The sequence below is a fragment of the Phragmites australis genome, chromosome 21 (assembly GCF_958298935.1).
Source record: "Phragmites australis chromosome 21, lpPhrAust1.1, whole genome shotgun sequence".
Classification (NCBI taxonomy): domain Eukaryota; kingdom Viridiplantae; phylum Streptophyta; class Magnoliopsida; order Poales; family Poaceae; genus Phragmites; species Phragmites australis.
In genome coordinates, this window is record NC_084941.1 from 4,762,627 (window position 1) to 4,829,587 (window position 66,961).

The 66,961-nt window shown below is 44.7% G+C and overlaps 9 protein-coding genes, 1 long non-coding RNA gene and 1 pseudogene across 21 annotated transcripts in view; 2 read left to right on the forward strand and 9 right to left on the reverse strand.

Annotated features, from left to right (window-relative positions):
• The first annotated feature begins 6,902 nt into the window (after positions 1-6,902).
• Positions 6,903-10,457, forward strand: LOC133904054 (protein STABILIZED1-like). The gene has a single exon (XM_062345531.1). The coding sequence runs from the start codon at positions 6,903-6,905 to the stop codon at positions 10,110-10,112; it is 3,210 nt and encodes a 1,069-aa protein (XP_062201515.1). The 3' UTR covers positions 10,113-10,457.
• Positions 10,458-15,082: 4,625 nt separating this feature from the next.
• Positions 15,083-17,271, reverse strand: LOC133903893 (uncharacterized). Its single transcript, XM_062345373.1, has 5 exons — positions 17,152-17,271; positions 16,837-17,054; positions 15,968-16,129; positions 15,653-15,888; positions 15,083-15,553 (listed from the first exon to the last, which is right to left on the reverse strand). The coding sequence occupies exons 1-5, from the start codon at positions 17,228-17,230 to the stop codon at positions 15,292-15,294; spliced, it is 957 nt and encodes a 318-aa protein (XP_062201357.1). The 5' UTR covers positions 17,231-17,271; the 3' UTR covers positions 15,083-15,291.
• A 486-nt stretch (positions 17,272-17,757) lies between these two features.
• Positions 17,758-19,390, reverse strand: LOC133903892 (uncharacterized). 2 transcript variants are annotated; one of them, XM_062345372.1, is made up of 5 exons: positions 19,225-19,386; positions 18,884-19,101; positions 18,632-18,793; positions 18,292-18,527; positions 17,758-18,147 (listed from the first exon to the last, which is right to left on the reverse strand). In XM_062345372.1, the coding sequence occupies exons 1-5, from the start codon at positions 19,295-19,297 to the stop codon at positions 17,892-17,894; spliced, it is 945 nt and encodes a 314-aa protein (XP_062201356.1). In that variant the 5' UTR covers positions 19,298-19,386; the 3' UTR covers positions 17,758-17,891. The 2 variants fall into 2 exon arrangements, with proteins under 2 accessions (XP_062201356.1, XP_062201355.1); XM_062345371.1 differs by having other exon boundaries at positions 18,884-19,390.
• Positions 19,391-20,834: 1,444 nt separating this feature from the next.
• LOC133903987 (lanC-like protein GCL2) lies at positions 20,835-23,301 on the reverse strand. 2 transcript variants are annotated; one of them, XM_062345487.1, is made up of 6 exons: positions 22,876-23,301; positions 22,546-22,724; positions 22,317-22,428; positions 22,038-22,154; positions 21,616-21,930; positions 20,835-21,384 (listed from the first exon to the last, which is right to left on the reverse strand). In XM_062345487.1, exons 1-6 carry the CDS (start codon positions 23,158-23,160, stop codon positions 21,046-21,048), a joined length of 1,347 nt encoding a protein of 448 aa, XP_062201471.1. In that variant the 5' UTR covers positions 23,161-23,301; the 3' UTR covers positions 20,835-21,045. The 2 variants fall into 2 exon arrangements, with proteins under 2 accessions (XP_062201471.1, XP_062201470.1); XM_062345486.1 differs by having other exon boundaries at positions 22,317-22,434.
• An 891-nt stretch (positions 23,302-24,192) lies between these two features.
• LOC133903894 (probable prolyl 4-hydroxylase 3) lies at positions 24,193-27,801 on the reverse strand. Of its 2 annotated transcripts, none has more exons than XM_062345375.1 (8): positions 27,450-27,801; positions 27,249-27,336; positions 26,223-26,320; positions 26,040-26,137; positions 25,139-25,268; positions 24,863-25,050; positions 24,666-24,762; positions 24,193-24,460 (listed from the first exon to the last, which is right to left on the reverse strand). In XM_062345375.1, exons 1-7 carry the CDS (start codon positions 27,680-27,682, stop codon positions 24,689-24,691), a joined length of 909 nt encoding a protein of 302 aa, XP_062201359.1. In that variant the 5' UTR covers positions 27,683-27,801; the 3' UTR covers positions 24,193-24,460; positions 24,666-24,688. The 2 variants fall into 2 exon arrangements, with proteins under 2 accessions (XP_062201359.1, XP_062201358.1); XM_062345374.1 differs by having other exon boundaries at positions 27,447-27,801.
• A 2,340-nt stretch (positions 27,802-30,141) lies between these two features.
• Positions 30,142-33,563, reverse strand: LOC133903744 (1-acyl-sn-glycerol-3-phosphate acyltransferase BAT2, chloroplastic-like; annotated as a pseudogene).
• A 1,690-nt stretch (positions 33,564-35,253) lies between these two features.
• LOC133903327 (wings apart-like protein 2) lies at positions 35,254-43,299 on the reverse strand. Its single transcript, XM_062344647.1, has 13 exons — positions 42,716-43,299; positions 41,524-41,623; positions 40,233-40,566; positions 39,859-39,971; positions 39,101-39,229; positions 38,836-38,929; positions 38,647-38,730; positions 37,863-38,518; positions 37,187-37,494; positions 36,895-37,039; positions 36,118-36,215; positions 35,938-36,019; positions 35,254-35,652 (listed from the first exon to the last, which is right to left on the reverse strand). Exons 1-13 carry the CDS (start codon positions 43,168-43,170, stop codon positions 35,569-35,571), a joined length of 2,682 nt encoding a protein of 893 aa, XP_062200631.1. The 5' UTR covers positions 43,171-43,299; the 3' UTR covers positions 35,254-35,568.
• A 3,793-nt stretch (positions 43,300-47,092) lies between these two features.
• Positions 47,093-49,500, reverse strand: LOC133903889 (protochlorophyllide reductase B, chloroplastic). Of its 2 annotated transcripts, XM_062345367.1 has the most exons (5): positions 49,388-49,493; positions 49,276-49,353; positions 49,079-49,165; positions 47,968-48,493; positions 47,093-47,883 (listed from the first exon to the last, which is right to left on the reverse strand). In XM_062345367.1, the coding sequence occupies exons 2-5, from the start codon at positions 49,336-49,338 to the stop codon at positions 47,369-47,371; spliced, it is 1,191 nt and encodes a 396-aa protein (XP_062201351.1). In that variant the 5' UTR covers positions 49,339-49,353; positions 49,388-49,493; the 3' UTR covers positions 47,093-47,368. The 2 variants fall into 2 exon arrangements, with proteins under 2 accessions (XP_062201351.1, XP_062201350.1); XM_062345366.1 differs by having other exon boundaries at positions 49,276-49,500.
• A 4,208-nt stretch (positions 49,501-53,708) lies between these two features.
• Positions 53,709-55,177, forward strand: LOC133903890 (dof zinc finger protein 2-like). The gene is made up of 2 exons (XM_062345368.1): positions 53,709-54,185; positions 54,289-55,177. Exons 1-2 carry the CDS (start codon positions 54,081-54,083, stop codon positions 54,907-54,909), a joined length of 726 nt encoding a protein of 241 aa, XP_062201352.1. The 5' UTR covers positions 53,709-54,080; the 3' UTR covers positions 54,910-55,177.
• A 106-nt stretch (positions 55,178-55,283) lies between these two features.
• LOC133903891 (uncharacterized) lies at positions 55,284-59,157 on the reverse strand. 2 transcript variants are annotated; one of them, XM_062345369.1, is made up of 3 exons: positions 58,780-59,130; positions 58,445-58,650; positions 55,284-55,746 (listed from the first exon to the last, which is right to left on the reverse strand). In XM_062345369.1, the coding sequence occupies exons 1-3, from the start codon at positions 58,870-58,872 to the stop codon at positions 55,497-55,499; spliced, it is 549 nt and encodes a 182-aa protein (XP_062201353.1). In that variant the 5' UTR covers positions 58,873-59,130; the 3' UTR covers positions 55,284-55,496. The 2 variants fall into 2 exon arrangements, with proteins under 2 accessions (XP_062201353.1, XP_062201354.1); XM_062345370.1 differs by lacking the exon at positions 58,445-58,650 and having other exon boundaries at positions 58,780-59,157.
• A 7,752-nt stretch (positions 59,158-66,909) lies between these two features.
• The window catches only part of LOC133903790 (uncharacterized), a 5,816-nt gene continuing 5,764 nt past the window's right edge, over positions 66,910-66,961 (reverse strand). For all 7 annotated transcript variants that reach the window (XR_009907349.1, XR_009907347.1, XR_009907348.1 and 4 more), the window contains one exon: positions 66,910-66,961. This exon is cut by the window's right edge and continues 461 nt beyond it. This is a non-coding gene — a long non-coding RNA (uncharacterized LOC133903790).

Sequence of the window (66,961 nt, forward strand, 5' to 3'; positions counted from 1 at the left end):
GCTCCTCCCCCTCGCCCTCCTCGTCCTACCGCTTGTATCCAGCAGAAGCACACCCCGGGAGCTCCTCCTTCCTCTACTGGAGCGGCGACGACGCATCGGGGGGAGAGAGAGGTCGGGGACGAGCTGGAGCAGCAGCCGTGTGTCGGGTCTGCAGTGGGGACGCGCCTGCGATGAGGGCCGACCCAGACGAGGTCGGCGAGGTTGTGTACGGATGTAGAACCCGCCGAGACGCAGAAACGGGGCGAGGTGGTTAGGGAACGGAGCAGTGGTTGTATGGTCAGGATGGTGAGCCGAGAAGGCGAGCTATTTTTGCCGATCAAGCAGGGCGGGTTGGCGTGTTTACAGGGATGGCTAGCCAAATGGTGATTCTGCTAGAGCATTTATTTTCGGACTTTTGGCTAAATATGGCGATGGCGGGTCATTTACTTATTTTACTGGAGATGCTATTAGGAGGAGAAATTTGATGCTAGATTCCAAAATTGATTAATAATATTATATGTCTGAAATTGATCATATATATGTCATATAGGAACTAGTTTTTAATAAAATTTATCACTCATGGGAAATACGATTAAAAGATGATTAATTTTGAATATATTATTAAAAGTTGATCAATTTTAAGATATATAATTAATTTTCTCAACTTGAAGAGTTGTAGTGGCATCGGTCGTGGGTTCGTTCTCTGGTGCAAGTCTGGAGAAAATTTTCATGTCTCGGCGACCCAGGCTCTCTGGACGAGTGGTCATAGGACGATTTTGAACATGCAACGGAACGGACAACATTTTTTCTACCAGATTTTTTTTGGAACGATCATGATTGTGAACCGAACCGGGCCAGACACCGGTTCCGCATGTTTTTTGGTAGACTGCCGTCCCGGTCTGATTTTTTTTAACTATGGTTGAAAGTTTACATTCTGATTTAAACTTGAAACTTATCGAGCACACAAATTTTTTTTATCATGAACGGCACATCATAAACATTTTTAATAGACGACCGTAAAAGTAGGTACATCATAAATCAATTTGTGAGTATTTTGTTATCTACCAACTGAGGTGATATCATGTGGTGAAGGGAAATCATCTTAGACTTTAGATGCATGAAACCATCATATTTTATATTTTAGATGAAAATAGATGTTTAAATCACTTTATTTTAATCTATAATATTCATATATGAGATACAGGTGGGGATTGAAGCCTTACCAAACAAGGCTTTAAATGTTATTTCAATAACACTAATTTATGGTGCGTTTGGTAATAATCTAGATTTTATCAGAAACGTTTCAATTCTAGATTCTTTTTAGGACACGACTAAATACTGACCGTGTATACTATAAGCGGATAGCATGCACACCCTTAATTAAGAAAATATTTAATTAATTATTTTTCTAATTAGGGCAAATTGGCATCCCGCACGTAAAGCATGCTCGCGGTAACACCTGAAAAAAAACGAATTTGTCTATCCACAGGCAAAAATTATATGTATTGAAAAAAGTATTTTATATACTATAAAAAAACATTCATATGCTGTAAAAAAGCATTTCATCTAACCATCTTTTCTATTTTTAATAATTCTAATAAAGAATAGTAGGACATAGCAGCAAAGAAGAGAGGTGCACCCAAACAGCTCAGAAAATCCAGAAAGCAAATTGTTTCAATTTGAAAAACTCAAATCCGTGTAAACTCATAAAAAACATATTATTTCCAAATTACAAGCAATTCATATGAACCAGAAAAACATATTATATGAATTTGAAAAGCAAAATTAGCATAACTGGGTACAGATTTGAGAAAAAAAAATTGACGAATAAGCAAGTTTTTGTAAAGTTATGATCAAGTTTTCAAAAATCATAAGCAAATTATAATGCACACAGAAGCACTTTTTTATACGAAGTTGATGTTAGAAAAAATATCATCAAAATATACTCAACTGAGGTCTAGTTTTGAAGCTCTTATCGCACGAAACACAATGGTGTGATTGGATTTTAATTTAGATGCTCGGTTTGAAAAGTTTTAAAATAGAGTTACATGTGAATAACATCAGCAATTTTATCATCTTTCACTTTTCATACATATAATAACACTAGATCTCTGATACTAAATGCTCGGCCGACCGTGCATGCCGCACGATAAGAGCATGCACGTTTAGAATTTAGTCTTTAATTTTTTTTAAGCATTTCTTTACTCTTATCCTGATTTGTTTTTTTATATTTTTCTAATAAGTATTTTAGTGAGCAATTAACCATCTTACAGCGATACCCATAGCTCATGGACTTAACTAGCTTATCGTTATCATATCCCTCTCCTGAGCTTTATCCTTATCCTATCTCAATCGCCACTTGTCTCGCTCTCCCGAGCTCGACGTGGGCGCCAGCAGGCGGATGCGGAGCTTGACGGGTGACGTTTTGGAATGGCCCAGTGGAATACCTGGTCAAGTCCAGGGGATGCTCATTCCTGTGCAGCAGAGAAACAGATTCCCAGTCGATTCACCGTGGAGCGTCTCAACTGGGGCCGTTTGGCATGTTGTTTCGGCGATTCAACCTAGAAACAGAACCGTGTTTAAAATCAGTCTAAGTGATAGCAAACCTTGAATCACCGAAATTGAGATAAGTGGGTGATAGAACAAAAACCCAGCCCGACTCACCGTAAAAAGATACAGAGAATTTAGAATCTGCCACTACAAAAGATGGCTCCTTAGGATTTGTCACTGTAAAAGATGGTATTTAAGATATGCCACCCTAAAAGATAATCAATTCGGTATCTACCATTATATTTATTATTATACTATTTTCTTATCTCACAGCCCTCTAAATTGAACTGAACGGACAATTTTGCCCTCCCGCCTGCGCACCGTTGCTACCGTGTGTGTGGTGCCACGCCGTGCCACATCCTGCTGCGTCGTCGCCTCCTCTGCACTCCCGACCCGTAGCTCCACCGCACCGCCTCCTGCTGCATCGCGCCAGCTCACACGCTCAGCCCCGCGCACGTCCGCACCGTTCCGTGCGTGCTACCGTGCCCCGTGTAGTCACCCATGCACGCTGCGTCGCACCCCGCCGCTCTGTCGGCCCGACCTTCCCTGCCCACATGCCATCCCGTCTTTTGCCGTCGTCGCTTCTCCTCTGCTTGGTCGAGGCTGCTGCCACTGAGAGCCCTCTCCCCTCACTGGTCTCCTTCTCCTTGGCTAGCCAAATCCAACCTTCTGTCGTCCTTGCGTGCTGTCGTGACGCAAGGCCACCCCTTCACCCCCTCCGGCCTCCCTCTCCTCTCCCGGTCGCCACCCTCAGCTCTCTTTCCCTCCGAGCCGCACATGTTCGGTAATAGATCGAGTCAGACCGAGTACAATTGGGTGCACAGGGGCAAAAGGACCAGTTCAGCTCGATTTAAAGGCATGTGAAATAAGTAAATATTAAAATAATAAACAGGATGATAGTTACCGAATTAGCTTTTACAGTGACATATCCTGAATACCATCTTTTACTATAATAAATTTTAAGGAGCCATCTTTTGTAGTGGCAGATTCTAAATTCCCTCAAAAAGATAGGATCGGCGACCTCACTGGCTCGGTTCAACCAAAAGATGTCTCTACGATCGGAACGGTGTGAACCGGGTCGAACCAACACTGGTTCAACAGTGAGCAACTAAAGGATAGCACCGGGGAAGTTCTCCAAAGAAGTAAAGAGTGCAAATCAACCAGGATGAGTAACATTGATATTTTTCATAGGATAACAATTCTATTTTTACTGTATAGTTTTCTCTCTACACTACATAACTCCATTTGCCTATTATTTTTTATGAACCAGTAGCTGGACCATTGACCCAGTGGTCCGACCGATGAACCACTGAAACGCTAAGCTCATCGGTTTGATCGGTCCATTTTTTTTCTTCCATGGTGTGGGTACTGGGGCTCCCAAACAAACCGAGGTCAAGAAGAGGATTTGCGTTAAAAACTACTTTGAAGGACTACTCAAAATTTCCTTTAAGAACATCTTAGAAACAAAGAAAAACTCCTGCAGCTGTTGTTGGTTTCAAAAGGCTAATCTAAGTTACAATATTTATATTTATACTACTCAAAAAGTCTCTAATGAGTCATACGCGTACTCTAAATCCCACGCCCACCCCTTAAATCCTTGCACCATCAGACGGTTCATATCCATTCCACGGTCCGATCTCCCTCTCATCCGACGGCCATGTGCGTATCCGGTGTTCCCAAGCGCAGCCGACCAACCCGCATCACACGTCTTTCACGGTTCTCTTGCATGATCCCATTCCAAATTGCCTCCCAAAATCACGCCTCTCTTGAAGCGGCCACCGACTCTTTCAAAGTCGCGACCGGTGAGCCGCCCATCATCACCGTCACATCGCCTCTCTCACATGTCGTTGCCATCACATCCTCCACCGTGCGGTGCCCGTGTCCATCCTCCTCCGCTCTGTCCCCATCACCGACTCCGATGAGACCGCACACTGTAGATCTGCATCGGCCTCCTCTGCGCCCATTCACACCGTCCCCGACTTCCTCTGATCCTCCTCACGGCATCGTGCCCTGCCCTCTTCTACGCCAAAGCCCCTCCTGAAGACCACCCTCCACCGCGTTGCCCCTCTGCAATCCCCCCTTTGAAGCCCTTCTCAACCTCCCCTTTCGTCGCCGCTGGATGCTCTCCCCCACGCTGCTGCCATTCAATGGATGCAAGAAACAAGTGGGTGCCGTCATGGAAGCGACTTCCCCATCAGGCGCCAAGATGCTACAGACCAGCATGGTGGCAACGCCAATTTGCACCACCACACACCACAACTAGTGGTGCTTGACCGTCGGGCGTGGAGATGATGTAGCTCTATGGCGGCACCGATGCGCGCCACCACATCCTGTAGCCGGTGGTGCTCGACTGAAGGTAGGGGAGAGAAGCAGTAGTGCGAGAGAATTAATTTTTCATTTGGAGTTGTTGCGAGAGGTGACGACATGCTTCTTCACCTCTTTTCCTTCCGGATTCCACCATTCGAGTGGTCTGTGACTCGTTGATGCAGTACAACTATTACCTGCGTGAGTTTTCTGTTTTGTGTGTGCGTGTGCAGATGTGTTGCTGGAATATATGCAGCAGCGTGGTGGTGGAGTTGCCCATGCTTAGGTCAGGTGCGTCTCCTTACCCTTATTGCATTTCCTTGTTTGTCTATTATAGTCTAATGTCATTACTTTGCTCAAGGACGCAAGATTTTTTGTCGTTCCTTGGCTCTGAATATTTTCACTCACCTTAACTTGCAGGTTGAATTTGATTGACTTCTGAACCTAAACTAAAGCAATGTTTTGCCAAAGTGGTGAAAATTGCATCGTTTTGGCAATTCCCTCTTAGCATTGCGATATATTTGATTACCTATGTCTTATAGATTTGATTGCCTGATATATTGTAAAATTATGACAGTGCATTAGCTCTAATGGATAAAATTATCCTAATCTATTGTTTTTCTTTGGTTAACAATGCCAATCATATAAAATTATAGTTCATTGATAGTATTGGTTAGCTCATTTAGGTCAGGATAAATGGTACATAAATATACTAAGTAGCATGCGGTAATTAGTTCAAGTCTCATTGCAAACCTTTGAATTCTAGAATCTATGTAATCAGTTGACAAATTCAAGTAGCAAGTAATAATATAGGGCCATTAGCAACAGTAAATAATTTCAACATGGTTGAAGATGTAGGTCCTTATATGAAGTGTTTCCTTTTAGACACTATTTGGTTTGTATAAAAAAATAGTTGAAAATGCATATATTTATGTCTTTAAAACGAGAATCAAGTATTGTTTCTGAAGCCATATCTCATAGTTCTACAACTTTGCGGTGTAAAATCCACCAATTCTCACTATATACTTGTTTTTCGTCTGTAGTCGCTTTACATTAACTATATTTGGCATTATTGGTGAGATTAGGAGGATGTCTAGAAGGATTTGAACTATGAGGCATTGCAGCTCCCAGACATGACACATGGATGGTATATGCATAAGAGAGGATACCCCTTTTAAGTCAGGTATGTTTTGTCATGAATGATGATACCAAGGTGAGACATTAGCTCTACTTTAATGTGCTTGCGACCGATAATAGTGATTAATCATTTTATTGGTAGGTTTTTATCACTTTCATGGTTTTTTAATTCCTCTCAGCAGTGGTAAAGTCAAGACAAATTTGGTGTTCCAGCACCTGGTGGCAATTGTTGGCCTCAAATGTTTGGTGTAGTTCCTCTTCCATATACTTCGCTATGCCTGAATCTAAATGTTTTAGGATACCTTCAGATTAGTTCCCTGTTTTACTCTCAGTTATTACCCGGTGTCCCCTACTCCCATGGGTGACAAATCATGATTGAAATAATTGAAAATAAATATATTTGGTTGTTGATGTGAAAAGTTTAACTGAATGAAAGCAATAGACTCCAAGTAGGATAGTACTATGGATTGTAGTACTTAATTTCAGTTTGTGACGTTACGTGATGAACTCATGTTGTGTGAAATCGGGCTAGTTAAGCAGATAGTGACACATGCTATATCATGAAAAATATTCGACCCTCGTTACAACATTCGAGCACATAACTAGTACATATACTCAAGTTTCAATTGCTTTTTTTTGCGAGAAATTTAAATGGGCTAGATCGCCCAAATGAAAATAACCTATTTCAACAAAAGATCCAAACAGGCCCATCAACTTGTAATTTCCGCAAAGGTCGCGTAATGTGACCCTATCGTTGGCCTCTATGGTAGAACCAGTCGGGAGGTATGATAGACGGTGGTTCACCTGCAGCGGATATAACGGTTTGAATCCGCTTATCTTCAGCCGGTGAACTTAGCGGATCCTACGATAGATTGCACCGAATTTTGCTTTGACAGTTTGATCTATAATTTCGCATTCATTCGCAAGACCAAATGAAAACCCAACATCCTCACCCCACATTAAGCCCAACCAATGAAGCCCAGGCAATCATACTCGAGCCCGATCCAAAGCCACAAGCCGACTCTCGCCACCGAAACCAACCCGTAATAAGTAGCCCAACTTGCCCTTCCCCCCACCATTCCATTTCCATCCAATCTCCCCCTCGACCACGCTTGCCGACCTTGCCGCCGTCGGCCCGTCGTCTCCCGCGCCTCGACCTCTCCAGTCGCTGCCTCCTGCCCGCAGACCCGGCCCACCCGTGCCTCCCCGCTCCACGTCGCGCTCTCCTCGTCCACCTCCCGCTACTCGGCGGCATGTCCGGGCCCGCCCCAACCCCAACCCCCACTCCTACCCCGACCCCGACCCCGACCTCGCTCCCGCCGCCACCGGCAGCCCGCCCCCCGCGGTACGATTTCCTCAACTCCAAGCCGCCGCCCAACTACGTCGCGGGGCTCGGCCGTGGCGCCACTGGCTTCACCACCCGTTCGGATATCGGTCCGGCCCGCGCGGCGCCGGACCTGCCCGACCGCTCTGCCGCCGCCGCGGCACCTGCTATCGGCCGCGGCCGTGGGAAGCCGCCCGGCGAGGACGACGGCGATGATGATGGTGGCGACGAGGAGAAGGGGTATGACGAGAACCAGAAGTTCGACGAGTTCGAGGGGAACGACGCCGGCCTCTTCTCCAACGCCGACTACGACGACGACGACCGCGAAGCGGATGCCGTCTGGGAGAGCATCGACAAGAGGATGGACTCGCGCCGCAAGGACCGTCGCGAGGCGCGTCTCAAGCAGGAGATTGAGAAGTACCGCGCGTCAAACCCTAAGATCACCGAGCAGTTTGCTGATCTGAAGAGGAAGCTGGCCGATCTGTCCGCGCAGGAGTGGGAGAGCATACCGGAGATTGGGGACTACTCGCTGCGTAACAAGAAGAAGCGGTTTGAGAGCTTCGTGCCCGTGCCGGACACCCTGCTTGAGAAGGCCCGGCAGGAGCAGGAGCATGTCACCGCGCTTGACCCCAAGAGCCGTGCCGCTGGTGGCGCAGAGACGCCGTGGGCACAGACTCCAGTTACAGATCTGACAGCTGTGGGTGAGGGTCGTGGCACTGTGCTTTCGCTGAAGTTGGATAGGTTGTCGGATTCGGTTTCTGGGCTTACTGTTGTTGATCCAAAGGGGTACTTGACAGACCTGAAAAGCATGAAAATTACTAGTGATGCTGAGATATCTGACATCAAGAAGGCACGACTGTTGCTCAAGTCGGTGACGCAGACGAACCCTAAGCATCCACCTGGTTGGATTGCTGCAGCTAGGCTCGAAGAGATTGCTGGCAAGCTTCAGATTGCTCGGCAGCTCATCCAGCATGGCTGTGAGGAGTGTCCCAAGAATGAGGATGTTTGGCTCGAGGCGTGCCGTTTGGCTAGTCCAGATGAGTCAAAGGCAGTGATTGCTAGGGGTGTGAAAGCAATTCCAAATTCTGTGAAGCTATGGTTGCAGGCAGCAAAATTAGAGACTAGTGATCTGAATAAGAGCAGGGTGTTGAGGAAAGGGTTGGAGCACATTCCTGATTCAGTTCGGCTGTGGAAGGCTGTAGTGGAGCTTGCGAATGAGGAGGATGCAAGGCTGTTGCTTCACAGGGCTGTGGAGTGTTGCCCGTTGCATGTCGAGCTGTGGCTTGCACTTGCGAGGCTCGAGACCTATGACCAAGCGAAGAAGGTACTTAACAAGGCGAGGGAGAAGCTTTCTAAGGAGCCTGCCATTTGGATCACAGCTGCGAAGCTGGAAGAGGCTAATGGGAACACGCATTCAGTCAACAAGGTGATTGAGAGAGGTATCAGATCTCTACAGAGAGAAGGAATGGATATTGATAGGGAGGCGTGGCTAAAGGAAGCAGAAGCTGCGGAGCGTGCTGGATCTGTTTTGACTTGCCAGGCTATTGTGAAGAACACTATTGGCATTGGAGTTGATGATGAGGATCGGAAGCGCACATGGGTTGCTGATGCTGAAGAATGCAAGAAGCGTGGTTCAATTGAAACAGCTCGTGCCATCTATGCGCATGCTCTTACTGCCTTCCTTACTAAGAAGAGTATTTGGCTGAAAGCAGCTCAGCTTGAGAAGAGCCATGGGACCAGGGAGTCACTTGATGCCCTCCTCAAGAAGGCTGTTAACTACAATCCACGAGCTGAAGTATTATGGCTTATGGCTGCAAAGGAGAAATGGTTGGCTGGAGATGTGCCTGCTGCTCGAGCCATTCTTCAGGAAGCATATGCTGCTATCCCCAATTCAGAAGAGATATGGCTAGCCGCATTCAAGCTCGAGTTTGAGAACAATGAACCAGAGAGAGCAAGAATGCTTTTGGCTAAGGCCAGGGAAAGAGGAGGCACTGAGAGGGTTTGGATGAAATCTGCCATTGTTGAGAGAGAACTTGGGAATGTGGGTGAGGAAAGGAGGTTGTTGGAGGAAGGTCTGAAGTTATTCCCCTCATTCTTCAAATTGTGGTTAATGCTAGGACAAATGGAAGACCGGCTTGGTCATGGAGCGAAGGCCAAAGAGATTTATGAGAACGGCCTGAAGCACTGTCCCAGTTGCATCCCTCTTTGGCTCTCTCTAGCTAGCCTTGAGGAGAGGATAAATGGCTTGAGCAAGTCACGTGCTGTTCTCACTATGTCAAGGAAGAAGAACCCAGCTACACCTGAACTCTGGCTTGCAGCAATTCGAGCTGAATTGAGGCATGGGAACAAAAAGGAGGCTGATGCTCTGCTAGCCAAGGCATTGCAAGAGTGTCCAACAAGTGGTATTCTGTGGGCTGCAGCTATTGAGATGGTACCACGCCCCCTACGTAAAGGAAAGAGTTCAGATGCTATAAAGCGATGTGATCACGATCCGCATGTCCTTGCAGCTGTGGCCAAACTTTTCTGGCTTGACAGGAAGGTCGATAAGGCTAGGACTTGGTTGAACAGGGCTGTTACTCTTGCTCCTGATATTGGGGACTTTTGGGCATTGTACTATAGATTTGAACTTCAGCATGGAAATGCAGATACGCAAAAGGATGTTCTGAAAAGATGTGTTGCAGCAGAACCAAAACATGGCGAAAAATGGCAAGCAATAACCAAGGCTGTCGAGAACTCACATCAGTCAGTTGAGGCCCTTCTGAAGAAAGCTGTTGTGGCCCTTGAAAGAGAAGAAAATCCCAATGCTGCAGACGCCTAGACTCCTATATCATATTTATTTTTCTAAGATATTTGGTGAATGTATTTCGTACTACTGTTCTGATAATTCCGATTGCCTTGTGCTGAGCTATTTGGTTCTTTAGTGTTTCTTTTTTATTGTTCAGTCTGGAGTTTTACTTGGGAAAAGTATTTGATCATCAAGACTTGAGTTGCAGGTAGGTGGTTACCTGCAATACTGTACTTGATGGCATGCTCTCTATTGGCTTGAAACCTGATGTTGTTACCTGTAACACTTTGATTAATGGCTACTGCAAAGATGGTAGGATAGAGGATGCATTAACTCTGTTTAGAGAAATGTTGAGTAAGGGAGTGACGACTGACGCTATCACGTAAAACATAATACTGTAAGTGGTGTTATTTCAATTTGGAAGGACTTCTAGGAACTCTACCTGGAGATGACTGAAAGTGGAGAACACATAGTCTTATTAAAATGTGTTGTGTTGCGCTTAACTCTACCTGAAGATGATACAAAGTGCCTAAACTGTACTTTCCTTTGTCTACTCCAGAGGAGTTCAAGAAATTTTTAACCTTTGTCTTATGATGAAATCATCAGGGTTCAGAGTATGTGTAGGCCCAATATATAGTTGTTGTCACTGTTTCAGTACGATATTTTTGCTTAAATTTTTTAGAAGTTACACTTGCAGAAGTTGGTTCATACATTTGAGAAAGAAGACTTTCAGCTTCTTAATGGTTATTTTTCATCAATGTCTACTTAGCATATTAGTTGCCTTTTACTACTCTGTGCTTCAGATTTTCAGCTTCTGAATGGTCATTTTTCATTCTTGTTGAAATAATGCAGAAGTAAGCTTTCTACCGGTACTGAAAAATAGTTCTTACATCCTACTGGGTGGTACAAATGGGATCTGATATTTTTTGTTATTTTAGTGGTATCTGTATTGATGTAAGAATTTATGGTTCCATCACGCCTATGGTATTGCATAGTTAAATTATTGGTGGTGCATCAGTGAATATTATGCTCAGCTGTTACTTTTCAGTGAAGATTGATTTTTATTAATCACACCTCATCCTTGTTACTCTTTCATGCGTGTTTTTTTTATGGCCTCTATCATAAGCTGATTCAAAAGGTTAGGGAATTGTTCCTGAATGGAATGGCATAGCTTCTGATAATATGTGTTGCAGCAGAACCAAAACATAGTGAGAGATGGCAAGCAATAACCAAGGCTGTTGAGAACTCATATCAGCCAGTTGAGACCATTCACTATAGACCTGTAGTGGCACTCGGTAGAGCAGAAAATCCCAATGCTGCAGACGCCTAGGCTCCTAGATCATATTGTCTTGATAAGGTATTTGGTGCAGTGTGTTCTATATTACTGTTCTGATTAGGACAAATCTGTGGCATTCTGTTCTCATAGTGTTCTGAAACTTCTGATTGTCCCATGTTGAGCTACGTTTGTTTCGGTGTTTTATTGTATTTTTCAGTTAGAAGTTCTAATTTGGCGGAAGTATTTGACCATTAAGATTTGAGTTGCACGTAGGTGGTTTGAGATAAGCAGAATTATTGTTATTTGTTTGCATCATTATTACGCCTATTCTTCTTTAAATGTAGCTATGTATTATTGCATGTCAAAGCGGTATCAATACTTTATTTTAAGCTGGGCAGACAGATCCTGTTGACCTATGTAATTTACAACCAGCTTGATGCAGAGGTCCCATCATAAAGGATTCACTTTGACAGTTTTGTTTTACTTCTTAGGCAAATAGGTGGTCTGTCTTATCTCACAGGATCGTGTGGTGATTGACAATTTTGATTAAAACCCATCACCTAACAATTCTAGATTAAAATTCTCACTGCTAACAATTGTGTGCGCTATGATACTGATAAGTATCAATTATCATAGTGCACAAACAAGCTTAGAGGCGCTCCGTGCTCCAAACAAGCGTTCTGTGACTGCATCCTAGACCTATGAATTACCCAAATAAACCTGTGATGTTATTGGCTATTATGTGTCCTCAAGTTCATTTGGAGAACAATGAAAATTTGATGGAATGCCTCGAAGGATGTTTAGGCTTAATTGTGAACTGATTTCTTCCCACTTATGCTTTCTGTATCGATACAACTCATGTTACTGTAATCCTGATGCTTCATGGGCGTTTTTTTTTTCTGCTCGTGCTTGATAACTAATTTTGCTTGTCCTGTGGGATTTTCCTCGGCTAAGAAAACTGTTTTTAATTCTGTCTGCCCACAGGTCTAAATCATATGCATGCTGACATTTGAATAACTGAAGAAAGTAGCAACAGTTTGGCAGCGAACTGGCTTGGCTCGAGTGATTACTTTCTGTCGGAGTCAATACCAAACTGATTTCTCCACATTGCCCGAGACGAGCTGATTTTGCAGCATTGCCCAAGACAAGATCTGATTTTGCAGCATTGCCCGAGACAAGAGCTTAGGTTTGAAGCATGTGATTCGGTTGTAATGTGTCTATCAGTCAATGCAATGCAATGTAGAACTTCTGTATACTGCGATGTGCTTGTATTCAGACAGGCTATGTCTTCCTTGAGATACCAGAAATCGCTAAAACTTTGGAAGTGTGTATGCGCAACTTCATAATTGTGTCTTGTACGGTAATTGTCGTCGTTGCCTATAATCTGACTCAATGCTGGCAAAATTCAATATGTATTTCCCATGCTCTGTTTGGTATTCTGCTCAGCGTGTATGGCTGTTCCGGCACCATAGCCGTCTGCTGCTGGACTGTTGCAACAATTTGCTGGAGACTCCAGATGATATCAAGATCTATTGTGCAATTCTGAGCACAGAATGACCAGGTGTGTCCAAGGTATACATAGTATGAACATCTGTTTCTGATTTGCTGTAAAGCACAATATGGCAATGGCCCATGGAGAGTAGAAAGAGGTGTGGCAGCAAACCAATCACCTTTCTAGTGACATAGGGGCTGGAGCAATTGAAGTTTCTTCTGCAATTGTTGGTTGTTCTGAATTCCTGTACGACAGGTTTATTATTCCTTTTTTTTGTCTTTATCCTGGTTGGAACCTTGTAATTCTTGAAGCCAACCTCATGCCCTGTTATGTCGAAGTTTTCTACACTAAGCAATCACGTTATGTTATCATGGGTCTCTTATCCTGTTGTGTTAGTACATGACACAAGCCCAGCTTCTTGTCATGCCCAACTTCCCCTCGACGGCTCGGCCTCTGCCTGGCGAGCTTCAGCACCAAATCCAAACGTCACTTACATACTGCATCCTCGTTACGAGCTTGATCTACGACGCACCAAGACGGCGATGTGCAGCCGTGAACGAGCGCGGACGATTGTGAGATACAGATCATTGATTGTTAGCCGCGCTACTGCCCTCTCTACTCACGCGAACACTTGGATGATTTCACAGAACTGAAGAAGAAGAGGAAGGGGAACTCGCACAAGGACTCAAAGTTTTGGTGCTGCTCTCTCTCTCTCTCTCTCTCCAGCTTTTCGGACTCCACTGTTTATACAATGACAACAAAGAAAACGGCCGTTGAGGCCACGCTAAACGCCACATGAGGCTACAGCGTGTGCCATTCTGCACACCATAAGTTTATGGTAATTCTTGTTTTCATCATAAGTTTATGGTAATTTTTTACCATGTGTCACGCTATGAATTGGATCCAAGCTCAAAATACATGAGATTAAATTTTATAGAATTTTTTTCCATTGCACCCGGCCTCTTTCGCTCATATGCTAACTAACTCAGACTAGGCTTGCACTAGACCACAACCCAGTCATGCGCTTACAAGAAAACAGATTCGACGCAAAAACAGAAACACAGAAGATGGAGCAAAACAACGCTCAAGATTATTCCAACACTGATGGAGAGCAAAATTAAAAGGAAAACAAAAGGCGGTTGGTTCGATGGAGTGCGAGCACGGTCCGGATCGAGGCAGCCCCGATCGTATGCAGCGCCGTCAGGATTTACGATCAGATGACCGTCACACCGTCCGGTGCTGTAGAGCCCGGGGTGTCAATCCTGTCGACACGGTGCTCTGCACGCCGCCGAGCCAACCGTCTTTGCCCCCAAGCTTGGGATGACGTGGGCCACCGCTACGAGGCCCGGCGAGAGATCTCTGCATGCGCCTGCCTTTTTATGCTGCTGCTTGCCACGCGATAGAAGCGATGTGGTACTAAACCACTCGAGCGGGTGTCGCGCGGGACCGGTAAAGATTGCGTACGGGGGACGCCCGAAGCCGAACGGGAGTCGGCGTCCGAGTCGCCGCTCGCGCAGCCGAGGAAAACGTGGCCCCGTGCCGGGCGCAGGCGCGTGCATGCGACGCTCGGATGCGCGCCTGGCTGAGAACGCCGGTGGCCTCGGCATGGAGATGCAGTCCGCCGCCGCCGTGCCTGGCGCCCGAGCTTGGAAGTGCCGTGGACGCGCGGGTCGTGGCTACGTGCTCGCGAGGTGAAATCTTGCGAATTCACTTGGCCGCAAGTGCTATAGCTAAAAGGAACGATCGCGCGCGAGCATATCGATGATGCTGTTAATCAACTGTGATCGATCTTCCGAGGTGTGGTGAGCGAGACAGACACAGTTGAAGATTCGCTGATCTCGTCTAATAAACCTGTCGATGTGCTATAATTGTTAGAATTATATGACCCCATATAATTTTAGTAATTCTTAATAAATCTCAAAAGCTCTTTTTATAAAGAGACGACTTATCATAAGGCTCATCATCTATTAGTACAATATTGCTAATGAAGGTGAAGGTGAGGGTTTTCTTCCTATATATATCTAAATATATATCTAAAGACCCCCACCTCACTGCAGAATTCTGAAGGAGAATTAAGTGCATCGTCAGAAGGATTCTTCAGCTTCAGGCTTTAGCAAAGAGAGCTCAACGTACTCCAACAAAAGAAACCCAAAAGAACAAAAGCAACGCGGATAAAGTGATGGGCAGCGGGCGTGCAGCTATTGTTCCAAATCCGTTCTAGGAAGCAGAATCACAAGACAGAAATGTTAGCATTCTATTGCTAATAAAACTCGGGGTATACACTTACAAACAAGATACAGCAAGGTTCAAACATAAATAGCATACTGGGGGCAAAGTCAGCAATCACAATTCACAAATCCTTTATTGATAAATCATATAAAAGCTAATGCTCCAGTGGCTTATAAATTCGAGCATGATGTGTGGTTTATGTCAAACCAGAACATCTACGCAGCCACAGGAACAGGATGGTCCTTCAAGAAGCCAATGAGCAGCTCATTCACCTTGTCTGGGAACTGCTCCTGCACAAAATGGCTTCCTTCAGGGATGTAGGCGATCTTCAGGTCTGGCGCAAACATCTCCATGATGCCGTCTTTCAAAACGGACTCGAAACCAGGGAGCTTGTAGACGTAATCTTTCTCCCCCATGACAACAAACACCGGGACTTGGAACTTTGGGTCTTCAATTGTTTGTCTCTTATCGAGAGACCTGTCAAGTGTAACAAACACGCATACACTTAATTTTGTCAAGCACCAGAATATCTAAAAATACCAGAGGAAAATAGCACCATAATCAAGTCATATTCACCTGTATGGCATCTTCAGTGGATACCGGAAACCAGACTTCTCATAGAGTGATGCATAGACAGCAAGATCCTTCTCACCGAACCATTCAGGAAGAGGACTCGACAAGTCTGCTAGATCAGTAATCTCTTGATCTTCTTTTGCTATCGGGATCTCGCTGCTAGAGAACAGAATGTAGATGGTGCGCACAACTCTACTGACATCATATCTGCCGAAGTCAGCCTCCGCTCTTCCCGGTTCCTACAAGCTTGGGACCTGTCATATAAAGTGCAAACTCTCTGCTCTTTCCTGACATGGGAATGCTCAGGTAGAAAATAACCTGCCAGCGCAACATGTAGAATCCTTCTGGCATGGTGGCGAAGGAGAAAGCAAAAGGACTGAAAGGGATGCCCAAACACATCACACCGCACACGCGGTCGGGGTGACGGAGAGCAAAATCATAGGCTGGCATGGCTCCGAAGTCTTTCCCCACAAGGAATGCCTGATTTGAAGCAAAATGGAAGTTACAAAACACCAACAGCATGAACTGGTTTCATTTGGGGCAAGCTGATAATCGTATTGGTTACAATGATGGAAAAACAAGCACTTACGCTTATTAAAAGTTTAAAACCACTAGTTTTTCTAACAATGAAGCAGAATCAGATATCTCATTTTTGACCTTGTTTACAGAACAAGACTTCCAACTAGACAGATCAATTGTATATAATTTATACCAAGGGACTGCTTGCATAGCTATTGAACAAATCAGCACGTGTTTGTTCACAAGTTCTACTCGATCTTGTAGGATTCCATCATAGTTCTTCCCCCAATTATGCCAAGGGATATCTCCGTATTCTTATCTGTTTCAATGATGGAAAAACTAGCTCTTACTCTTAGTAAAAGTGTAAGCTAACAACAATTCAACTAAAAATGAAGCAGAATTAGAAGTCTCATTTTTTTTGTCTTGTTTACTAAACGGAGTATACTGAACGTCTACCAGCTTGACAGATCAATTCAATGCTTGACAGAAGCATGACTGATGAACAAATCGGCAAGCGTTTGCTCACAAGTTCTACTCAATATGTAGGATTCCACCATAGTTCTTCCCCCGATTATGCCCTTTTTAGTTCAGAAGTGCTAGCACAAGGCCTTATATATCTGAAATTGATCTGAACAGCTAACTCAATGTGAAAGCGGTGATACTGACACCTTGGGGATGGAGAGGGCGTCGAGGATGCCGAGGAGATCATCCAGCAGGTCGTCGTACGACACCTCCTCCTTCTCAGGCGGCTCGTCGGAGAGCCCGTATCCGCGCCAGTCCGGCGCGACGGCGCGGTACCCGGCGGCGGCTACGGCCAGCATCTGGTGGCGCCACGAGTACCATATCTCCGGGAACCCGTGCAAGAACACCACCACCCCCTGATCACCTGCACCGAACACACCGGGAAGTTCTTGGACTGTGCCACGCCGAGCTAGAAATAGAATGAGAGCAAGAACACAAAGCAAGCGCTGATCAGTGATCACCTTTGCCAGCCTGGGCGACATGGAGGTTAAGGCCTCGAATGGGGAGGTGACTGTGCTCAATCTGCTGCTCCATGTCCATCTCTCTCTCTCTCTCTCTCTCTCTGCCCCCCCCCCCCTCTCCCTCTCCCCTGTATGTACCCTCTAGAAAAAATACATTCCTGCCCCAAGTTTTCATGTGAATTTCCTTCAACAAAAAGTTTTTCTCTGAATATTTGGTGTAAAAGTCAGGAGCGGCAGCTGATGTTGGGATTGATGGCTCAAGCTGCTGGAATTTCAATGGAAAAAGACAGATTGACAGAGACCAGCCTAACTTTCTCCACTGAAATATAGGCCTTGCTGTCATGCTATCCTACCGGTTGTGTCTATTCTTCATTTTTCAAGATTGTACAAAGCACACCGTTCGACAAAACGAAGAAAAACTGCGCAGTCACAGCTAAAGCTGGCTACATTATTTTCAAGGTCAAGCACTCAAGCAGTACCAAAACAACCCCACCACATTCTTAACCTGTTCTTAGCACAAGCATCCCTAATGCATCGTCTGAAAATGGACGATCTTTCATGCCATATCAGATGATTCAGAACAACAAGGCGCACCAAACTTACAAGTACGATGAACGAGCATCTTTATTCCCGAGAAAATTCAGAGCTACACGGATCATGACTCATCAAGAAAGGCAACGAGGCAACGGCAATGGAGAAGCAATTGCTGCAAGTTTTGTCCTCGCTGTCCCACTGACACCTCAGGCGACGATGGGGTGGTCCTCGAGGAAGCCGAGGAGGAGCTCGTTGACCTGCTCCGGGAGCTGCTCCTGCACGAAGTGGCTCCCCTCCGGGATGTAGGTGATCTTCAGGTCCGGCGCGAAGGTCTCCATGATGCCGCTCCGCATCGCGGTCTCGAACCCTGGGAACTTGAAGGCGTAGTCCTTCTCCCCCATCACCATGAACACCGGGACCTGGAACTTGGAGTCCAGCCGGTTCGGAAGCTTGTGTAGAGCCCTGTCCAATCCATGGAAGCAATGAACACCAGAGTTGCATGACTACATGTCCTACTCGCAATGCAATATGTTGTGCCGTTCGACTGGAGAGAGGAGCGCATGCAGTTCTTGCAGTGTTGACTGTTTGTTATTACTAGAGTACTACCTGTATGGCATCTGAAGAGGGTAGCGGAACCCGGATTTCTCGTAGAGCGCGGCGTAGGCGTCGAGGTCCTCCTCGGTGAACCACTCCGGGAGGGGCGTGGACAGGTCGGCGAGGTCCATGATCTCCTGCCCTTCCTTCGCCGTCGGGATCTCGGCGGCGGAGAAGAGCACGTAGACGGTGCGCACCACGCGCCTCACGTCGTACCGGCCAAAGTCGGCCTCCGCCCTGCCCGGCTCCTGGAGGATCAAAACACGTGAGCTGACGAACACCAGTTGCAGAGCCAGAGCAGCAACTTCGATAAGAAAAAATAAATCTTTCGGAGACTCGAGAGGTGACGTACACGCCAGCGCAAGATGTAGAAGCCTTCGGGCATGGTGTCGAAGGCCATGGGGGCGGGGTTGAAGGGGATGCCGAGGCACACCACGCCGCGGGTGCGGTCCGGGTGCTGCAGCGCGAACTCGTACGCCGGTATGGTGCCGAAGTCCTTGCCCACCAGGAACGCCTGCACGCGCGGAGGAAGAGGCAACAACACTTACGGTCACGGCATATCTCTCATCTGTTTCTTGGACGCTCCTCTGGATCCGTGTCCTACCTTGGGGACGGAGAGGGCGTCGAGGATGGCGAGAACGTCGGCGACGAGGTCGTCCCAGGAGGCCTCCTCGTGCTCCGGCGGCTGGTCCGAGAGGCCATACCCACGGCAGTCCGGCGCGATGGCGCGGTACCCGGCCGCGGCCACGGCCAGCATCTGGTGGCGCCACGAGTACCATATCTCCGGGAAGCCGTGCAGGAACACCACCGTCCCCAGGTCACCTGCCACAAACAAAACACGAAACAAAAACACAAGCATGAGAAAACACTCCAACGCCGCTCGCTCATTTGGGACCGAATCGGACACGGTGCGCAGACAACGATTACGCGGAAGACTTTTCTCACCTTTGCCTGCCTGAGCTATGTGGAGGTTGAGCCCGCGGATGGGGAGGTGGGTGTGCTCGATCTCCAGCGCCATCGCTGACTTGCCGCTTGCCTGCCTGCTCCTCGAGGACAACCAGAGCGAGATGCTTCAGCCTTACAGGGAGTGAAGTGTGAGAAGGCAGTTAAATGGATGTGCATCAGTGGCTGGCCCTGGCCGGTCACTCTCCCACTTGTCAGCTCTGCCTCGGGCTTGTCGCTTCCTTCTTTGGCCCTTCTCAAGACAAAAACTGCACAAGCTGGAATCTGAGGATCCACAGATCAGCATCACAAAAACTGCACAAGAACGGGTGTAGTAACCTGAAAATCATACAGCAGAGCAGTTGTCAGAAATCAACTCAAAACTGTTGTCCGTCCAAACTGATTCTGCCATTCCTAACTTCTTTCTGGGTGATTGGCTTCTCGTAGCTGCCTGTTTGGATGTCAGTTCCCAGGCCCTCGTAGCTGCCTGTTTTCTTTCCAGAAATCACGTGTTGGTTAAGCAATTCTTGTCAACTGCTTCTACACTCCACATGGCTTGGTATTGTCTAATTGATCTCTATCAGGATAGAGGCAGATCATGAAATCTTTACCTGCTGAGCATGATTAGACCCTCCACATGGGAAGACTTTAAGCATGACATGAAGAAACTAAGATAAATCGATGTTGCATTTTTCCACTTCCCATCTGTGAGGTCTACTGCTATGGTTTGGAGAATTCGTTGTGCTTGATTTCATTTAACCACTTGTGCGTCATTCTTGAGTCTTGACTCCAAAAAATATATTAATTTTTTTGCATTGTTAAGTAGATTTTAATACAAGAAATAAAAAATTAAGGGATGGATATAGTATAAATATGAAGATCATAACCTCAATTGAATAAAAAGGTACCCATCATCTCATGATAATATTAAGACAAGTCCTTGGATAAGCATGGAGCATGGTACCCACTTCTGGACCAACGAAGCTCGTCTATCCATGCTTGCTTGCTGAAATCGCACAACTGCGAAATTTGTGGTACGTGCTAATATTAACCAAAATTTGGGTATTCTGATATAATTGAATTTCTTTACTCTTCATATAATATACATCACTAGTAATAACATTTACTTACAGATCCAAAAATATAAACTATATTCTTAGTTACAAATGTGATTTTTTTTAACTAGCTATTGTGTTCTGGCAAACTGTTTGAACCTTAATATAATGGTATCCTGGATCTTGAATGTTTCTGTAGTTTGTAGTACTTGGAGCATCATCACTCTAAAGATGCTGAATCCGTTTCAATCAAGGTGTTGAAAAGTTTAATATAGCTATATCAGACAACAGAGATTACCAAAGCATCTACAAGTTAACTTGTACTAACTTACATAAAGATGCTTAATGGTTTCCGCGTATCTTTGTCATTTAATCATCATTATATTAGTTTCCCATCATCAAGTCTGTTCATTGTCCAAAAATCAATCCATAAGTACCTAATCTGAGCAAACCGATATGTTTCAGAACGGTATGCCTGTTGGATGCTACAATATGTTTTGCTCAGCTCATATGTTTTCGTTGTAATCCTGATACGAACAAACAAAGGCTAAAGAGGCGTTATCCGGCACAAATATGGTCCTTATTGCCAGAACCCCTTCATACATATACTTTACAAAACAAGTTTGCAACATCAGGAACACTAAAATTTACAAACATAGCAAGCGCCACCAAGGTCCAAGGTACACATTATAGAGTATACAAGAAAACAAAAATACTTCGGACTGATGGATCACCGAGCCTCACAAGATACGCGTACAGATGGGGTATCTCAAAGTTCATAGGCCGGGAACCTTGATTCAGATGGGTTAACCATGTCCAAAAGGAGGAATGCCATCCCAGCCTTCCCTTCAAACAGGGAAAATGGGCGATCACCACCGTGCATGGCCCCCTCGGCAATCAACCGATCAGCTTTCTCGAGAAGAAAGCAAGCAAAAGCCTTTGCCCGGTAGAGGTAGTCAGCATTGCCAGTTAACCTGTAGAGTGAGAGAAACACATAGGCGTTCCCGCTTACACCGTGGCATATTCCGACTCTCTTCAGAAGACCTCGGTTCCAGATAACTTCGGCAGCCTCTGCAGCTGATTGCTTGAAATGATCATCATGGAAGACCTGAAATACAAATGTAGCAACTCATGATGACCATATCCAGAGATTATTAGACAAGCTATCACTTGGCAGCTCATCGGTGATCAGTTAAACATTGTGCTGAACTGCAGAAGAACACCTGCGTATGTGGGCATGCCATGCATGCACAACTACCCTGATAGGGACTTCGAAAAAACATGCACAAAACACTAGGGGATATGCAGCAGAGCAAGTGTAAACAGATGCAGCAATCACCTCATAAGCTTTGGCAAGCGTAAGAGCAACACCAGGGGCGCCATGACACCAATGCACCAAGCGATCAGATTCGTTGCCTTCACTTGAGGGATAGTTGCCACTAGGAAACCGGTTCTTGATCATGTATCGCAGCGTGTTCTTCACATCATCCTGCTCATCCGGCCTCAGTTCGGTGTGCATGAGTACATGCATGATTCCAGCAAGACCATGGGCAGCACCCCAGTACTTCTTCCCATGCCATTCGTACATCAGCGGGCTACTCCCCTTGCTTGACAGCTTTCTTCCCTCCTTAATGATGTCCTTTGCCACAGAATTCTACACAGTTGAAGTGGTTTCATCATCCAATAAGATTTCAGTGCCTTCCACATAACTCTATGAAAACAAGAATTCTGAAAGAGAACAGAACTACAGCATGAACATACAATGTGCTCGAGGGGGATCGTCTTCTCGCTGAGATGCTTGTTCAAGAACAAACAAGCCCACAAGTACCCCGCCCTTCCGTATAACAACTCATTGGGAACTTTCTCAGTGACCGTTATCTACAAAATCACAAATGAGGACAGCTCAGTCTACAACCTCAGGAATACCAATTATACCATCTGTTGTTCAACAGCTATGTAGGAAACAGCACATTACACGTACGGTGTACAAGTGAAGACACTTGACAAATAAACCCAAATTACGCTCATTAGGAGCCTCACCTCATCAAAAGAGCTCAGATATTGGGTGACCATCAGCTGATCATCGCAATGCTTCGCAATCACTGCTCCGAGAGCGCAGACGCCGGCCCTCCCACAGATGAATGTTAAGAACCTGCGCCTTGCACCCATGCCACCCTTTCATATCAACCACTAACAGAACGGTCCAACCAAGAGTCCAAGACAACTACTATCGAACATGAGCAAGAAAGGGCGCAAGCAGTCATCTTACGGCAGGCCCCGCGACGTCGCGTCGCACGCCCGGACGATGTCGGCGGCGAGGGCGAGGTCCCCGCGGTCGCCGGTGACCTGGAAGGACTTGAACAGCAGGAGCGCCGTCCCGAGCGCGCCCGTGTAGAGCGTGTAGTCCGTGACCTGCCGCCCCGCCTTGCCCCAAGTCTCCTCCACCACCTGCAGGGGAGACGAAACCGAGTGGGGCCATCAGTCACTCGATCGATCGAGCACCTGGCGGGCGGGCGGGCGGGCGGGCGGGCGGGCGCGTGCGCCACGAAACGAAACCAAAACCAGGCGGACAGAAGCCAAGCCACCGATCGAGGCGTGCCTTGTCCTTGAGCCGGAGCGCGGCGCGGAGGAGACGATCGGAGAGCCTGGGGTAGGGGAGTGAGAGCAGGCCGCGGAGGCCAACGCGCCGGTCGACGCACCCCTGGCCGTCGCCGCCGGAGGCCTCGGCGACGAAGTCGGGGAAGTCGTTGGGGAAGAAGCGGTCGGCCATGCCCTCGCCGCGCAGGCTTCGACGCCGCTTCGAGCCGGACGCTTCGCGGGGGTTCGCGACCGGCAGCCTCCCCGTCGTCTGCTTCTTGTCACCAGTCCCACCGCCGTTTCCCATGCCTGCCCGTGGGCTCGGCTTACAAAAATTGTTGGCGAGTTCGCTGGACGCCGCGGCGCTGGCACGTCTGTTGCGCCGCGCTCCGAGCAACGCGTGGAGCGCGCCGCCGGTTTCCCTATCCCCCCTTCCTAACGAGCTGCCTCAGCGTTCGGCTAACCGTCAGGTTTCGCTTCGGTCGGAAGTTGGGTACTGGTGGCGAACTGGATCATCTGACTTAAACTTCAATTTCTCATGAGAAGTTCGTGCTCGAATGGATGGATAAAATTTGATGCTAAAGTATAATTAAAAGGTAGGGTTTCATTAAGGGCAACTCTATCACCTACTGCAAAATATTGTGCCGCAACACTATATCGTCTTTTGCCGATTAGACCTGCCGGCTAACCTCTGTTTTTCTAGTGCTACAGTGCTGCAAAGAGAATGATATACTCTAAATTGATTGATTCTCTTTTATGTCAACATCATTGTTCATAAAAAATAACTGTGAGTCTGAAAGGATGAGAAAGTAATAGAGATAGGAAATAAAGTTGTTAATGTAGATGAAAAAAAGATACTGTAATAGTGTTAGAAGATATTATAATAATGTTATTAAAGATGAAAATTTAAATTTTTTACTGAAGATATCCAGTAGAATTGCTACAATAATCGGCTGTAAATTACTATAGCTCCTCTCACGAATCCTGATCCCGGGTGACAGGTGTGTTCTTGCAGGAGCTGCCACTTTCTTTCCAAATTCCGAGTGTGTTCATGCAGGAGTTGCCACCCTTTCCAAATTCCGAAGGCCATGAGAACAACGCAGGAATTTCACACCAAATTCCGAAGGCATTTCGCACGAAACAGTTAAAAGTTCACTGCAGGACTCCTCGCGAGTTTCAAGCGGGCCCGTCAAGCAGTCACAGCAGCGCTCAACAACAATATAATGTGTTCATGTGATCCTGTTTTGGTTTAAGCTATAGCGAACTCGTCTTGAGATGGTATAAGTTTCTTCAATTTTGCCATTCCGTTTTGGACGTACGAAATAAGGTCACAGCAACATAAAAAAAAATTGCTCTTTTCACTAATCAGTCTATCAGGCATCCTATCTTGATCCGAATAAGAAGCGAAATGGCAGTTTTATACACTCAACGCGTCCATCTCCTCTGAATGATCATGTTTCGTAAGCCTAACATGTTAATGTACAACATAGTTACTAAAAGAAGCCTTGGTAACAGCTAGAGAGAAAAAAAACTGTAATTATCCTCTGTAGAAAATTGAAGCCCTCAAGATGTGCTAAAATGTCCGCAAATTAGAACCAACGCATAACCTGCAAAGAGTTGGGGAAAAAATCCAATAAATCTGAAATGTATCTTCAGAGTTGACCTCGGACATTTGAATAAATGGAAAGAGGCACAGCACTACTTTGTTGGTTGGCAGACTCAAAAAGTAAAAGCATATATTTCCCTAAAAAAAGTTAAAACAAATATATAGTTGAAGAACCATCTTAGTTTCTGAGCAGAATTGAGTAGTACCTCAAATCTGTGTTTCTTCATATCTATATTTTGTACTCATGAACACGCATCCACTTTGTGGACGACCATTTGTTGCCTTTTATCACTGGACACCCACCTATAGAAAAATTTGCAGTTAAATATTAGTGTCAGTGTATTGTAGCATAACACTTGAATGTAGAAAAAATATGCCATCACATCAAGATGTTAGAACTCACCATGCAGGCTTGTGGGATCCAGAGCTCCTTCAGGCTTCATGCTCCAGAAAAGCAATGCATCTCCCATCTTTGGTTTGACAGATAGACCCCTCTTTGCACATTCAGACAGCTCATTATAAAATGGTGACGAGCTGCTGTTAACTGTTGCCGAAGGGAACACAGTCTCACCACCCTCTTCAACATCCGAACTGGTAAATAACAATTGCCATGAAAAAAGAATGTCAATCGAAGCACCAACAGCGTGCATTTATAGAACACCAATATTATAATACATACAGATACATAAGAAGAGTTGCTATACGCTGGCCTCCATTTTTGGTGTTGACATCATCATGGAAGTAATCAAAGTGAGGTTCATACTTCTGTCCAGCTTCATAGTGAAGAACTTGAAGACCCTCTCCATGCTCTGCAAAATTATGGGGCAACAACAAAGAGAGGTGCCGATGACATTAGAAGCAAAATTACAGTAGAAAATAATCAAAGCACCAATGGTCGAAGAAAGACTAGTTGCACTTGGTGATTGTTATTTAAATTTAAGACTGGCCATCAGGTTTTGCTGTAATGGGTTATTATTATTTTTATTTGCAGAAACAGAGTTGAAACTTGATGCTTGAGGACCCTTGAGTACCTCGTCATATTGTTGGGTATGTACTTCTATGTACTTTTTAAATTAAAAATGCATGTTTATATGTCAAAACACCCACGTTTAGCAATAATGCACTGTAGTACTGTTCCGAAAAAATGTATAGTACTGGTGAGTGCACAGTTAAGTACATATCCATTTTTTTTACATCATGTAGTTTTTAGTTAAATCTGACATGTACTACATCATACTCTGCATCTATTACATTGCTCCAAGGTTTTACTAATGTACACAACATACTATCCCGGAACTGCAGAAAAATTAAAGGATGTATTAAATCTACTGTAGTTCACAATTTAGTACATTTGTAAATTGTATCAACAATCTTTGGTGCAGCACGTCGTGTACAATTTGGCAAGTCAGTGAGACAGTAAAGCAGTTGTCAGGACGCTGGAGTCCATGAGGCAGACTCTGTGTTAAACAACACCATTCAAACATCAAATCTAGCGAATAAATGTTTGTTGAGCGTATTAAAAAAATCACAGAATAGTATGCGAACACTTCAATTTTAAACCCATGGTAAATACTACATACCTACAGGTATGAAGGTGTAATCTGCTATCCTTTTCTCGATTGTACGAATAATTTTGTCCTGCCCTCTTCTAAGAAACATTCCTGAACTTGTCCGCACCCTGAATATGCCCCCATAAAGCAAAATGAGCATCACAGGTGATGTAACATCCACTAAAGATATTAGAATTTTGGCAATGCTCAAACCTGCTATCCTGGCTCCCTCCAGTTGATGAATCAACTACTGTCGACTTCTTCATGTGAGGCTTTGCCAGCGAAATCAAATACTCACATTCTTCCTTGGACTGAGAATAACATAAAATTTAGTCATAACCTGATTGCTAGGTGAAGTAAACTAACATAGATTGGAATCAGTCGCAGTAAAAAGAGAGTAGAATATGAACATGACACTAATCCTAACATCATTTTCTATTATGCAAACTCATCAGCCGCAAACATCAATTTCAGTTTATTGCTAGAGGCTAACGATGTTTTTCCTGGAACAAGATTTATTAGACTACATTATGCACTTCTTCATACAAAATCATTCAACAATTTGGTGAGTGAATGCAACTATGACGTTTCAGCTCAAATGATAAGCTTAACATGAAGAAAACGTCCAGCCAATATGACTGAAAACCAGAGTTTGAACTACAGATCCACCACTCCAGCAGATTCGGATTCTGCATGACACTATGACTGTAAATTGGGAGTACAATGTACCACCTGGCTCTGCTCAAACTCTTCGTAAAGCTCAAGGGAGAACTGAGTCCTGGAGCTGTAACCCCATGTACAATAGCCATTTTAAGTAACTGTCAGTAGTGCTACCGCTCAGATCTGGAATGGAGTCATGAAAAAAACCACATTTTTCCGTCGAAACAAGAAGCACATTTTCCGTATCTCATTCACAGCGTCACTAAATCTCACTCTATGTTCCTACATGACAAGTACAACCAGTTCCGGGATGGGGTCATGCGAAGCATCCGTAAATGTTACTGGAAAAAGAACAATGAATCTCGCAGAGAGCGAAGCTAATTCGATGTTATAATCAAGATGTCACCTAAAGGTCCGGTCTTTGCTCCAATTGCCCAACTACGATTTCAAGAGAATCGAAACAAAACCAAAACAAATCAGGATCTCCTTCTCCTGACCATAAGCATGGAGCGAAACCCCGTCCTAGCCTAGCGTGTGGTCCTTTCCACCCAACCAGCGCGAATGAGGCGAGGGACTCACGAGGAAGTTGTGGTACACGAACGCGCGGGGCTCCCAGGACAGCACCTCCGTCCATGGCTCCCCCTTCTCCCCGCGCATCTTCAGCCCCCTGCAACACGCAAGCAACCACGCGTCAGCCTCTCACAGGAAACGGCGCGAGCAAACGCACGGAAGAGATCGTGGAGAGGAGGAGAAGGAGGAGAGGAAAAAAAAACGCACGACCCGAACGCGGATCTGCGGAAGCGTGGTCGCGGGCGCGCCAGCCCCGCGCCGCGGCCGGCGCCGTCGGAGGCCCCGGGCAGCGAGAGCGCGCCGAGCGCCAGTAGGAGGAGCAGCGCTGCGCACGCCAGCAGCAGAGCCGCCACGATCGCCGTCGACGGCCTCCCGCCCCGCTTCCCACCCCCGCCGCCGCCCAGCAGCGGCCTCCCGCCCCGCCCCGCTGCCCGGCCCGCCATGCCCACCGCCGCGTCACACCCGCTTGTGCAGCTCGGCTCCCTCCCTCTCTCTCTCTCTCTCTCTCTCTCTCTCTCTCTCTCCCGCCGCGTCGGCCGGTTGTTCTAGCTGCTCCTCTCGTCTCTCCCCCCCCCCCCCCCCCTCTCTCTCTCTCTCTGACCTGAGTCGCCGGTTTTTTTATCGGGAAGGAGATGCTGCTGCGTCACAACTTGGTACGTGACGTGCCAGGCGGGGAGGCGGTGGGTCCCACATATGCCAAGTCCAACTGGGCCGTGTCCCACGGGTTAGAGGTCCACGTGGAGAAGGACAGCTTAACTGGGCTCGAGCCTGGAGAGTTGTGCACTCGCCCAGCCCAATTACCCAAGTCTTCCCCCGCGCACTCTTGCCAAAGCCCACTACACGTATGAGCTAATTACAATTTGCCACTCACAAGCACCAGATCTAATTGTTTGAAAGCTGAGACCCGTTTAGCTAAGTTCTTAACCCGCTGTATTTTGTGAGTTTTGTTTGATTTTTTCTTAATTAATCGAGTTTTTGGTCCGTTAAACTCTACTTCTTTTTAATATAACAGGCAAATATCTTACCGGTTCGTTAAAAAAAAAGAGCTAAGACACTGTTTGGAACACAGGAATAATATGGATTGAGGCATGCTCCCACAACCCACCAAGGTTCTTATCGACTCAGGAACACAATACTTTTTTGACAAAGAAAAAAGAAGTGAAAAAATGTCCCTAGTTTCTAATAGTCCATCGAATTTGGGATTGCTGGCATCCTAGCATTTGAACAAGTTCGTGGGGAAAAAGGAAAAAAAAAAGCTAAAGGTGCCGTCTTTAGAAACGGAAGGAAACCGAGCAAGCACGACACGAGGCGAGAAACCGTATCATGAATCTATACAAAGGTACGAGTTTGACTAATATAAACAATCTCGGCCATCCACCTACTAGACCAAATATTCATTATGAAAAATATTTTTATAATATATAGCTCTTTGTTTAAAATAATATATTTTTATAGATATTATTAGTCAAAGTGTTATATTGAAGACTGAATTGATATCCTAATAAACTTATTTAGGATCAGAGGAAGTACTTTTCAAAGTGCATGAATGATGAACCTGGCTCTAATACCAACTGTAACACCTCGAGGACCAAAATAAGCCCGGAGAGGGCACTTAGACCAACCTACAAATCTGCCGAAAGCTAAGGAAAAATTTCGGCAGTACCTCCCCTGAAAGTGGAGGTATAACAGGCAACAACAAACCAGACAGAACAGATATAGACTATCACACTAGCAAAAAAAATAAGATCCTAGCAAACGAGGTACAAGCCTCGACCAAACCACTGAACCACCATCAAACTCACTATATATACATTACAGGGCAAAAGACAATATCTGACAGGGCATCAATTTTAGCAAAAAAAAAAGGGAACGCGCAGGCGACGTGTAGCTACCTATTCCGCAAGCGTTTGACACCTCAAAAGGAATCTTTACCGACGATGAAGCCAGGCGCTAGTCGTGACGTGAGGTCACACCACCGAGAAATCGCCTTCCAAGGATTGACGACGAATCCGACAAAATTCCGAAATTTCCAACTTTTCCCTTTTTCTCTTTTTTTCTTTCCTTTTCTCTTTTTCTTTTCTTTTCTCTTTCTTCTTCCTGGCTTCTTCTTCCTGCGCTGCTTGCTTCCTTCTGTGCTCGCTTCTTCGACCGGCTCTGGCTGCTGGCTTGCCTCTACAGCGACGCACGGCAGCGCACGGCAGGCGGTGGTGCGGCGCAGCCTGCGTCGCCGGCCTGCGCGCCGCCGCTGTTGCTGCTCGCCGCGCCGCTGCGCCGCGCCACCGCCTGCCGTGCGCCGCTGTGCGTCGTCGTGCGTCACTGTAGAGGCAAGCCAGCAGCCAGAGCTGGCCGAAGAAGCAAGCACAGAAAGAAGCAAGCAGCGCAGGAAGAAGAAGCCAGGAAGAAGAAAGAGAAAAGGAAAGAAAAAGAGAAAAGAAAAGAAAAAGAAAAAAAAGAGAAAAGTTGGAAATTTCATAATTTTGTCGGATTCGCCGTCAATCCTTCGAAGGCGATTTCTCGGTGGTGTGACCTCACGTCACGACTAGCGTCCGGCTTCATCGTCGGTAAAGGTTCCTTTTGAGGTGTCAAACGCTTGCGGGATGGGTAGCTACACGTTGCCTGCGCGTTCCCCTTTTTTTTGGCTAAAATTGATGCCCTGTCAGATATTGTCTTTTGCCCTGTAATGTATATATAGTGAGTTTGATGGTGGTTCAGTGGTTTGATCGAGACTTGTACCTCATTTGCTAGGATCTTATTTTTTTTGCTAGTGTGATAGTCTATATCTGTTCTGTCTGGTTTGTTGTTGCCTGTTATACCTCCACTTTCAGGGGAAATACTGCCGAAATTTTCCCTTAGCTTTCGGCAGATTTGTAGGTTGAGCTAACCTTATTTTAAGCAAAGCAAATGGTACTTGTAATTTGTAACATGCGGTCCAATGTAATTCCCACCTCCCTTTTTTTTTTTGTTTAACAACATAGTGCGATGTAAAAGGCAGGGAGGTCGTCTTGATTAAGATGATCTCTTCACTCAGTGGAGAATAAAGAGCGTGTGAATTTTTTCTTGGAGCCGGACTTTTTTTTGTAAATAAGGTTAGCTCCAGCTAAAATGACAAGAGTATTAATAACTTAAAAAACTAGCATTGCAGAACTAGCATTTGCAAGATATTCTTCCTCCTGCCTGTTCATTCTGCAAAACAGAAAACAACAGTCAATGCATAATATCAGCAGTATCTAGCTCCAAAGTTCACACTGTAGAAAGAACGTGGCATGGATAACACGTGTGGGCTAGAACATACATGGTACCTGAGATTATCTATTCTCTAATATTGCTATGGAAGTATGGATATATGCATCAACACAGCACATACATGAACAAGCAAATCAGAACACGCATGAGAATAACGTACTCAAGAGCACTGTAAGTATGAACCAGCTAAAGTGCAACCACTGAGATATTGCGTTTGTAAACGTTGTATTGACCTCTGAAAACTGATATTCAGACAAGTAGATGAAACATACTGGCGACTTTTTGACAGACCTGTCCCTGTAGCTCCAAATTTGCTGCGACAAGCACAAACATATGCTTCCTCTACACGCAGGAGCAGATCTCTGGGTTTTATTTTTAAAGTTGTAGGAATCACCTGACATTTAAAGTTGTTGCCTCTAGTTAGTTCATACCTAGCCACCATTTATACATGAAAGGCAATGGATGGAAGGATAAAACAGACTAAGAATAGCTCTAGTGTTAATCTATCGGTCATTTTAAGGTTACTCTAGTGTTGTGGTAGAGAATAACCTCAAACCTCTAAAATGCCAAGCAAAGACAAACAATAAGGGTTATATACATATATATATATATATATATATATATATATATATATATATATATATATATATATATATATATATAACTTACAAATGAAGATTTGTCCCACGCAAATACACTGCAAAAATTTATTTGGCAACCCTAATATCAATTATTGGCAAGCTTCTCGAAATATCAGAGGAGGTAGGTAGTACTAGTACGGTAGTACCTGCAAGCAAGCTTTACCTCGAGTACTTGTGCCATGGAATGTGTACTTTCGAAATACACAAAAGCACTCAGTTGCTTTAATGCACTCCATAACCATGTAGAAGAAGAGTGTCTGCTATCACATTCCTTGCTTTGGAACATAATGTCTCTGCATCATTCCCTTTGATAGGTCGGTGAATTATGACCTTTACCGAACCTGAATTAAGAGTGCCTTCCATTCCAGAAGGCATCAATTTCCCAGTTCCGATAAGAGTAAGAGGTATAACAGGAGCACCGGTCTTTGCGGCGACACTAAACGCGCCTCTCTGCCGACAGTTATATCCATATGTCACTACTCCAAGGAAAGTTGAAAGCACGATATGCAGAAAAATAAAATCTTGTCTGGTAGAACCATACCTTAAATACACCCAGCTTTCCATCTTTACTCCGAGTCCCCTCTGGAAAGAAAAATACAGAAGCTCCTTTGTTCACCAAATCAACACACCGTTTGAGACAGTCCTTCATTTAGAGAATCAATAAGAAGTTCAAGCATGGAGTACAAATTAGACAGACAATATGGTACGAATGCACTAACCTCAAAATATGTTACTTACTAATGCCCAAAATAATACTACATAACTTTGTTACCAGGTTTGGCCATAAATTTAAACCCACAGTAAACAAATTGGCCATACACAGAGTTCTTCATTTTACAGAGCTACATTAACGAAAAGGAATTGTAAGGCCAATTACCAAACAAAAATGTCAAGTGAACCTCTAAATTTCAGAGATAATCCAAAAAATCTTGTTCTCACAAATCTAGCTAAATCATATCTAAAGCACGGATGAGGCCAAGGTCATACCAGCTGGCTCCTGCTGTCCATACGCCGCAAGGGAATCACACCCAAGAGATACATCGCCCACCCAATAATAGGGAACATAAAGATGCTGGTCTTGCTTATAAACTTGAAGCACCTCCCTAGAGTTAGAAGGGTATAGATATCCAAGAAACTCTGATGGTTAGCAACATAGACAGCGGGGGCTGCTATTTGGAGGTAGATTGTCCATTCCCTCAACCTCAAGCTTGTAGAACATGGAAATTGTCAAAGTAGCCCAAATCTTCGCAATGTAATGCTGAGCTCTCCTACGGTATCGGTCAAACTGCAGTCACCATATAGAAGCAAACCCCTCTGACTCTTGGAGCCACTTGCAGGTCTGTTAAAATAATTTCAAGTAAGCATAAGGAAATCTAACTGTATCACAAATCACTTGTGTTTGTCGATGTACACAATTTCATTTCTGAACCACACATTATTTGACAAATATGCACACATGTTTTTGGCAATGTCACATAACTAGTACCTAATGTCTACCGCTTCTTAAAGTTTATGCAGCAAAATGATGCTATGACCTGGTATAAGGTTTCTAAACTCTAGAAGGCTAAGCACTGCCAATTGTATCTCATTTTATCTCTAAACGAGCTAGTGGGTAGGTGGAAGTAACCGTTATAGCCACAGTAGTTAATCATAAGGAACCAAAGAGTCAACAAAATAGTTTGATTTCTGCACTATCAATCTGCATAGAATCATGTAATGACAGAGCATTAGCAACAGCAACTAGCAACTTAGTCACTGCAAATTCAGAAAAAAATCAGCGCTACATGTCATGTCGCCCGATGCAATCCTTGGGTCAACACAAACAACTGCAAACTAGACAGCCCCAACCAACTGCACGGCCCAACGAGATCATGACTATCTTAAAAAGGTAAAGAAAAAACATTTTGCCAAGTTAAGTAGCCTGGATACCTGACAGCGCCCGCGTGGAATCCCCAGCCGCGGCCTCGGCACCACCGGCGACAACATCCGACCTCACAACCGTGTCTCTCCGCCGCCACCTCGCCGCCAGAACCTGCGGACTCGGGGACCGGAACACCGCGGCCGATACCCGACGCGGCGGTATCCTCGGATCACCGCAGCCTCCAGCCGCCACTACGGACCAACCAACAAGCCGTCAATAAGATAAGATCAGCACTGAAGCTTCCCCAGGAGAGAGCATAGCGCCCGAAGAGCAGAGATGCGAGGGGGCGATACCGTGGGCGGAGGAGGAGGCGACGGGGATGGGCGACGCGGCCGCCGGGGTGGCGGCGGGCCCCGGCCGGAGGAAAGTCTCCATGAACCGCCCGCCCCGCCGGCCCGTCTGGACTCGCCTGCGGGGGCGGGATCGTGATCCCGTGGCGGAGGCTCGCCGGGCTCGGGCCGTGTCGTCGCGCGCGGCCTTTTCGGTGTGGGCTCCGTTGGAGAGTGGAGGAATGGATAAAATCGCAGGGCGCAGGCGAGAGGAGAGATTGGACTTATATTTCGAAAATCAAAAAATTTAAAAATAAATGTCCGTTTGAAAAAATTATAAAAATAAGTAATTTGTCGCTCGGCACAGGTCGTCCTTCCAAATAGTGGACAGATATCAAATTATGTACAATAAAATTTGTTTTTTATTGTAAAAGTAATTATTTGAGTTGAAAATTCTTGTAAGTTAAATTATAGTATTATTTGTATCATTCATTTTTTAAAAAAAAAATCATGATTATTTTGATAGTGTTTTAAATTTTAATAGCAATGGAACATATTTTTTTATTTTTTAACATGTCACGTCAATAATCTATTTTTATAATTTTTAAATGAATGTCTATTTTTATAATTTTTTATTTTCGAAATATAATAAAAATAATAAAAGCTCGGCAGCGGACTGCGGACGCGTGTGGTCGTGGATGGTCTCATGACGGACGGGTGGATGTGCGCGCCGGCGAAAGCGATGCGAGTGAGCAGTAGGGCACCAGCGGGCCGGCGCTCGTGGCCTGTTCTTGTTGTTTTGGCGTGCCAAACGGGGCAAAAATGCTGTAAACCTCGGCGTCTTATCGAGGTTTCCTATGTGATTTTGAAACTTGCCTGGAAGTTTGCAAGTTTCCAGGTGTTTTACCTTCTTGTCTCTGGCATACCTCTCCTTGTGCCGGATCTTTTGCCTCTGCCGTCTTCGGTAAGGTATGGGGATGATTGATCCGAACTGTGGATGCAAGTGGTACTCAATGGTAGTTCATATTTTACTTAATTTAATTAGGTAAAAGTGAATCTCTAATTTATTGTTTTTAGTTTTTAATCGATCTAAAAATACAATACTTACAATCTTACATATCTAATCGGAACAGTCTTACACTAAGAACATAAATGGAAATTGTGCAGTTGTTTCAAAAGGGGAAAACAGAAATTGCTTATTTATATATCTCTACTACTTAAAAAATATATAGTGATTCCAGCATCAGTTTTAACATTTATTTGCACTATTATCCAACTGTTATATAGATCGGTCCTAAGATTTGTATGTTGAAAACTCATGTGGATATATTGTCTAATTTTACACTAGATTTTGGCTCTAAGCTTCGCTCGGTGTATGCTCTTATTATGATATCTTATTTTTTCTGTTGTGCTATTCTATTCAAGTTACAACCAAAGTGAATCTTAATGTATCTGTAAGTAGAAAATACAAGCTCACCTTTCTATACATGTCCCAAGCTCCCATGCATGATACCACTTCTTTTATTTTCACTTCCGTTAAAAAAAATTCCCGTTACAACGCACAACCATTCAACTAGTCATTCTAATAATCCCAAAGAACAGAAGATGAGTCGAATTTTGTCTTCTCCTTTAGTACTTAATAACAGCTGCCATTGTGCTTGACAAGAGAGACGATCTAAGGTGACAGCCTGATACACGGACTGCTTGCGATAACAATATTTCTGCAACCTGAAAATGTCACTAATGAGCAGCGTCCAGATTCGCGCTGACACCAGATGTTGAATTTAGGAGAGCGACAGGCAAAAACTACAGGCTATTATGTGGTTTATTCTAAGCTTTTCGTCAGATTAGGCCTGTGAGGTCACTGACTGGATAAGATACACAGTACAAACTGTATGGCACGGCAGCATAACTAAAACAGCACCACTCACAACTCACTCTGATCAAATAGCACTCAGGTATAGGATTTCCAGAGGAAAGGTAGCCTTGCATTCCCTATGTTGTTATTTTACACTCATAGCATGCTCTATTCCTAGGGGAGGTGGAGAAGAAGAAACTAAGGAGATACACAAAACTGGTGCAAAACAAACATGGGAAGAACAACAAAGAAAAGAATGAAATCACTGTTAGCTCCCATGCCCACTGCAGGTCAGCCTCCGTATCCATCCATCTGCAGCGCCCCAGCGATGAGCAACACCAGTGTATGCTTGAGCTGAAAAGAGGTCAGCTAATCTGTACAAGACCTCTTCACACTTCTACGATTGTCTGCATCTTTCAATAACTTCAGTAACAGCTGAATATGTTTCCCGTGTCATCATGTTGAGCTGCAAATGAAATGCCTGCAGGAGTACATGATGGATGGATAAATCACTAAGCGACACCGGTCAAAGTCGCAGAAACATATCAAAAGATGGGAATAAGAGAAATTGGGTTAACTGAAAATTAAGTGCTAGAGCAGTCACATATCTAGATAACATGCAAAAGGATAATGAAGGGAAAAGGTTCCTAGATAGATGCAAACTACATACAGCATACGGGTGACATCTGTGGACAAGAGAAATCAATGGTAGTTCATATATCTTTCAAAGTTTTCCAAGACGGTAGTTCAGAAATTTTGGACATACCACAAATTTCTCTAGCACGGGTACAAGAATCTTTAAGCTGTTGTTCGGTAGGCAACTGGAAATGGCTCCTCGAACCTTCATGCTGTTGCAGAAGACAGTTCAGAAGTTATACACCAAGGGGCTGACATTATAATCATTTAAAAATTAAGAAAACATTACAAAACATCGCAGATTACAAACCTTTCTGTTGAAAGAAAGGCAAGCAGGAGAGCTGCATAGGCCTCCACGATCATCATTTCAGCTTCACGTGCTCCTTGCAACAAAGACTCTTCATCGTCCTGACATTTACAAGCAAAAATCAAACATCGATTTGTAAAAAGTCATAAAATATGCAATTATGCATTGCTAGGTAGTATGTATAACACATACAAGGCACACATATTGCATTGCCAATGAAGAACCAAAAGGTACTAATATGCTCAATGTTTCAACTATAAATTGTAAGTAAAGATTTTGGCCACCTCTGTCTAAATATCTGGTTATGTTTCTGGTGTTTCTTTTGTCAACACAAGCTACCAAATGATACTATCTGTGATTAAATTGGTAGGTAAACAACAGGGTACAAAACTGTTGGTAGAGAAAAATGGTGATGGCTTTAAAGAGAGATTGATGCTTCGACAGGAGGGTGCAAGGCGGGGGAAGGAGATAGATAAAACAAAACATTGTAGCTCATAATAATTGGAAGAATCACACATTTCAAATGGGATGGCAGTGACTCCTGTCTATACGTATATGATGTTTAGCTAATTGCCAACATTAGAAAACTAGGCATGAGCTAGACCAGACTGCACGTGAACATTAAATGGCAGCCGGTCATTGGCAACTTTATACTATGTGCATCAGTTCTCATTGCCATTTGCCAAGTACACAAATATCTTTCTTTTTCAAAAGCAAGCAGGTAATCATTACCTAGTTTTCTAATGTTGCAATGTATAAAAACTTGAAACATAGAATTACCGGTGATATCGCTCCAGCAGCTTCCCCGGCACCTTGGCTCGCTAAGAATATTGAACAGAGGAGAGGTATGACATCCCTCTGTGCCTCTTTACTATCTGGATTTTGATATAGATTGACTGAAACACGGGCAGACGCAAGCCGTACCCTGTAGCCAGGTTATGAAGGAAGAGCCATTTAGAATTACAAAAACAGTGAGATGATGTATCGAAATGTTCCTGACCCAAAGAAACTGGGAGAACATTAACATGGATATAAATTAAGCAAATGTAAAGGAGACAAGTAAAGGGCTTACCTATTAAGGCTATCTTTCTCCACAAGGTTGACAAGCAAGCCCAATATGGCAACCAGAAAATCAAGTTCATGGTCTCGCAATTGCTTAGTTTTGACTTGAGGTGCTTTGCTGTTCTGGGAAGATGATTGATCTTCACTAACATTGACATCTCGACTAGATGACAGATCTTTCATTTGATGGTTCTTGTCCATAGAGAAATCAAATGAGGGGAAATGCTTAATTATCAAGGAGGCCATGGTGTTAAGTCCACCACATGAAGCAATCTGTTCGCAACCAGATGGGTTGTCATTTGCCAAGTTCATAAGAACCTGCCAGAAAATTAATGGAAGATGTTAGAAACCAGATACTGCATACTACAGATTTTGCTTCAGACTCCTTCCCTAAACTTCCCACCAAGAAGACATCTCACAAACATTTAATATAAGGCATAGATGGTGAATGTTCCTACGATGGATATGAAAGTACAAATTCATACGAGGAATAGAGTGCCAATGTTTGGCAAGCTGTATTGAAAAATCTCGTCAATTGGCACCCATTTGAAGGATACACAACTTGCATTTCTTTTGACCAAAATTTAACAGATGTCAGATAACAAATGTCACACAACCAAGAGAACATATGCTCTACTGCAGATTGCAGAAGAGACAAGAAAGATCAAAAGAAAAAAATTAATTACCTTAACGGATGCCAAAAGGCAGTCTTCCAAAACACTGGACTCATCTTCAACATTAGAATGAGACGTTGCACCTGACTGGTGAATATCTTCAGGTTCACATGATTCATGACTTCCAATTGCTGCAGTCCCACAATCATCCAGCACTTTTCGGTTTCGTCGTTTTGATTGCTTCTGTGGTGATTTCTTTTTTGGACCAAATAGTTCCCAATTTGAAGGTCCCTGATCAACATCATCAAATGCAAACGGATCATCACCACCACTGCTCAAATCACCGTTTGCAATTTCAGATAGACGGCGTCTTTTTGCCATTTCACTGGAGTTCCCATCAGAAGTATGTGCTTTTATAGAAATCCATCCACTTGAGCCTCTAATTGGATAAGATTTAGAACGATCCTTTCTTACATTCAGCTTCAAACCAAAACCATTGCTGTGTTTCTCACCAAATGAACCACTTGGTGCCCCGTTGCTGGAAATAGATGGAGAACAGTCGAGTGTCTTTTGTGACAGACAAATATCACTACTAGAAGAGATAGTGATATGAGAACCTTCTGGTTTGGAGGATGAGCAATTTTGGCGTCTTTGATTCAGCAAAAGGCTCCTTTTCTTTGAATTCTTGCACTTTCCATGATCATTCAATAAAGTTGCACCTTTGCTGTCTGTTGCACATGCAATATTGAACATGTAACTATATTAAACTTGTAGTGGGATCAAATATTTTAGACCTTTTGTATTAAATCAGAAAGGGGCAATACAATTCTAAAAAGAGGATAGTGTTGTCTATTACCAGAGCAGCCCCCATTGGAAACTTTAGAAGATTTTGGATCTGTCTTGCTGGAAACAGTGGAAGAGTTCTGAAGAAGGGAGAGAGCTGCAGCAAACAAAACTAGCCATCAAATTGCAAGTTGTCAAAGGGGTGTTGAGTGTTACATTTAGCTGTGAGTTGTAAAAATATTAGATTATTAAGTAAAATTACCTGACAATAATTCAATAGTACTGATAATAACACCAACAAAAGAAAGTGAGGGGCACTTAGGGCTCACTTTTCTACTCATGCCGAGCAAATGGGTCTGGAAGGAACAAAAAAGAATTAAGAGTTTAGAACACTTTGTACAGAAACAAAAACAATAATGGTTAGCAGAGTACAATGTAACACTAATATCACACAGAAGAAGCACGAAAAATGTTGTACAGAAGAAGCAAGATAGAAGAAATTGAATTGACAAGATATGGAATATAACCTTGTTATAGTCACTTAGAAATGTTGCATTCTCCAAAATTTTCAAGCATTTCAAGAGGAGTGAAGCACTTTGCAAAGGTGTTCCTTCCTTTAGGTCCACGGCCACAGTGGGGGTATCCTTTACAAGTCTCTGATACACAAAGTTTGCAACCAGAGGCATATCATTATTGCAGTCATTTGCTCAAGCACGGTGCTAAGATTGCATATCAACGTCAAATGGGCGAAATGGCCACACAGAATATGTTGATACAGGGGCAAACGATATACAGATCAGGACCCTTGGTGTTCAAATATGAAAATCAGAAATACAGCAGGTACTATAGTTACTTGCATATTCAGGAAAGGCAAGTATCACTAGAAATGTAATACTTGATAGAACAATAGTCACTTAATGTCTCCATTCAATGGAATCTGTACCAAGTATTATCATATTGGGAGCAAATAATGATTAGAGGTTCAACGTTCAAGAGTATTACTTGATTGTTTCTCCAAAATGGTACCGCTACTCACTGTAAGATTATATTTAGAATACAAACTTTTCAATCAAAGCAATTTTCACAACAAAACTTGTGCTGCAGCATGATTTTCAGGCATTGAAAATATTCTTCTTTTAAGCTGCGGCTTCAAGCTATTGGGCTTAAATTGTACAAGGTTCAAAAGGTGCAAATATCCTTCAGCATAGCAAAATAAAATTGTCAACTTAATAGATTTTGTCTGAACCTGTTATAAAACAAACATAATATATAAACAAGATCTTACCTCCAGTTCTGAATGACAATTCACTATAACATCAAAGATACTATCAAGACCCCCTGACTCCCTTAATGTTTCTTTGAAATCTCCCCCAAGTTTGGTCACCATATCAGATGTCTCTGAAAAAATAAACATTTGAAAGGAATAACAGTTAAGCCTGATGATAGCAAAACAGATTTATTAAAGCTAAGCAAAACAGAAGTACTCCAAATTCTAAAAAAGTTGTCAATTAAACAAGTGAAACAAGGGTCGGACAAAGGTGTCCATGTAAAGTTGTAAACATGAGGTACTTAACTTATGATTTGAATTTACTGTTTTGATTAATATAATGACAGTTCTAAAAGTAAATCGTGATCAGGAAAGTTGATTAAAGAACTTACCCTCTAGCGCAACAGCAGACAAGCATGCTTTTTCCATTGTCAACAAAGCAAGCCACTTTGAACACAATTCTGGCCTTGTTGTTTTCTTGTCATCTCTGTCTAGTGGCTTGATCTCTTTGCAGCTCAAGAGGATTTCTTCAACTTTTGAAAGTATGTCCTCTGAACTAGAGTCAGCATCCTTATTTGAGCCGTTAAGCATATGACATTTACTGATTCCCAGAAGTTTGGAACCTATAGATGGTGCTTTGGCATCATCCACATTCACTGGAGGGTTTAATAATTTAAGAAGGAAATGGACACAAGTTTCTGAATCCAGCAAATGATTGTCTTGGACCTGAATAACAACAAGAAAAGGGGGGAACGACAATAAGCATAGCTCAGACTAAAGCGAATCTTCATCAAAAGTATTAAAAGAGAAAAAATGTTGGGTAATTAAATCTCATACAGCAAGAGATATAGGTCAAGATAATGAAAAGGCAAAATATAAACACTGCCTGAGATCTACTTCCGAATAAATTCTAGTTCACTTTCCTTAAAAACTAGGAGTAAAAGTATGGTGTTGTTTATTTCATTTTCTCTTGTATGACATGTCAGTCTTGCAAACATGAAAACAAGTGACTACTTCCAAGACAAAAAAGTAACTGTGTAGTAGAAATAAATAGGGGAAAATGCAGAAACCCACCTGCAAGTTTGGGGGTTTGTCAAAAGAAACCCTACAACTTTTTCTCCAAACTCACACCCGCAACTTTTGGAGGTTTGTCAAATAAACTATGACTGTTGACCGCACGATGTGGTGCTTGTGTGACTTCCTAGGGTTACTAGGATGGTGTAGCAATACCTAGCGTCGCTTCTGACAGGGACTATTTAAATTGGCATAGCATTTCATTATCTGGGCTCCCTATTCACATACTTTTGAATATTCATCCTATTTAAGAGTGGAAAATCAAAGTGGCGGATCCAATTTAATGGTTCAGGAGAATGAAAAATCATTCTAGAAGCCACCATGGCACCATGTCATTTTGGAAGCCACACAAGCACCGTATCATGCGGTCAAACAACACTAGGGGGTATTTGACACCAAATAAGAGTTGCAGGGGGTTAACCAACAAAAAACAAGTTGTAGGGTGGTTGACAAACCCCCAAAGTTGCAGGTGGGTCTTTGCAATTTTCCCAAATAAATAATTTTCTACCTTGTAATCAGCTTTGTGACTTTGAAATAGAATAAGAAGTTAATATGCATAACAAAATGCCATACACGGAAGCGTGTAGTTTGAGATTAAGAGGTACTCACATCACTTGCCAAAACAAATAAAAGAGCTCCTGCAGCAATTGCACAGGGAGAATCATCAATGTTCAGAACCAAAATAGCTTCGATAATTTGTAGTACCAATCTACAGGATAAAGAAGAAAAAGTCACTTGTGAGTAATAAAATGGAAAATGGTGAAAAAAATTCAGAAAGATGAAATCCAACACTATGTTTGTTGAATGATGACATTGTTTTAGCACTGGACAAGTTTTATAATTCAATACTAACTTAACTATTCTTATGGTTTTAGTGAGACTACGAACCGCCATCTAACCTTGCTCCAGGAATTGAAGCCCAATTCAGACAGCAAAATAGATATCCTGCATATTCATCTTATGCAAACCAAGGTAGTACATCTTCAACTAAAAGTGCTTGTACAGCATCAGTGTTGATATAATGGTGAGGTTACGATTAAAATTGCATACTCTTCAAACTCAAATTACACTTTTCGTTTACAGGGCAATAGTAACTCCAGATATTTTCATTGACATTGCAATTTTGGTTTACAAGACAATAGTTATTCGTGTTCAATCCCAACTTGAAACCCACCAATTCCCACAAAATGGCCCTCTAGGCTTCTGACGAAATATTAAGCTACACTTCAAGGGATGTCATTTGTACCAAGCAGTATACTTAAAATAATCTGTATTGATGCCTGAGCGGCCCTAATTCCTAATCACTCGCCATGCTACCGCTTCTAGAACCATGAAAGATAGGTTCTCTCAGCTACAGAAGAGATCAATCTGCTAGAAATGCTCATGTACAACTAAAATGCATTCTTGTTAAACACAGTGTAACATTAGGCCCAAGCACATTAAGCAAGTGTCGATTACGCTTGTTGGCATCGGCAAACTTTTAATTCTACAGCCTAACCTAAATGGCAGCTCATGTCAAGCAAAGAAACGGGAATCATTGAGCCACAACGCCAGCCTTTTTGTGCCTTGGCTGAAGCAATTAGCCATCCATCATAACACCAAGCAAACGGAGCAAGCTCGTGGTACAAAGGCCAAAAGATGATTCATTTCCCAAAGAAACCCCAATCTTGTGCCCTAGTCGCACAAGAACACCTCCACGGTTCTCGATTTTCAGGTCAAGATTGCCAAGAAAGAAGAGCAAGAATCGAATTGTTCTTCTTTGCGAAGCAGAAAGGAAAGGAGGCGCCTTTGTTGCACTCACCCCTGAGCCCGAAGCACGCGGCGGCGCTCGGCGGAGGCGCAGATCCCGATCAGAGCGAGAAGGCTGGCCCGCCGTGTCCTCCTCGGCGCGGTCGCGCGGAGCCCGTCGAGCGCGAACGTCACCTCGTCCACGCTCTCCATCATCTCCCCGTACTCCTCCGCCTCCATCAGCGTCGCCGTCGGCGCCGCCGCCGGCTCCGCGAGCTCCCACCTCCCCCCTCCCTTCCCCCGCCGCCTCCCCTCAGGCCGAGGCGGCGGGGACGGGGGCGGGTCCTCGTCGAAGTCCCACATCGACGAGCACTCCTGCGACGGCGGCAGCGGGAGCGTTTGCGAGGCCGACGACCCCAGCGCGTCGAGGTCGTCGCCGTCGAAGTCGAACGCGTCCTGCGAGGACGAGTCCCCGCCCCCGCCGTCTGAGAAGGAGCGGGATCTGCGCCCGTACGTGCGCATGATCATGGCGCCCGCGTCGTCGATGCGCCGCCGAGCTGCCCTGCCCGTGCGCTGCGAGAGAGAGAGAGAGAGAGAGATTTGGGCGTCGATGGTTTGGGTGTTGGGTTCTGGGCGTTTGCTTCGCGTTGCGGCTGATCCGGATTTGGGAATTGGGAGGGGAAGCTGCTTGGGGAATTGTTTTTTTTTTTTGTGAACTCGGTTTGTCTCGCTGTGGGGTGGGGCCGCGCGGTGGGTTTGGTTTGTCCGTCTCAGCCGTTTCGGTTTTATTCATCTCGGGCCGTTGCGAATATCGCGGTTCAGACGGGCAAGGAATGGACCGGGTGCACTTGCACAGGAGGGCGGTCCGTGAGTAGGCGGTTTCTCAGCCGTCGGATCGTCGGCGGTGATCTCAGCATCGGAGTGTCTAAGATTAGGCTTTTGGGTGCTTTTTGGGTGTTCTTTTTAAAAGTTTGTATCATTGGAACAGCTCGACAAAGTGTGTTGCTATTAAATCTTCTTGCGTGCACCGCAGCTTGCAAAAAGCTCATGGTTTTCTTAGTAAAACAGATCTATAGATTTAGAAAATTATGACTAGAGGTGTTGCACGTAGAAATTTGGTTAGCAATCTTGAAACAGAGATGAAGCTAGTGAGATGGATAAAGTTATTGAATTTGTAAAACCCTATTGTATAAAATAGGCTTATCCAGGGGACGACACCACGTTATGATTAGGGGTGCACAGGCATCTACTCTCATTCAAAATTGCTTACTAAAAACAGTTACAATGAACAGGTTTTTTTGAAATTTTATGTATTTTCAATGGTAGTGCACCCCTTCATTTAAATCCTAGTTTCGCTCCTGGGCTTATTGAACATTTTTATGATCAAGATGTGTTGTATGTTAACCTTATACTAGTATTTACTCATTCTCTATAATTCGGCTAGACACCACTTACAGTACTAGCATAGACTAACGTACTATTTGCATTACTAGTGCTTGCGAATTTCAACCGAATGAAATAAGGAGCAGTCAGGCGTTTTGATGAACTTACTGATCTCTGCTTAATTGCTGCGGATTATTTTCTTGGAGATGATTACTACGGTTTTCTTGGAGATGATTACTACGGATCTTTTAGCAACGATGGATACTAAATTTGCAGATAGCCTAGGGTTTAATAGAAAGAACAGCTAAAAGAATCAGCCGCAGATCCAGCTGCGCCTCTCTGTTGGGCAAAAATCCAAAAATAGACAATATACATGAGTGTATTTATCGAAATAGATAATATATCGGTGTATTTACAATTTTAGCATTTGTATCCGATATCTTATTTACTGAAAAATAATTTTCAATACATCGTACCTGAAAATATACGGGTCCAGGCACACCGTGTACCGAATATGACATTGTAGCTTATATTCGGCATACCATGTGCTGAATATCAACCGTATTCGGCACACGATGTGCCGAATATGATGCCAGCGTGTTGTGATTTCATGTAATTGTCAACTTTAAACAAAAATTGTAATTATTTGCTGATTTAAATGTACATTTCAAATTTTCTAATTTATCATGTATGTAGTCTCTAAAGTAGTGGACAGCCTTAACAATTAGGTATGTTTGAACATGCACAATTTAAAATGTAGTAGTGACAATATTCCCCCTTGTATCATTAATCAGTTAAGATGGTGGTGGAAAGTGACGACGTGAATTAGCGGAAGAATGTCAGTTGTGCCAGTCAAGACTATTAGGGTAAGATGGTGTTCGTCTAAGAGGTAATGATTGCAAGTTGTGAGGATAGGTACAAGCAAATTCATCATCATCTTTACGGTCATCAGTGTCCTTCGGAGATAGATGTCTCAGAGGGAGGGGTCGTTGTGGCACGAAATCGTCGTCCTTATCGTCATCTTTAGCTATCATGGTGGGAGTACGTCATATTTCCTTGTTGGTTGTACACCATATCGATGTGGTGTGTGAACGTCCTTTTGCAGTGTTTGTTGAAACTTCTCCTGTATTGTTCCTCGAACGTCGAGGTATTAATGGCATGAAATCGTCGTCGTCATCGACCTCGTCATTTTCTGGTTGAATAATAGAGGACGCCATTGTACCCCTTAGGTTCGTTGATATTCGTCGTATTCTACGTAAAACAGATATCATACCCCCGCCGAAGAGTAAATGCATCACCTAGAAGTTTGAGATTTCTTTGTTGATCAACTCTGCGTCTTCCGAGAACACCTAATGTATAAGAGGAGCGTTCGAATCAATGTAAATAAGATAAGCAGGGCGGCAAAATAGAAAATGACGAACCTATATGTGGGATACATACTGATCGAGCAACATTACCATTCTTTTTTGCCTCATAGAGAAACCTAGCACAGAAGGATGGTCGGCTAGTTCGCACACCTTGAGATACATTTTGCGTCGCTTGTACAAGAGAACCATAAGGTCGTCAGTGGTTATATGTAGGAGCGAAGCGGTTGACGCAAAATAGAAGGGTCTTACATGTAATTTAGATACGGTTTGAATTAAGTTGCTCTATTTGAAGTGACCATCCTTCCCTCCATGCACAACCTGCACGGAAACATTTAGTGCTACATCGATCGTTATAGGTGTTCATAAAAAACATGTACTAGAAGATCTCGCTATATATGTATTAATCTTTGACTGCAACGTTCTTACTCTGTACCAAAACACGAATCTCTGATTTTTTAATAAACATTAAACAAGTATTAAATATTATAATTAATATGTAAAAATACTTAATAAATAACTAATGAATAAAGTTATGTATCATAATTATTTGATAAATATTAAATAAATTAAAAGTAATTATGTTAACAATACAGTGCATAAGATATAGAGATTACTATGATAATATAGTGAATAATACATATATCATGAATAAATATAAGTGTACCGAATAATACGAATAATACTTTATGTTATATTTCACACCAAACCTACAAGATGCAGAAACTCAATGAAACATGAATAATACTAGAACATATCGAGTGCATTATATAACAACGAGGCGACGGCCGGACCGGCGTATTTTCGGGGTACGGTATGCGAAAATTATTTTTCGGTAAATGAGATGCCGAATACGGATACTAAAATTGTAAATACGTCAATATATTATCTATTTGGACAAATATGTTAAGATATGTTGTTTATTTTTAGATTTTTGCCTCTATGTTGCCGTGAGATTTTGAATTTGGCTCGGCTCGGTAGACTGCAGACTAGCGAGACCGTGCGCTCAAGCTAAGCTCAACGCGGGTACTCACGGGATTTTTCCCTAATAGTTGTAAGGTTCCAAATTAATTCGAGTTAGGCTAGTATACATACATGTGTATATTCAATGATACTGTATATTTCCGCGTATTGAAAGTCTCGTACCTTTCAATCCCATCTTAATATATGCATAAACATGCATATATGTACATATAATATAAGTGTGAGATACGTGTATAGTACACGTTGTCGTTATACCCTCTTAAAAAACTGCAGACTAGCGGCTCCATGAACCAGTGATCCTCTACGGAGCCTGGTGGAGCGTGAACAAATTGCCCGCACCAATCGGATAGCGCCACGTCATCCAACGTCTACATTCCCGCGCCCACGGCTTTGCTCCGTTGGCTGCTGGTTTGAGGCTTTCCTTCAGATAACTGTAGCTACTGCCATTTCCTAACAGAAATGGAAATGCTGTCCAAACGGGGAAATGCGACAATTACACTGCGTACAGAAGCTTGGTTACTGCATCTGCATGTACAGAAATAATACTGTACAATCGAAGATGTGTACTAGGAACGTTGATGATGGCTACTTGGTTAGCTGGATAAGAAATTCTTCAAGAACTTTCAGGAACAGATAATCCTAATGCCATCAAGTCTCATGTTGCTAGCATCTAAAAAACATGTTGTAAAAAAAGGAAAAAAAAACTGAAGTTGCTGGAAGAAACTCGAAAAGTACTGGCTATTTTTGGCCGCCCAACCTCTTATTAATACAATTGTAATCACCAAGCTAAAGCAAAAGGCTAGAGTTACAGTCCAATGCAAAAACCATCATGGTGCAGTTGCATATATTGTACACTTGTACACACTTCTGTTCTTGGCACTCTGACACGCATGGGCGCACCACAGATCGATCGAGACCAACCGACTAACGAGCATGTCCTAGGAAATCGAGCGCGGAAAACTATCACCGGCGACGCATCGGCCGGCCATGATGGATCACGCCAAGCCGACGAGCTTCTCGCTGAGCTCCCAGAGCTTCTTGGCCTTCTCGGCGTCGCTGGCCTCCTCGGAGAGCTGGTTCTCGAACGACGCCGAGTTATTGTTCCAGCTCCAGTACACGCCGGACTTGGTGAGGCTGGGGTCGCTCACCACCTGCGCCAGCCGCTTCCCGGCCTCCTCCTCGGAGACGTACCCCTTGGTGATGTACTTCTGGAACGGCGGGAACAGGAGCCGGAACAGCGGGATGTGCTCCCGGAACAGCCCCGTGGTGGCGATGCACCCCGGGTAGAGCGACGCGAAGGTGACGCCAGTCTCCTCGTGGTACCGGCGGTGGAACTCCTGCATCGTCAGCATGTTGCACACCTTGCTGTCCTTGTACGCCTTGGCGCCGTCGAACTCGCCGCCGTCGATCATCGCCGAGCTGCCGATGCCGTTCAGGCCGCCGGCGAGGCCGCGCAGGTCGCCCAGGTTCGCCTTCGGCGGCACGTTGCCCGCCAGCGTGTTCGTGTTCCCTGCTCGATCATTTACAACGCAATGCATGATCAGTGCCATCGTTCGGTTCGGAATCCAAGAAGCGTCGCCGTCGTCGTACTTACCGGTGATGGAGCCGACGATGATGAGGCGCTTGGAGGGGTAGTCGGAGGAGGTGAGGTCGTCGAGGAGCTCGCGGGCGAGGAGGAAGTGGCCGAGGTGGTTGACGCCGACGCTCATCTCGATCCCGTCGGCAGTGTAGGACGGCTCCTTGGCGGTGGGCTGGTACACGGCGGCGTTGCAGACCACCACGTCGATGGGCATCTCCAACTGCCGCACGTTCTTGACGAACTGTCGGACGCTGTCCAGGGAGGCCAGGTCGAGGTGCACGATGGTGAAGCTGTCCTTGTCCATGCCGGCCGCCTTGGCCGCGCGCGACGCCTTGAGGAAGTCGCGGCACGCCATGATGACGTGCCACTTGCCCGTCTCCGCCAGGGCCTTCGCCGTGGCCAGGCCCAGCCCCGACGACGCGCCCGTGATGACCGCGGTGCCCTTACGCAGCGTCTTCTTGCCCGCCGGCGATGCCGGGGTCACGGACGGCGACGACACCGCCGCCGCCTGCGCGCGGATGGCCACCGATGTGCTCACCCTCTGCAGGTTTTTGACAGGCATTTCAGTTACAATGCATCATACAGTGAATCGGTGACTGACAATGCACAATGACTAGCAAAACCTGTAGCTTTGGAGCAAAATTTGGCCAAACGGACTTCGTTTACAAGCCTACTGACAATTACACACAACTCTCGTTTAAATTCAATTTCCAGTTAAAGCTGCAGAGTGACAACACGAGAGTATCCAATTGTCTATGGAGCAGTCACAGTGACTGAGTGACGACATACTAATCTAACAAAATAGCAATCTTATGAATATCAGAAGAAGAAAAAAAATGCCATTTTGACGATTTAGTCAGGTTATCCGTTTGCTATTCCATAATCCATTGGATTTCACACATGGTTCTTGGCAACCATTTCATGGCTTCATTACATGTTTTCACTGGTACCACTACAACCATCTGGAATATGAAATTTGGCAGCTGCGAGCTCACTAACAACGGGCAGCAGCGAGCAGCGAACGATTGGCAGAGCACATTCGCGTCAACAAATGAGCAGAGTTCAATTGGAGCACATACAGCAAGAGAAGATGAACGCAAGGCAACAAAAGCAGCAGCATTACTACCTTGGTGCGCAGGCCGAGAGAGCTGGCCTCAAACTTGAGACCATCCACGAGGCGAACGCCCAAGAACGCCGAATCCTTCGCCGCCCCCTGCACACCGAACCAACATCGCAGCCACAATCAGCCACCACAGCCACAAATCGACACCCCGGAACACCCGAATCGATCACGGGAGATGGACTCCGAGCCACCCCGCTCACCTCCTTGCGCGCGGAGAGCGCCGAGGGGAGGAACGACGCCGCGGCCTGGAGATGGAGAGCCATCCGAACCAAATGCGCAGAGAGAGAGAGAGAGAGAGAGAGAGAGAGAGAGAGAGAGAGAGAGAGAGAGAGTGGCGGAAATCTCGCGAGAGCCGCGACGCTGGAGCGGAGGACTCGTCGAGCTCTCTCCTCGGGAGGCTGGGGGAAAAGCGAAGGGCGCGGGGGCGACCTTCTTGTGTCGGGGCGGAGGCGGTGGCGATAACGCGATAGGATCGGGTGGGGGTAGGGATTGCCACGCGGCGCCGAGCTGGCGCCCGCCCGGCCAATGGGGTGCCTGGGGCTGGATTTCCTGCCGATGCCGTCCCCTAGTGGGTAGTGGATACTTCTGGTACGGTTGGTATTTTTTCTTCTTCTGCTGCGAGTCGGGAGAGAAAGTGAAACGTTGGTCGTTGTTGGAGTGTTGGACTGGCCGTGATCGTGACGGTTCTGGAGCGTGAGTTGTTCGCGGATGGGCGGGTTTTGTTCGGTCTCGCGGCAGCAGGAGCAGTATCTGCAACTGCAACGTGGATGGTTACAATTTAGATTATGTAAAGAAATATTTTTTTATTACATTATAGGTTGTAGGATTTTTTTTACAACTAAGTACGTGTATGTTTTAGTTTTATACTGTGTATAGAATCTATGAAGCCTATTTCTCACCGGATCTTGAATTGTGAGATTTTATAAGTATAACTTAACTTATAAATTAGAAGAACTAGCTTTTATATTGTGGCCATTTGCTTTTGCTTTTAGTGCTGGATTCTATAATTAAAATAAAAACAGACGGGTATAAACTTGTGGATGGTGAGAATTAGCTTTTAGATTGTGATCGTTTATATTTTATTTTACTTTTAGAGTTAGAATCTATCTTATCTTATATTTACTAATTGGAGGCTTTTTTTGGTGCATCCATATTAATCCTAGAAAAATCCTAGAAATTCTCATAAAAAAGTAAAACATCCAACCGTCGAATTGATTGATTGATTAACTATAACCATGTATCAACAACCAGACGAAACAAAAGATTAAAAAACAAATCATAGAGTCCAATTCTAAAACTACTTCTTGCTTTATCTTTCCTTTTTTTTTATAGATACCCTTTGTCCAACAAATTTACGTTAGTAAACTTCAACTTAGTTACATTAGCAATCAACACACTTTTCCAAATCAATTAAAATATGCCAATTAAATATGCGTGTAATCAAACATTACAAAATTAAAACAACAGAACGCAAACATATTACGGATTATCACATAAAAATAATATCAAAGAATTTATAATGTATTTTAAAAAAATAATATGAGATACGGTGATGACATTAATAATAATAATAATTTAAAAAATAAAGAAACAAATAAAAATCAATTTGCATAACACATAAATGAAAATTATAAATTAGATCTATTCACAAATAATAAATATGATTCCAATATTATGAACAAAAATTATATTTATGTTTTATATTCTAATATTTAAATATAAATAGCTGATGTATCTTTACTTACAACCATTACTAACACAAATATCTAGAATTAAACTGTAAACTAAATTTCTAGTCTGTGCAGTCGCACATGTTGATGCGCTAGTAATTAGAATAAAAACAAACGGGATTTTGTTACTTAGAGAGAGTTACAGTAGTTATATCATTACTCACTACTCAGTACTCTACAGACTGCATATATATGCAGTGGCCGAAACGGGCGTAAATCATAGGGATTTCTCTTCTTTCTCCTCTCCCTTCTCTTCTTCCTTTCTTGTTCTCCTTCTCCCCTTCAATCCGATGGAGCAGCCACCAGGGGGATTGAGCCCACCCAGCCTCCCCGCTAGATACGCAGCTGTGTTTAGGAGTTCAAGGGGAAATTAGGCTCGCATACAACATCGTGTAAAAAATGGGATGTTTTAGCACATAAAGCACGACAGATCTGCATGTTTTAGCGCATAAATTCCAGGCATTTTCCACCCCTGACCTGCCTTGCCTGGCATACGCTCGGTGCCGCAGTGCAACAACACCAAGTGCTGGACAGTTTCGGCATGCGTGGCACAGGCACACAAGTCGTGTCCTGCAGCCGTGCTCAGGGCAAGCAAGGGAGTATAGCAGCTAGTGGTACCATGCACTCGAGTGGAGCCCCCGATTTGCAGGTCGACGGTTCAGAATCCTGGACGCCGAGTTCACCGTGTCCGTGCTATCATGTAGTATACCCACAGCTCTATGACATCTCCAGCCATCAATCTTGCAGTTGGCAACTCTGTTCCAAAGCACGCAGTATAATTTTGGGGTAAAACTTTTAGGTCGCCTTCAGTAACCGGAACATAACTAGTTAGTTACTCATAGCTCCTCCTGGCACTGTTTTTTCCTTTTTGGAAATAGCAGGAGAAGTTAGCTCCTAGTAAATGGTACGGCAATTTTTTCTGCTCAATGGAAGTGCCAGGAGTAACTTTCAGGCTTCAGTCGCCTGAGTCCTAACGATGCAAATGCTGCGTTGTTGCCGTGGCCTCCACAGAAAGAAGGGTGGGAAATGGCGGCAGGCAGTTACACCAGAAATATGATGCTCTCTTCATTCTGCAGTTGCCAATCAACTCCAGTTTCACTCTGCAGTTGGCGACAAAACCTGACTTGAGAAAGCAAAACGAGGGAGCAACGATATCTTGAAAGTATCAAGAGCAGAGCTCCAAGGAATCATGCAGCTTGAAGAGAATCCTCCTCTGCGGTGGAGATCGTGGGAGGCAGGAAGAACCAGCGGTGGTGGAGGCCGCTGGAGCGGAGCGGTGAGGCTGTGAGGTGGCAGGCGCCGGTAGTGGACAGCGAAGAACCTCCAGATAAGCGGTGCTATGGTGAGGAGGCATAGCTCGTCAGATTAGCGTGGCAGTAGGTTGTTGGTATAGATCTGACATCGGGGAACCATTGGAGATGAGAGAAGCAAGGTGGCGTGGAACTGAAAATAATACGTGTGTGAGAGAGATGCGGGAGGTAGATCCCTGGCCGTTCGATTTACATCTGACGGCTCACGTATGTCGACCGAAAGGAAGGGAAAAAATATACACTGAAATATAGTTTTTCACTCTAATTTGTTGTGTTACGTATCTATAAAAAAATGTTGTGTTACGCGGCCCATTCCATCGCCTTTAGATGGCGCTCCTCGTGATGCTACCGAGCCATGTCGCGACAACCCCACTTCCCAACTTGGCTGAACCTGGCTGCGTTTCCTGCCGACGAGTTAACACCGATCCTACGCTGCATGCACAAAAGGCAGCCATGCGCATCTAGCAAAGCACCAACCAGGCACCGGTTAAGTGGACGACGACGACGAGCTTAACAAGCCAGCCCCCCGCGGCAAACTCGCCGTCGTTTTCCGTCCTACTCACTCGCGAAGAGCTGGAGCCGAAAAGCGCGCACTTTGCGCACCAACCAGGCCCCCCTCCTCGCCGGTTCCTGTCGCCGTCGCCCGCCACCACCCGAGTAAATTATGCAGCGCGCATGCATGCGGGTGTGTGCGCGCTAGCTGCGAGCCTGCAACGACGACCACATCTATCGCTGGCGAAAGAATATTAAGTTCAAGTCCTTTAAAAGACCATCTCTCATAACACGACACGTCTTCTTATCATTATCTTTCTTACACGCGCTAACCGTTGAATTAGAGCTACATACGGGTGTACGCACGCGCGCACTAGCTGTAAGCCTGCAACAACAACCACATCTATCGCTAGCGGAAGGATATTAAGTTCGGATCTTTCAAAAGATCTTCTCTCGTAATATGACACATGTATTTATTATTCTCTCTCTTGCACGCGTCAACTGTTGAGATTAGAGGAAATATAGTATGGATCAGAATTTTATAGAGATTTTTTGATAAAAGATCCTATAGAATTTTCTTCTTTCGTCGGTACTAAGCCGGTACTAAGGAAACGTTTGATGCGCTCGTGGCGCGGCGCCGACTTCTCCGCCGGCCGATCGATGGCCCGTTGTATTGTAGCCTCAGTTACGGAGCCAAGCACGCACGGGAACCCAGTTACGGAGCTTGCCAACAATTGAAGACAACTATGGAGATGAAATATCGCTTTGAAAAACTAAGTTGTGAGCCTGTAATATCATGGATTATTTGAGAGGAAAATTACTGGTTTTTTAGCCTGGTACATGGTGCAAGCCATTAGCTTCTAAGCTATGGATATAGACACGAAAAAACGAAAAGGAGCCAACGGCTCAAATTGGTCTCCATGAAGCTCCGTCCCTGCTTCGTAGTAGCCAGTCCACGTCTGCTCGTGCACGCTTTCCCGTCGCGCTGGCTCTGATCACCGTTCGCTCCACTACGACCTTAACCACCAAGCAAACCTCCCTGGCTCTCACCTAATTATACAATTAACGAGCCTTCGCCTATATAACCGCCACCAACACGAGCACTGAAACGCCTCCATGGCTCGTAGCCTTCACCTCAACTCCGTTCTTCTTTCCTTCTAGCTCAAAGCTATACTGATCCTACTCGCACAATCACACACTTGCTTGGTGTAGTTAAGCTGCAGAGTGAGGGAGGGAGAGGTTTGTACTCTGCAAAGCTGTTAATCTTGCTGCATCCGTATAGTTGTGGTGAAAGTAAAGAGGGCAAGGGAGCTGGAGGAGTAGTCGTGGGCGGGGGCGCGGCTCACCGGTCCGACACCGACATGCACAGAGCGTCACCGTGGCACTCCCACCGCAGCAAGCGCGCACCGTTCGACGCCGCTCTCTCCGCCGCCAACAAGCTGCCCTGGCCGTCGCCGCACCGCCCGGCCAACCATGACGTCCTCCTTCCTGGCCTCTTCTTCCTTTTCCGCTTCGTCGCCCCTTTCTTACCTGATCCCTGCAAGGCTGCCGCCTCCGCCTCCGCCTCCCCTTCTCATGGTACGTACAAAACTTCTCGTAGCGTACTCTGGCGCGTTCACGCAACGACGCAGATGAGGTGACTCACGCGAGCGTACGTGCTCCGTGTTCTTTCCGGGGACAGGGATACGGTGCCAATGGCGTTGGCGGTGTGCCAGTGCCGATGAGTGGCGTCGTGGACGCAGCGAGTGCGGCGGCGGTGGCGCCGCCGAGGCAGGGAAGCAGGCACGCTGGGACGGGGCACCCGCCGCCGCCGCGCCCGCCGCCGAGGCAGTGCCCGCGGTGCGGCTCCGCCAACACCAAGTTCTGCTACTACAACAACTACAGCCACGCGCAGCCGCGGTACCGCTGCAAGGCGTGCCGCCGGCACTGGACCGAGGGCGGCACGCTCCGCGACGTGCCCGTCGGCGGCGGCCGCAAGAACAGGCGCCGCGGCAAGGGAGGCGCCACCGCGAAAGCCTCCTCCGCAGCGACGTCGGCGGCTGCGTCGCACGGCGGCGGCAGCGTTGACACGTTCCCGGACATCCTGCGGCAGGTGCTGTTCCAACCGGCCGCGGCCCTGACCGGGGGCGGATACAGCATTGACCTGCGCGCGTGGCAGCAAATGGCCGCAGCCACCGCGCCGCCGCAGGGCACCGGCGATGTCGGCGCGCTCGGAGGAGCATCGGCGGACGCCAACTGCGGCGCCTTGCAGTACTGGAGCGGGTGGCAGCAAGATGACATGCCCGGTCTGGACGGGGCCTGATAATTAGTGCTTGCATGAGTGCCTAGCTACATACGTATATACGTACGCGTACAGTACATACCCACCAGTGTACGTCAGTAGCTTGTTTCGCTACATGGTGCACACATCCTTCCTCTAGCTGTTTTCTGCATTTGTATCTTGTTATTATGTGCTTGCTTGTAACATTACTTATGGCCTTATATCCCAATTATCATACTGCTAAGACGGGGGCCTGTGAGGGTATTTTTCAATGTTAGTATACCTATGTATCTTGGCCAATTTGTAAACCAATTACAGTTTGCTTTAATCTACTTCAAGTAAAGTGAACACTCTTAGCTTATCCATGTCACATTTCACAGCCTTTTCCACGTGCATATAAAAATGTATACAGCTAGTGAAACCACTGCAAAACGAGTAATGGGAAAAATAAGCGATGGCAGGTTGGTCCAGCAGCCTTCCCTGCATGAATTCAACTCACACTCACATACCAGCCGGGAAATATGTGCAAAAGCTCAAAACACACAAAGCATTGCTATCAAAACTGTTACAACATCGCTGAGTGAGTTTTTTTTCTCTTCTGTCGAAAATCATCGTAGCAGAGGAGACTGTTACAGCGGTGTCATGCCGATGGTGGCTTCCCGGCGGTGGAAGGTGACTCGCGCCTTGGAGAAGAAGTAGTAGTAGGCCGAGGTGAGCACGCAGGTGGTCAGGGCAAACGCCGCGCCGGCTCCGAACGTGCCTCTCCGCACCGTCTCGCAGTCCGGCGGGTTCTCGAAGAACACTGTCCGGTAGCGGGTGTGGTAGGCAGACTGCACCAGCCCAGCCAGCAAGCATGCCTCAGCGATGATGAACGTCAACCTGTGTAGGACAAGCGAAAAGTTCAGTGCCCACTCTGTGTCCTGGATGATCTGTACGATCATTCATTGGGTGTTTATGAAGTAAATTGTATGGCAATTCAAGACAATGCAAGAATTTGAATAGTCCATGCTACTCGCATTTTCTGTTCCAATTTTAGAGCAAGACTAGTAGATTCGCTAACGCGGTACGATTAATGAATAAACATAGTGGTGATATTAAGTCACGGAAGTCGTGCACAGATACTTCAGTAAACATGTAACTCATAACATTAGAATCCTGATAATTTAGTATACTTCTTGCATTAAAAAATGTACAGAAAACATTACATGTAAATGTAACAAATGTTTCAAACGCAGGTAACTAGGAATCTGGGCTAATTCCTCTTTCTTTGAATAAATCAGACAGTTCAAAGGGCCTTCCAGTTACCGGGTTATCAGGGACATGCCTTATCGGCCAAGTTTAGCACAATACAATGGAAAAGGTGCAAACTCAGTTTTGCAACAAACCGACGGAAAACCGATCAAATATTGTTTTACGGAAAAAGTCAATTTTACAACCCTGAAATATCGTGTTTGTCCGGATAACCCCATAAAGTATTTTTCGGTCTACTTAACCCCCTCAAGTTCCGATACCGGGTCACTTTATCCCTTAAGCTGGTTTGGATGTGTGTGGTTTTGCCACCGTGGATTCCCTGTCATCTTATTTTGCTGATGTGGCGATCATGTCATCATCTTCTACACCGCCTCCTGCATGTCAATCTCATCTCTCTCTCCCTAGCGGCTCATCATGTTCCACACCCTCTAGGCCTTCTTCTTGACGATAGGCACGCCTGCACTGTGCGCTGTCATCTCTGTACACATCTCCACGCACCCGCACACCTAGTTCAGCTCGCACCCGTGCTCTCTTGCTACTGTTGTGTTCTCACAAGCACACACCCTAACACACACCAACATGCATGCATCCATTATCCCATCCTACCAACAAGACTCGAGAAGAGCAAATTGATACAACCCACGAATGCAGAAATCCTGTTGGGTGGCACAAGGCACGTTAGCGGTCACTGACGAGTCCGTCTCCTCTGAGCATTATGTTAAGCACCTTCCGCACGGCACGGGGAATAGCGACTCGAAGGACACAAAGGCAGTGAGGAGGGAATTGCACATCAGCAGAATCATATATGGCCAAAGGCTACTAGGCTAGTGTACAAAATACTAGTAAACAAAGGCCTCCTTTGGAACAAAGGATTGCCAAAATACAGGAATAGGAAAAACGCAGGATTGAAGTTGCCTAGCTTCTTAAATCCTTAGGAATGAAAAATGCAGGAAAACTACATGAATGACCGTTTGGATGGAGCGCAGGAAAAACACATAAATTTGAAGAGAGATAAAGACACAAAGGAAACTTTTCAAAAGGTTGAAGCTCATGTTAGATTTCCTCCAAAATTCCTATGAATTGAGGCATTCCATAGGAATTTCATAGGATTCTACCATACTCAATCCTTTGTTCCAAAGGGCCATATAGGAAAAAATCCTATAGGATTCAAATCCTACAAAATTCCTTCAAAAATCCTTTGTTCCAAAGGAGCCCTAGTCTTACAGCATGTTTAGCTTTATTAAATAGCGCTCGCACAACACTTCAGATTCCGCTGGAGACAACACTCGCTATCATTCCTACGATAATGTCCCCATGTGCAAATCCGTAAAGCAACGTGCAAGATACAAATGTCCATGAACGGAATTTACTGGTTACCATAGATATTTTTTTGTACTTAGCAATATACAAAATTTAAACCTTCTCAACTTAAACTATCTTCTTTTTTTGGTCTGTAACAGTCGTTTGTGAACCATACTAGCTCGTAAATGTTAGCATGAAAGAATAAATGGACTACCTTAAAAAATCCAGCCAGGAAACTCTGCTAGTCTAAAAAAATTGATTGAACACTTCAACAGCCTTTGCAAAAGAAGAAAAAAGGACAACTAGCTGTTTTTTCAATATTAAGAAAACAACTAGCTTCTGTGAAGCACATTCAACAGTTTCCATCATTTTTTAAAGGGGCAATTTGCTGGGTACCATTGCAAAAATCATAAAAGTTGGAAAATACCATCGGTGACCCACATGTCATCCTCACACCGATGGTATTTTCCAATATAGACACTTTTGCGATGGTATCCACCTAATTTTGCCTTTTCTAAATGTGAGAGAGTACAGCGTACAATACTACAATCAGAACAATTTGCAGGCAATGTGAAACCATTTACAAGCATACTACCCGTGAATCTTCCACGGGATACCAGATCCCCAGGGCGCGCCTTTCTTGAGAAAGGCCCAGAGACTGCTGCTACTTCACGGATCAAACAAGCATTTCAACATGAGTGAATCACATCAACCACAGGATAAATCACGCAAGCCTCACTAGCAATCAATAGTTCTGCTAAGCAAAATTGGGTTGAGTCGTTGATCCGACACGCTTTCCTGCACACAACTCTTGACTTTTTGGTAGCTCAACATGGACAGCTAAGATTCCCAAGCTAATTGCTAAATCTGCGCAACGCTGCTTAAAGAAACCAGGAAAGCAAGACACCGCTAGAAGTGACCGGCTTGTGGGGCCCGAGCGTCAGCCTCACGTGGGAGGTCAAGGTAGCAGCCGAGCAGGGGGAGGTGGGGAGGCCGGGAGGGGATTGGGATCGACGGGTAGTACCAGGAGGAGAGGAAGAGGATGAGCGCGCAGGCCCGGGCGCCGCCAGGCCTCAGCGCGGCGCCGCAGCAGAAGCATCGGCTGGCGACGGCGGCCACCGCCTGGCCCACGAACAGCAACGCGAGCGCGGCACCGCCTAGCCCCGTGGCCGCATCCGGGCGGTACGCGCAGTAGGTCCACTCCCGCCTCACGTCCGTCTCCAGCCTCGCCTGGCGCCGGAGCCGAGACGGCGGCGACAATAAGAAGAGCGGCGGCGTCAAGAAAAGTAAAAAAAAAAAAAAACGCAACTTTGAAAGAAAAGCGCGGGATGGCGGCGGGGACCGGGCGGGCGGACGTACCGTGGGGCGGCTCTGCTCGGCACCGATGGCGAGACCGAAGGCGACGACGTCGATGAGCAGGATGGCGGCCAGCACCGCGGTGGAGGCGGCCATGGGGTGGGGTCAGCGGAAAGGCGGAAGCTTGGGGTTCGTTTGGTCCGGCGAGCGCGTCCTGACACGGTCGCCGGAGCTTTGGCTAGTTGGCTCGGGCTCGGGACAAACGGGGAGGAAGGGCACGCGCATCTGAACTGGTCCTCGACGTCTCGACTTGCCATGCCGTGTTAAGCAAAGAGTTTCCTTTCCTTTTCTTTTCTTTTTGATAGAGAAGGGAATTGGAAACCAAAGAGTTTAGCAGATGGATCGTGGCTATTTTTCCGGCCTTGCGCCGTTGATCCACTACCGCCTTTCGTTTCTCAAGTCTAAGCCACCGTTGAATATCCTGGTTGCGGCCAGCAAGTGGCTAGGCTCCCGTTCCGCCAACAGTAAAAAATGCAGCGCGGCATGGCTATACTTATACCATACCGATGGGCGCTCGAAATTTCTGTTCCGCAGTTGCACGTGATCAGCCTAATTCACGTGCAACTGATCGAGATATAGAGTTCATTAATGGCTTGATATGAACTTTTCTTGTTAACATTTTTTCTGAAATTTTTTCCTCATAATCTCTTTTGTCAAAAGTTGTGAGCTGAATTTTTTTCTCAACTTTTTCCTTAAAAATTCGAGTGAATTTTTTAAAAAATTTAACAAAAAAGCTTTTTAGAAAACTTCCTAAAAAAGTTTTTTTCTAAAAAGTTTTAACTTAGACGCAAACGAAACAGATCATAATTCATTTTTCATTGCCTCTCCCATCCTAATACAAAGTTGTTCTATACCACATGTGATGGTGGCTTCCTCATCCGATGAGTCTCCTCCATTAGACTAGCCTGCCTCTAAGATCTTCATCTAAATCCAATATTGATGGAAAGCTCCCGATCTCTAACACCTATCTTAAAAACTCTAGCCTTGCCGTTGCCAGTAAGAAGCATGGTTTTCAGTCGCCTGTATTATAGAAAATGTGTTTTTAGAATCATATGTTCTAAACAGGCAGGAATCATCCTGCCATCCAAAAGGTTTTCGAACAGACAAGAAAAATAAAGTGATGACATATGCAATCAACACCTGAAAAATATGAAGTGAAAAAAGTGCTCCCCCGTCCATACCGAAGCGGTAAGTAACGTCAACTTGCCGTTTGATTCAGGGCAATATTGGTGTATTTCACTGTGCGGAAGAGGACCGAATCACCTGTCAATGGAAGAATATACGAAAACATTAATACACATTGATGCAGAGTAGGAAAAACATATCAATTAGATGAGAGAGACAAACACATATAATATTTTTCATTAGATTGAACCTCATGTTAGAAATACATCGAAATTCCTTCAGCGAGTTTAAAGTCAGTTGCAGAAAGTGTTTCACAATTTGCAGCTAAAAATTTAGGAGCCACTTCTGGACGTCGGATCTGAAACGGCTGGCTTAGATGTTGCCCGGTGTCTCCTCCTGAATTTGGGCCGTGGACCCGTGGTTCTCTTGGATGTCATTTCAAACACACAAGCCAACTCTTTCTTCTCTGATACAAACGACCAAAAACAAAGAAGCGGGGTAGCACTTCAGTGGCAAACAGTAGACAGAGGCGATTCTCAAACCAGGACTCTTACCCTCCGTCGAATCCTGGGTTTGGAGGAGTTAAGCAAATACGATCCGGCTAATCCTGAGTTAGGACATCGCTGGTCTCAGGCTCTGGTAGCAGGAAATACTCTGTGCTGACAGAATGGAAGGAAGTCAGAAGGTGCTTGTTTGGGCGGCAGAAGAAGCGGAAGAACATCTCGATCCTGTCTCGGATAGAGTTGATGAACTGCACTCGGATGTTGAAGAAGAGGTGATTGAGATAGATCTTGAGCAAGTTGAGAAAGAGGTGCAGTCGAATTGGACTGCGTTTGCGCGTTTTTATTCGAATCGGCGTTTTAGTGTTCGTGCTCTTTTTGAGGATATGGCTAAAGCTTGGGGATTAAGGCAAATGGTGGAATACAAAGTTATAAAGGAACGACGTTTTCTGATCGAATTCAAGAGTGAAGACGATTTTAATTTCGTGATGAGGGGTGGTCCTTGGTTACATAGAGGTGATGCACTCATTTTTGCCCCTTATGATGATAAGGTAAGGCCATCAGAGGTAAATCTTGAATCGATTCCTCTCTGGGTACAAATCTGCGATCTCCCAGCGTTCATGATGACAAAAGATATAGGTCATGTCCTTGGGGATCGTCTGGAGAAAATGATTGAGGTGGATGTGGAAGCAAATGGAAAAACTAATGGCGATTTCTTTAGAATCAGAGTGGAATGGCCTTTGGAGAAACCATTACTTCCGAAGCTGGCAATTAAACCAAAAAACAAAAAGGACGTGTCTCGTTTTGATCTAAAATATGAGCGTGTTCCTCACTTCTGTTTCTACTGTGGAAGGATAGGCCACACAGAGCAAGAATGTAACCAGGCTCAAAGTAGTGGTGCCGGCTTTCGTTTTGACACTTATTTAAGAGCCCCACCTTTTAAGAAGTTTGAACACAGAAAGTGGATGGTAGGCCCTTCTGAGCAAAACATGGCTGAAGACTATGAGCCTCCTGGCAATATCTATTCCAATATCTCTGCTTCAGCTTCACGTGAGGTTCCAAAGGAGCCTAAACAAAAGAATGTGGGCCAGTCTTCTATTAACCCGTTTGTACAAGGCAACAATGAACATCTTAAGGAGTCTATTGCTGCTTTATCAGATCAGGTTCAGAATATCAAAGTGCCATCTACAGAGCATGATTTAATGTTGTCTCAGAGTGCAAAGGAACAAGAGAATAGGGACTCTGCAATACACATTTCCAGTAAAAGAAGCTTTGCTACGTCAGAGGCAGAGACCTTTCGGACTGATGGCAATCAGCTTCTGCTCACCAACATACCTTTTGGGATTGAGCAGGACAATACCTTGAAGGAGGAGGGGCCGGTGAAAGAGGACAATGTAGATGTTATGTTACCTCGTGATAGCAAGAGACAAAAGAAACAACTATGTTAGCAACAGCTTTTATCGGCAGGGTTGCACAAGCAACCCTGCCAGGATCAATGAAGCTTATTAGTTGGAACTGCCGGGGACTCGGGAATGGCCCGGCAGTTCGTGGCCTCTTGGATCTCAAGAGGAGGGAGGATCCTGATATCCTTTTCCTTGCGGAGACAAAATTACAGTGCCGGAAAATGGATAGGTTCTGATGAATGTTGGGGCTGACGAATATGGTGGCAAGGGGAGAAGGGGTGGTATAGCCTTATTTTGGCGGATAGATGTTAAGGTGAACTTGCGTTCTATGGGTCCCATGCATATCGATGTCAATGTCACGGGTGTTGATGCAGTAGAGTGGAGATTGACGGGAATATATGGCGACTCACATTCAAACCATAAGGATGAAACATGGGAACTGCTTCGTACCCTTTAAAACCAAAGGGATATATTTACATGGAGGAATCATGCGCATATAGTTTCGGGATGCTCTATCTTTTTGCAATCTTGTTGATATGGGGTATGAAGGAGATATGTTTACATGGAGGAATCATGCGCATATAGTCAACAACTACATTGCTGAGCGCCTTGATAGAGCAACAAGTAATTTGGAGTGGTGTAATCTATTCTCGTCTTTTCATGTGAAAAATGGCTTTCCCAGACACTCTGATCATAGGCCCGTAATTGTGTGTACAGAGGAGGAACATATGAGGTTTTCAACAGGAGGGACAGTTCCATTCCGTTTTGAAGCGAAGTGGCTTGCTGAGGAGGGGTGCAATGCCGTCGTGGAGGGCGCATGGAAAACCTCAATGGAGGGAGGAGGGGCTGCATCTGTTAAACAAGCACTTGCTTTGGTAGCCACTGATCTTCAACACTGGAATGATAATGTCCTTGGAGACTTAGAGAAAAGAATCAAGAAGCTAAAAAAAAGAATTAGAGCTTTGTATGAGAGAGAAGGTTTCGGAGGGGAAGGTGAGAAAGGAGGCCATGATCCGGTGTAGGTTGGAGAAACTAGAGGATATGCTGCATATCCAGTGGAAGCAAAGATCGCATTTTCTATGGTTGAAAGATGGAGATAAAAACACAAAGTTTCATCATGCTTATGCTTCAGCACGAAGGAAGTCGAACCGAATACGAAAGCTGAAGAGGGAGGATGGTGTATGGATGTAGGAGGGGGCTGGGCTCACTAATTATATATCTTCTTTTTTTATGGATCTCTTTAGCTCTAACACAAGTACCTGTAGAGAAGAAATCCTGGAGGTGGTAGACCGTAAAGTCTCTCTAGACATGAATGAAACTTTGATGGCGGATTTCAATGCTGATGAGATCAAGGCGGCCCTTAATAGTATTGGCGACATCGAAGTACCTGGCCCAGATGGGATGCCTTCAATTGTGTATAAGAAGTATTGGGATTTGATGGGAGAACATATTACTCATGAAGTTTTAAATGTGTTGAATGGTGGTCCCTTTCCAGAAGGGTGGAATGACACAACTATTGTCCTAATTCCAAAGGTGAAGAATCCATCACGTATTAAAGATTTATCCCTATAAGCCTCTGCAATGTCTTATATATAATTGTAAGCAAAGTACTTGCAAATCGTCTGAAACTATTTTTGCCGGAAATCATATCTGAAAATCAATCTGCTTTTGTTCCCGGACGCCTCATAACAGACAATGTTATTCTGGCTTATGAGATAACTCACTACTTGCAAAACAAGAGGAAAGGAAGAGAAGGATGTGCAGCTGTTAAATTGGATATGAGTAAAGCATATGACCGAGTTGAATGGAGTTTTTTGCGTGATATGATGACAAAATTGGGTTTTTGTAGGAGGTGGGTACAACTGGTTATGAAGTGTGTTTCCTCTGTCAGATATCAAATTAAAATTAATGATGAGTTCTCAGATTAGTTTGCTCCTTCTAGAGGGTTGCGCCAAGGAGATCCTTTGTCTCCATATCTTTTTGTTTTATGTGCACAGGCTTTCTCAGCTTTACTTCACAATGCTGAAATAAATGGCAGTTTCTCTGGGGTCAAGGTGTGTATGGGTAGCCCAAGTGTTACTCATCTGTTCTTTGCAGATGATTCTTTGTTAGCTATGAAAGCAAATACTAATGAAGCCTCTACTCTCAAGGAAATTATGCAATTATATGAAAATTGCTCAGGCCAGTGTGTCAATGTGGAGAAATCATCTATCATGTTTAGTCCAAATACGCAATTAACATCTCACGATGTAGTCAAGGCTATCTTACACATAAATAATACATCAAGGTCTGAAAAATATCTGGGCCTTCCTGTATATATCGAACAATCAAAGAAGCAGGCCTTTGCATATTTGAAAGATAAGATTTGGACCTGTGTCCAAGGATGGAGGGAGAAATTGTTGTCAAAGGCAGGCAAAGAAATTTTGATTAAAGCTGTAGCACAAGCAATTCCAACGTATGCCATGTCGTGCTTTTATCTTACAAAAAAATTTGTGATGATTTGAGTAAAATGATTTGCAAGTTTTGATGGAGTAATCAAGATCAGGACAATAAGATCCATTGGTTGAGCTGGGATAAGCTGTGTAAACCTAAGAGTAAGGGAGGCCTTGGGTTTAGAGATTTGCATAGCTTTAATATTGCCATGTTGGCCAGGCAGGCTTGGCGTTTGTTGCAACACCCAGATACACTTTGTGCTCGAGTTCTTAAGGCCAAATATTTCTCAGATGGTAATTTACTTCAGGCAAGTCCAAACAATGGAATTTCATATGCGAGGAGAAGTATCTTACATGGAGTTGATTTGATAAAAAAAAGGTGTAATATGGAGAATCGGGGATGGTTCTTCAGTAAATATCTAGCATGACCCTTGGATTCCTAGGGATTACTCCCGGAGAGTTATATCTCAGCGTGGAAGTTCACTACTGACAAGAGTCTCGGAGTTGATTGATCCTACATCTGGTCAATGGGATTTTGATTTATTGAAACAAACTTTTAGCCAAGAAGATGCGGACCTGATCGCAATGATTCCACTTAGAGAAGGTATGGAAGACTTCCCTGCATGGCACTTTGATACAAAGGGAGTTTTCTCTGTAAAGTCAGCCTATAGACTATGTGTGCAACAGATCGAGCAAACTGAAGCACGGAATGCTCAGTCAAATAATCAACCACAAGGAGATACATTTTGGCATCAAATCTGGTCGATGCCATGTCCTAACAAAATCAAGATATTTGTTTGGAGGTTAGCCCATAATAGTCTAGCGTTTAATATGAACCTAAGGAGAAGAATTAAGATACACAATACTAGATGTTTTATGTGTAAACGCTTGGATGAAGATGGGGCTCATCTTTTCATCAAATGCAAGAAAGTTAAAGAATGCTGGAGACTAATAGGATTGGAAAATTTGAGATGTTTGATGGTTGATTGCACTTCAGCAATGGAAGTTATCAGAATGATTGTTCGGCTCCCAGTTGAATAGCACATGCTCATCTTTGTCTTCTGGTGGATTTGGTGGGATAGTAGAAATAAAATTAGAGAGGGTGACCCCGCTTTTTCTCCAGAACATATTTGCTACAGGACTCAATGCCACACCGCTGAGTACTTGCAACTGTTTAAACATGAAAAGGAGCATGATCTACAACCTCCGCAAAAGTGGCAGCCTCCCAGCCGAGATATCCTTAAGATTAATATTGATGGAGCTTTTAATTTGGGTGAATCTTGTGGTGGATGGGGTATTATTATACGCGATTATTTGGGACACTTTATTGCTGCCAAAGCCGGGTCTGTACAATCTGTTAATAGTGCTTATCAAGTGGAAGTGTATGCCGCTGCGGAGGCTATTGATCTGGCACTGCAACTGGGAATTGGTAATTTGGTTATAGAAACTGATGCCCAGCTCCTAGTCCAAGCAATTCAGAGAAAAGAGACTAATGCTTCAACTTATGCAGTGCTCGTTCGTGACTTGAAGTTTCTAATGAAATCATGCTTTCAAACGTGCAAGATCCAGCATTGCAAACGAGTTTGTAACTCAGCCGCTCATGAGTTAGCCAAGGTTGGTAAGAACTTAGGGAATGAGTCTCCAATGTTTTGGGAAATATCAATACCAGCTTTCATAGCTGCTATTGTAATAGGTGATATGCCTGAACAAGCTATGTAATGAAGTTTCCAGTTTTTCTTTTTTCTTTTTTTTTTAAAAAAACTCTTTCTTCTCTTCTGCACTCTGCAGCCTTAAACCCCGCTGCCGCCTCTCTAGGGTTTTACCCTTCCGGCCGAAACCAAGCGCCGCCGCTCCCCGAAGCCCCACAGTCCCTACGGTCATGTCCACGGCGATAAATTCGGCGGTGCTGGCGGCGACCAAGGAGGAGTATGCGTCGTTGCGGGACCGCACGTTGAGTGGTTCGACTACTTCCTCGACAAAGGGCTGGACGAGATGCTCTCCATCCGCCCCATGGAGATCACTGACCCCAACTCCAACACCACCACCAAAAATATCCTCCATGCTTCAAATTCGTCTTTTTTGTTGTTTGTGTTTTCTTCTCCGCTCGTCACTGCAGCTTTTCTGTGTAGTTTGAGGTGTTTATCATTTGCAGAAAGCAGTGAGAGCTAACACTTTCTGAATTCACGTTTCTGTTACCTAGTTAGTAGCAATTGCAGGACACGACGACCAATTACCATTTTACCTATCTAGTAGCTATTTCTGACTTATAGTGAAACAGTTCATGTTCAGTGAAATTAATATAATCTAGGATATTTTGGGTTAAAATTGGTGTAAGTGTAGAGTTACTGAAGCACAGGTTAAAATTTTGCTTTACTTCTTTTCTGGGTGAGGATTCAGAACTGCACTGACACCAATCAGCAGTTCAGCACTTAGGTAAAGTTGGAATGCATATTAAGCTAGTGGATTTTTAGATATAACAGCGAACCTTGCATCATAACAGCTGGTCAATGGCAGTGATGAAAAAATCGGCTGAGTAATCGGTGATCGGTAGGGCAACGAGTAGATTAGCAATGAGTCTTGTTGAGCTTTCAGGTGCCAACACATGTGAGTCAACCGAGTCTAAGGATAATCCAAACATGCTAATTAATATTACATCTATTTATGCTAACTCTATTTCATCGATAAGGAAATAGTTGCAACGGCATATTAGACTAACAAAATAATA

What these genes read in the sequence shown, in the direction of transcription:
- LOC133903892 (XM_062345371.1), bottom strand. Translation starts at nt 19,297, where the DNA reads ATGGCGCTGGAGATCGAGCACACCCACCTCCCCATCCGCGGGCTCAAC. An exon ending in ACGCCCTCTCCGTCCCCAAG is followed by an intron (nt 18,794 to 18,883) that starts GTAGGACACGGA and finishes CCGCGCGTGCAG; the next exon opens with GCGTTCCTGGTGGGCAAGGA. An exon ending in TCTACATCTTGCGCTGGCGT is followed by an intron (nt 18,528 to 18,631) that starts GTACGTCACCTC and finishes TTGATCCTCCAG; the next exon opens with GAGCCGGGCAGGGCGGAGGC.
- LOC133903327 (XM_062344647.1), bottom strand. Translation starts at nt 43,170, where the DNA reads ATGATCATGCGCACGTACGGGCGCAGATCCCGCTCCTTCTCAGACGGC. An exon ending in GCCTTTTGGCATCCGTTAAG is followed by an intron (nt 37,495 to 37,862) that starts GTAATTAATTTT and finishes ATTTTCTGGCAG; the next exon opens with GTTCTTATGAACTTGGCAAA. An exon ending in GCCTTTCTTTCAACAGAAAG is followed by an intron (nt 36,020 to 36,117) that starts GTTTGTAATCTG and finishes CTTCTGCAACAG; the next exon opens with CATGAAGGTTCGAGGAGCCA.
- LOC133903890 (XM_062345368.1), top strand. Translation starts at nt 54,081, where the DNA reads ATGACGTCCTCCTTCCTGGCCTCTTCTTCCTTTTCCGCTTCGTCGCCC. An exon ending in CTCCGCCTCCCCTTCTCATG is followed by an intron (nt 54,186 to 54,288) that starts GTACGTACAAAA and finishes TTCCGGGGACAG; the next exon opens with GGATACGGTGCCAATGGCGT.
- LOC133903987 (XM_062345486.1), bottom strand. Translation starts at nt 23,160, where the DNA reads ATGGGAAACGGCGGTGGGACTGGTGACAAGAAGCAGACGACGGGGAGG. An exon ending in ATCTGAGCTCTTTTGATGAG is followed by an intron (nt 22,155 to 22,316) that starts GTGAGGCTCCTA and finishes GTGATTTTGTAG; the next exon opens with ATAACGGTCACTGAGAAAGT. An exon ending in CGATCCCCCTCGAGCACATT is followed by an intron (nt 21,931 to 22,037) that starts GTATGTTCATGC and finishes TCAACTGTGTAG; the next exon opens with AATTCTGTGGCAAAGGACAT.
- LOC133903891 (XM_062345369.1), bottom strand. Translation starts at nt 58,872, where the DNA reads ATGGCCGCCTCCACCGCGGTGCTGGCCGCCATCCTGCTCATCGACGTC. An exon ending in CCGAGCAGAGCCGCCCCACG is followed by an intron (nt 58,651 to 58,779) that starts GTACGTCCGCCC and finishes CTCCGGCGCCAG; the next exon opens with GCGAGGCTGGAGACGGACGT. An exon ending in ATCCTCTTCCTCTCCTCCTG is followed by an intron (nt 55,747 to 58,444) that starts GTACTACCCGTC and finishes TGTCCTACACAG; the next exon opens with GTTGACGTTCATCATCGCTG.
- LOC133903889 (XM_062345366.1), bottom strand. Translation starts at nt 49,338, where the DNA reads ATGGCTCTCCATCTCCAGGCCGCGGCGTCGTTCCTCCCCTCGGCGCTC. An exon ending in CTCTCGGCCTGCGCACCAAG is followed by an intron (nt 48,494 to 49,078) that starts GTAGTAATGCTG and finishes AAAAACCTGCAG; the next exon opens with AGGGTGAGCACATCGGTGGC. An exon ending in CATCGTCGGCTCCATCACCG is followed by an intron (nt 47,884 to 47,967) that starts GTAAGTACGACG and finishes ATGATCGAGCAG; the next exon opens with GGAACACGAACACGCTGGCG.
- LOC133904054 (XM_062345531.1), top strand. Translation starts at nt 6,903, where the DNA reads ATGAAAACCCAACATCCTCACCCCACATTAAGCCCAACCAATGAAGCC.
- LOC133903893 (XM_062345373.1), bottom strand. Translation starts at nt 17,230, where the DNA reads ATGGACATGGAGCAGCAGATTGAGCACAGTCACCTCCCCATTCGAGGC. An exon ending in ACGCCCTCTCCATCCCCAAG is followed by an intron (nt 16,130 to 16,836) that starts GTGTCAGTATCA and finishes GCTTCAAATCAG; the next exon opens with GCATTCCTTGTGGGGAAAGA. An exon ending in CCACTGAAGATGCCATACAG is followed by an intron (nt 15,554 to 15,652) that starts GTGAATATGACT and finishes TACACTTGACAG; the next exon opens with GTCTCTCGATAAGAGACAAA.
- LOC133903894 (XM_062345374.1), bottom strand. Translation starts at nt 27,682, where the DNA reads ATGGCGGGCCGGGCAGCGGGGCGGGGCGGGAGGCCGCTGCTGGGCGGC. An exon ending in TCGTGTACCACAACTTCCTC is followed by an intron (nt 26,321 to 27,248) that starts GTGAGTCCCTCG and finishes TGTTATTCTCAG; the next exon opens with TCCAAGGAAGAATGTGAGTA. An exon ending in GCAACTCTTCTTATGTATCT is followed by an intron (nt 25,051 to 25,138) that starts GTATGTATTATA and finishes GTTATTTACCAG; the next exon opens with TTCGGATGTTGAAGAGGGTG.